Genomic DNA, 55639 nt, shown 5'->3' with positions numbered 1-55639 from the left:
CACATGCGACATGCTGATTAGAGCGCATTAGTTGGTATTTTTGAGTAATATTCCAAAGAAAGACGAAACCGTTGAATCGTTCTTCGGAGCCTCCCAGGAGCATGACTTGGAACATGCTTCAGAAGTGAATGATTCATCGCAATGAACGATAGTGGGCAGTATTCTGAATGAGTCGCCGCAATTCATTCCGATGACGTCTTTATGCGCCATTCGCCGTTTACGCATACCTCTATACATTCCTGCATCAGAAAGCACCGTATATTTTGCATAGTTACGCCAAAAAGCAGGCTCAATATACTTCAAACCATATATTATGGCCACATATTCTGCCATGTACGCAAATCTGCGTACTCTTACGTACTCATATTAAAGGATAAAGGATAAAGTTTCTGGCGTTAATCAATCCGCTTGGGATGCGCCCCCACGTTCCCTTCAATTCAAAATCGTTTGAGGGCATCACCCCACGAATCTGAGGTGGTGCAGATTTCAAGTGGAGTATTCGTATACGGGATGGGAGACTACGGAGAGGGAGGTGATTCCGTCCATTTCTTGCTAATTGCCGTGAAAAACGGCCCGGAAGATGCGGCGCCGCACAAGAGTGGCGCGCTCCGATCGAACCGCTTGTACAAAATGGTGCTCCAAAACGAATGAAGCCATATCTTCCGGGCCGTTTTTTACGGCAATTAGGAGGAAATGGACGGAATCACCCCTCTCTCCGTAGTTTCCCATCCTGTATACGAACACTCCACCTGAAATCTGCACCACCTCAGATTCGTGGGGTGATGCCTTTAAGGTATGGATATATGACAGACACGACAAACACGTCCTAGCCAGCGTTCACCAATAGCGCACGAATCCTGAAGATCCGGGAAATGATTTTTTAAGTGAACGTCGTGGAAATGGAGTGCAAATAGTGCAATGTCGCGCACCGGACAAAATCTGTTGGCAAGTGGCCAGAATTTGAATGGATGAGGTCGTGACGTAGACGATGTAGCTACCGCGTTTCCTCTTACGCACGCTCTCCAACTGCTACTTGCTGTCTTGTGGAGTTTTCTATTATTTCTGGAGTCCTTTAGTAACCGTAGATTTTCTTGAATAAGATGATTCTCTTTATTTTCATCCTCTGCGCTGTTCCTTGAATTTTCGTGTTCGCTTTTGTTTCGTTTATTTAGTTTTCTTTTCTTTTATGTTTATTTTGTTTTCTTTTCTGTTTATTCAACTGATTTTTCGAAAATTATCTTCTCCATTTAATTCACATTTTTATCTCTATTATATAAGTGCTTTTAAAAAGTCTGATGTTCTTTTAAAATGATTTACGGGATTTCGCGTTGGGATCCTTTAAAAAAATAACTACTCTAACGATTCTTCGACTCTCCATGCATGTCAGAAGAAGGGAAAAGGACCCGGATCCTTGTACTGCAGAAGTTCTGTAAAACCTAAGAAGTTTAGAATAAAAAAAAAGTGTACAAGTTTTCTTTGAAATCGATTTTTCAAAATAAAGTTCCACGATAACTGTTCGATCTCATCCACTCGTTTTGTATCAATTTTACCCTTGATTCACTCTTTCTCTCTGGTTCCTCTGGGTGCCTTTGTCTGTTTCGTTTCGATTTGTACCTCTGAGATCTTCATGTATCCTTTGTTATTTACTATTATTAGGTATTCCAACGAATCTGAGTAAGAAGCCTCGAAATGTCCGAACGAATTCTCGGGATTTGCAAAAATGGGCTGCTAATGGCCTCCTTAGGTTTCCTAATCAGTCAAATGAAAAGGCTCGACAGTGCTTAGCACCATCTCCGGCCGAACCTAGGGGTCCTGTGAATTGGGACCTCCTCCCATGTGGAAATGCCAGCGTGCCTCCGCTTATCTTCCGCTCCGCTAGTTTTTCGCGAGAAGTGGCGTTTGTTCCCACGAGATAGGTTGAAACGTGCCACCTTGCGCATGCTCCGGTCCCCTCAGCTGCCTTTTCGATGGTTTTACTTGAATAGGCTGTTGAGCAGACCTTGCTGGTCTCCGACCGCTCGCGCGTGAACGCGACGCGTGCGCAAAGTTGGCACGTTGCAACCTATTTCGGAGTAAACAACTGCGTCTTCCACTTCGTTTCTTTACGACGATTAGGGGAAGTTGAGCGGATCCACCTTGAGTTCCGTAGTCTGCAACCCGAACTCTGCGGTTTACCTGGGGATTCCGTACAATTCCAATTTCGTGATATGCTGCAATTTAATTCTTTATACGAGTTAGCTACGCTAATTCGGTGTACGAGTTAACAGCACTATTAACTTAGGGAATTTTCGAAAAACATGTTGAGCGTATCTGTATTGAGGTGTGTTGTAGGCAGCGAAAAATTGTACTGTGATCTCGTGCACAAGTTTCACAATCAGGAGAACTGGTCCCAATTTCACAGTCATTTTTGTGAGCCTATTATTCCTTCGAATGATTTGTTTTGACAGTATTTCCGGTAATTTAACTAGTCTGTGAGGATGGGAGAGTCACTAGCTTGGCGTGCTAAATTCAATCGTTCTCGGGAAAAAAACTGCACTTCGGTGGGTGACAATAAAAAAATGAAATATATAATATGGATAAAACAATTGTCGAAATGCATATCTCACAATCTTTTTCTCTAGATTTTAGCAACACTCTCGTAGTGAATAAGAAAGACCAACAACAAATTCGAACATTCGATTTATTTAAAAAAAGCTCGACCGAATCATGCCATTTTACACTTCTCGGATGCGTCACAACTCGTCCACACTCATAGCCGGTCGTCGCTTCACACTCGGATGATCATCGATCGATAGATCTGCAGCAGCAACGAAGATCGGATATATGTCTATCGCAGACAGACGAGCGCACGATGATTGATTGATCCACACTGACGCCACCCGTCTGGCTACGCCCCCAGTGGTTTGGCCATCTCCTTGGTGATCCTGGACTTTGCCAACGACATCTTTTTTCCCGCTTCATCCTTGTTGCTCCAATTTTCTGCTCTCATTGCGTTAATGTATTCATTTGCTATATCTGATATGTCTGTCGCATGAAATTTCACATTTGTCCCCGACAAAATGTCAGATTTTCATTGCAAACGACATAAAATCGGCGTTCGTCTGCAAATTCTGGGAGATTTTCCCATGTTTCCGAACCAAACAGAGCAAATATTGTTTTTGTAGGTGTTCTTGTTTTGCATTGTTTACACATACAATGAACGGTGACTGATTCAAAGTGTTTTCGTTGTGGAAGTTTGTTTGTTGTGCAGTCACCGGTTAGTTTTAGTCAGGAATTGGTTGATTACGGCCTTAAAATTGTTCTGCGGCCACAATTTAACAGCTTGAGAATGTGGTGAGTATTTCTTGAAGCTCTTACCAACAAACAAAGTTCTCTATTTCTTGAGTGCCCGTTTGGTCTGCATTCTCCCTTGAGAAGTTATCTCGAGGAAGAGTTCTTCTTTGTGACAATTTCTTTCTGCCATTTCTCTGTTTCTCCAATGATATAGTTTTTTAGTTGTGTTTTAGTTTTCTAGTTTTTTTTTTCTTTGTCGCACTCGGAAGAGAAGCCAATGAGTGGGTCTATTCCCGAATGTTCCCCATTGGTTCAAATAATTCCATGTTCGAAATCTAACAACTTGCTTCAGATGATGTTTGAAAAATATATTTTCCTCTTCGAGTTATTCCAAATGGCGGGAATATCAAAAGGAAAGAAGTTATTGTCGAAGTTTCATCTAAAAAAACACAGCTTTTATGAAAAAATTTTGATCTTGTTAAACGACGGGAAATCTTTCGCAGTGAAATTCATTCATAATTCAGACTCGACCACCGTATGTTGGTTCCTGGTTTAAAGGCAACATACCACGAATCTCCGGTGGTACGGATTTCAGGTGGAGTATCCTTATAGGGGGTCGTAGATTATGGAGACCGAGGTGGTTCCGCTCATCTCTCCCTGAATCACTGCAAACAGCCGCCTCCAGAATGCTGTTTTGTACGACGCCTTCTATTGCAGCGCGCCACCCTTGCACGCGTGGCGTACCTTACACCCTGTCGGGGCAGTGCGAATTGATTTTCGACGAATCGCAGGGCGGAGGCGGCGCAAGGGGTGGAGCGTTGCAATAGATGGCGACGTACAAAACAGCATTCTGGAGACTGTTTGCAGTGATGCAGGGAAAGCTGAGCGGAACTACCCCGGTCTCCATAATCTATGGCCCCGTGTACGGATACTCCAGCTGAAATCCGCATCACCTCAAATTTGTGGTTTTGTGCTGCCTTTAATTTTTAATTTGGTTCTTAATTTATATCAGACCTTACCTCTAGAATCCTACAGTTGATTGATCGTTTTGCCATTTTTATCCGTTCAGTTACTAACGAAACTATGAAATTATGGAGTCTGCCCAACACAGCTGATTTTTGAGTCCACCACAAATCGTTCTGTTCCTCAATCCTTCGCACCACACGAGCTGACTCCACCCGGATCTTTGATTTCACGCCAGTTTCCCGCGAGCCGGCGTCATTCTTTAGTCTTTGGCCAATTTTGTCATCACGAGCCCTTTTGCGGAGCTTGTCATCTCCTTTGCGGTGTTGGTCGATGCCCTCACAAATTCAAAGATCAACTCAAGGTAGTCTAGGAAACAGGATACTCAGACAGCATTCTTCTGAATAACAATGTTTTCAGTTGCCTACTGTAGTGCCGGGTTTCGTGGATGTGCTTGAAACTGTAGGTTAGAAGCACGAAAACCCCAAAATTTAAATAATGATCATTCTTGCGCATTTGATGACATCTTCTGCATGTGACCGATCAATGTTGTATCCGTAAACTTTGTTGTAACATAACCGCGAAGCGATCGAGCACCACGGTCAGCGGCGCTTGGGTGCAAAATGTTGCTTGGTCCTCTCGCCTCCACAGAATTTCTTGAAGGAGTCCAGCGTTGGTGGAAAATCATTCTTGGAACTGTTCACAGCTGCATGAAATTAGGTCTGGACCTCAGCTGATTGAGTGTTACTTCTGTGGAGAAGTTGGTTGAAATAATGGATTTTCTCATCCCGAGATTTTTAGATCCTCAAGCAGTTCATTTCTGGTTTTTTTTTTCGTGCTTCGGTCTCTACATTGTCTCCACTGATCTATCGCGGTTGTTCCGTTCTACTGATTCAGCGTTGTTCTTTTGCTATCCTTAAATCACTTCATTTCATTTCCCACTTCTCGCTTCCATTGCCTCGAAAGGCCTTATTTTTCTTCCCACACGTTATCTAATTACTTCTTTTTTGAAGAAGCACTTCCTGACCTACTTTCCACATTCCTCGGCAATCTTTACACTGAAGAAAGTCCTTGTGCGAAGTCGGAAATTTGGAACACATTCTTTCCCCGGTCTTCGCCGAACTTCCCATTAAAGTATTATGATGAAGGGTTTTGCACTTTGTATTTCGCGAACAACGAAAGAAAAAAGTTCGCTGAGGAAATTCATGTGGAACTTCTTCCACGTTTCGGGAATCACGCGATTCGATAATGAGACAATGGACATTTGAGACGTTTTTTGTTTGTTCGTTGCCGATTCCAAGGCCGCCATCGTCGCTCAGACCGGGTTTCTCCTTGCACGGATCAATACGAGTCCGGTTGGCACGGGCAGTTGAACCTTTTGTCCAACTAGCATCGGCTTTTTCTATCTTCTCTATGTTTCCTACATTGAACGTCTCGATTTTCCCTATAAAACATCTGATATCCTTGGCAAATGGCGTTAAGAAGTCAATTTCCTATGATGTTTCATTTTCAGTGATGTCCTATTATTTACTAGCTGAGTTTTGCTGATTCTTTTGTTTTTTTTCGTTCATATCCTTAAAATTGTGTGGTTAACTTGAACGACTGTTTTTTTTTCAAGAGAAATGTCTTCGATTGTCCTTTTTTGGTGTTCATGAGTTGAAAAAGTTCGGAAACTGGAGAAATATGTAACCTCTTTCGAACAATTCACATAATTCAGGAAATGTCTCTCATTATACGCATCTTTGTTCATAGAAATTGTGTTATCTTCTCTTGCAGAAGCTGATGATTTTTTGCTGACCGCTGCGTTCTTTATATTATTAGAGGGAGAATGAAACGTCAAATTACTGTCGTAAACTAAATGTGTCAGTTTGATCAATTGCAGAAATTATTTTTAGACCCCATATACGGAGTTTCAGTTTTAGATCGCATGCTATCATTGGATTTCTATGAGTTATTCCGACTTTTTTTCTCTCGGGTATTTCACATCTCAGTTCCATTAACATGTTATTTATTTCCTTTTTCTGCGAATTACTCTGAAAAATGGTCATCTATCTTCCGTTATTTAAAACTATTCTGCTTATTTATAGATAAATCCCTTCACGAAATAAATTCGTTAGGTTCTTCCTTAGAGCAGAGATATTAGCAGAGGCTGCAAAACAGAGATCTCAGTGACGATGACGTCACTAATAGAGTTCTTTAAAGGCACCACACGACGAATCGGGGTGGAGTGGGGGTTTCAGGTGGGTTATGCCTACACGGGGTCCTAGATTATATGGAGAAGGGGGATTCCGTCCATTTCTTTCTAATTGCCGTAAAAAAGCGGCCCGGAAAATGCGGCTTCGAGCGTTCCGGGGCGCGATTTTCTACAACGAGTTCCATTGGAGTTCGACATCAGAATTTGGAGACAGATGTTGACATTTTCTGCTCGTATGGAGATCTCGTTTTCCTTATGAAAAGATTATTCCTTGATATTTTTTTCTTGAAGATTCAATATGTATCTGAGTTTTTTCCTACACCCAGTCGAATTCGAGCCATTGCGCCTTGTGTACGCACCGCGTCTTCTGGGCCGCTTTTTACGGCAATTAGGAAGAAATGGGCGGAATCACCCTTCTCCCCATAGTGTACGACCCCGTATAGGCAGAACCCTTCTGAAACCCGCACCACCCCAGATTCGTGGAGTGATGCCTTTAAAAATAAAGTTCGACATCAGAATTTGGAGACAGATGTTGACATTTTCTGCTCGTATGGAGATCTCGTTTTCCTTATGAAAAGATTATTCCTTGGTATTTTTTTCCTGAAGATTCAATATGTATCTGAGTTTTTTCCTACACCCAGTAGAATTCGAGCCCTTGCGCTTGAAACGAAACGGAGGTGCCCCACCCGTTCTCCCAGGGTCCTTGACGGATTCCTCCGTTCGAGGTTAAGTTGGTCACCCAAACCCTGGTGTCCGTTTATCTACCGTAGCGTTCTGGTTCTGGGAAAAGGATCTCGCAGGAGGATTTCTCACCTTCTGGGGCAGGAGAATGACCTGTCAACCCACCACCCCTCATGCTCTGAAGGGCCAGTCTTTTTGTATAAAATTCAGGCGAAATTCTAGTGAGCTCTGTTCCATCTTTTTTTTTTGCTTTATGGTACACCTGCAGGTGTTTTGAATAAATAAATAAATAAATTCCTATATGGTACGATAAATTCATCAGAGAAGAAGTGAGACCAGCTGCAGCATTTCCTAATGACCTGCACATCACTTGCTGAATTCCAGTTCTTAGAGAGAACTGGTGCGTGAGATTACGTAGTGTTTGCCCGCGTTGTTGAACACGATTGGGTGGAGAAATCTGGATCATTCTGGAAATCTTTGACTTTGTCGTTACTGCTGGCTAGCGAAGGTGTTGAAGGAATTCGTTGGACTACTACAAAATGAGAGGCTTTTAGGTTTTTTTTTTCCTATCGGATCCGCTCAAATTTGATAACTTTTGTGATTACAGTTATGAGAACCAGTTCCCAGGAGGGGACTGATTCTTCATCATTACTTCCACCATTCTCGAGTTTTTTTTTTGTGTTAGAGATAGGTCGCAATCACGTGGTAACACCAACAAATCAGAATTAACATCCTAACATATTTTCTCTTCAACAAGCTCTGCTTTAACGTTAGTCAGTTTATCTGGAAAATATCTGCGTCTGAGTCATGACTCATTGTCCGCAGTTACACATTGATGAGGTGAGTTTACGTATGGTGTGTACGTGTGTGTGATGTGTAGTGTACTTACCATGGAAACCGTTACAAATACTAGAATTGTAACAAGCAGTAATAAATAGGCGGTAACATATATTTTTATGGATCAGATGAGTACCGAACTCGTTGATCTCCTCGTTGTCGCAGATCTTTTGTTTGTTGTTCGTCCGTCCGCCCGCGCGCCTAGCAAACAATCAAATCATCATTAGGGCGTAGATCATCATTGTTTGAAAGGAACAGAGGTGTCACGTGCTTTGCTCTGTACGGTAACTACCCCTAATTTGTTTTAAAGTGGACTTTTCATGATGCGAACGTGCTGAAAGAGAGGATTTCGTAATTTTTTCTCTTTCAATTTGTGTGGTTGTCCGCTATGTTCCATTTCATTGTTGCAGTCTATTCTTCCTGAGTTGTCACACAGTACGGTCGCTATCTGCGTTTTATTTCTCGATTTTCCTGGAAAACAGATATGTTTATCCATGTCTGTACGAATGACTAATTTTTTTCAGCAATTAAAACAACAAACATTCATTCATATGGAATTAATTCTATTATTATACATAATATGTACGTCATTCTTAAATTTCTTCGGCAATTTCTAGCGAATATTCTGAAATTCTCGGCTGTCTTCAAGAGTTTGCCGCTGCTTCGTTTTACAGACAGTTCTTTTCTTTTCCAGTTTTTCTCTTTTCGGTATTCTGTTCTGTACTCTTATTTTTTTCTCTCTCTAGTCATTTATCTCCACCTCTCCTTCGCTTTCTCCTGGTTTTACCAAATCCGCCCGGAAGTTTCTTTTGATTTTCGAACTTCAAACCTCTCGGAAAGAGGTATTTTTCTGTGCTTTCTCTTCAGTTAAATACCAAAGTAGAGAATTATTTCCACTCAAGAGGTCTTTTTTTTCGCTAAACCAGTTCTCTTATGACTTCAAGAGTACAGTATCCGATTTAGTTATAATGGAGTGATGTTTAATGATTCTTATTTTGTTGAAAAATTCAAAGCCACTACAAACATGCGTTTCCTTTTCGGTGGTGACCGGAAATTGAAGTTTTCCTGTTCCTAAACTTTTTTTTTACTTGTGTCTAGACAAAAACAGCCATGTTTATACTGTTCCTTTTTTAATAGATCTTTTCTTAGTCATGTTTGCTTGGCTGCTTGGGCTTGCCATATCAAATCAACATCCGGTTCCTCTCTTCCCGAAATAACCCTAGGTATGTAGAAGTCACAGTATAAAATGACATCGTTAGTACAGCGGTTTTTTTACGCGGAAGTAATTGTGATAGTTCACATGAAGTTCTTGTGAATTCAGAACCTGCTAGGGACAAAAAAAAGAAAGTTTCCAGGAATGCTTTCACGTATTACCTACCCGAGTTTGTTTCTGGTCGAAGATTTCCCAAATCCACATTCAAAGTTGCAGTCAAAGGTGCGATAGAGGGAAGCTGGACCCTCCTCAGGTGAAGGGGGTCTCCTACTCCGACTATGGTTGCAGTCAGTCGAAAACAAATTGATTACTTTATGCGACAGCGAGTTTTACTTGAGCGAGCGGTGTTCGCATTATGTGCGCAATTGGAGAATTCTGAAGAACTCCCAGTTGCTCGCGGTCTGTTTGCACATGATCCTCCTGGAATTTTTTTTTTATTCGCAGTAATGTTCCTTCACATACTTTTCTTTATTGAGAAATTGGCGGATGGTTTCTGCCATCTCTTTTCTTTTACTAATTGTTTAGGTCCTGCTCTTTTTATTTTTCCGAAAAAAAGTTTGTGTCATGGGATTTCTCATCAGTTTAATTTTCGAGAGAATCCTTGAAGGCATCACTCCACGAATCTGAGGTGGTACGGATTTCAGGTGGAGTATTCGTATACGGCATAGTAGATTATGGAGAGGAGAGTGATTCCGTCCATTTATTTCCAATTGCCGCAAAAAACGGTCCGGAAGATACGGCTTCGGGCATTCTGGCGCACTTTTTTCCGTACCACCTCAGATTCGTGGGTGATGCCCTTAAAGGCATCACCCCACGAATCTGAGGTGGTGCAGATTTCAGGTGGAGTATTCGTATACGGGATGGGAGACTACGGAGAGGGGGGTGATTCCGTCCATTTCTTCCTAATTGCCGTAAAAAACGGCCCGGAAAATGCGGCGCCGCACAAGACTGGCGCGCTCCAATCGAACCTCTTGTACAAAATGGTGCGCCAAAACGAATGAAGCCGTATCTTCCGGGCTGTTTTTTACGGCAATTAGGAATAAATGGACGGAATCACCCCCCTCCCCGTAGTCTCCCATCCCGTATACGAATACTCCACCTGAAATCTGCACCACCTCAGATTCGTGAGGTGATGCCTTTAAATAGCGTAATGCAACCTATATTGCAGTTTAAACTGAAGTTCTCGTGACTCTGCAGTCTTTGTTGTATTGCTATATTTGCTATATTTTCAACTCTGTGAATTTAGTGGTTTGTTTGAGAAATATTAAGGTGTTCATTTTTTTTTACTGTCTAGTTCTCACAAGGATATGATTTTGCCACTATCGCACCGCCTTACCGCGGCGTAGTGACGAGACGTGATTTTTCTTTTCGTAATTTTAGTAGCTTCACTCTTTTTGGCCTGCCACCTGGATCATTTTTATTCTCATTCTCTATGAATTTTAGTTCTGACGTTGTATCTCGAAGCGAGCGTTTACTGTTTAACAGATGACCTTTTCCAGAAATAGCTGATCTCTTCCTGTTTGTCATTCCTGTTCCTCTTTTTTTTCGTCTCTTCTTTCTGTCTTTCTCGCTTTATCGAAGCGATCGCACACGATTGACGCAATTACCAAACATTCTTATCGCAACCAGGCAAACACTCACTCGTAATGGTGCCACGTTCATTGCCATCAGCTCATTACTTCTCACCTATCGCAACTCAGACGCACTGCGATATCGCGCCGTGTCCTAGAATTTGGAGCAAACACATTTACACAGCTATCTCTTTTGTTTTTTTCTTTTTCCTCTGTTCTCACCGCAGTCAAAGTGATTCGTCGTCCTACTTTTCTCATGATATTTAGAAATTTCTGTCTTCCGTTACCACTCCGATCTAGTTTCTCGACATTCCTATTCTTTTGTCCATGAAGGAAGATCTTCATATAATTTATTACGCAGTGGTGTAACGTTTGAATCTTCACGTTATTGGTATTCTTCCTATTTTCTGCTCCCGTTAGCTATTTCCGCGATATCGACTAATTATAAACGCAATCACTGTGATCGACACATTTTATTTTTCAGAAATATGACGGCCGCTGTGAAAATTCACCCGGCCATTATAACAATACCAGAAGCAGAGGTGCCAAGCGTCAGTAACCCAGTACCGGTGAGTATTATTGACTTGATCGATACTCATCTTCTACATTCCACTTTGAAAACACAGTCCCTTTGGCTCTTTTTAAACCGGGACATGGTTATGAGGTACACACTACAACAAAGCAATTAGCCGTTTTTCACTGAAATAGAAACTGTGTACTTTTTATCGCAACTTTAAACTAGGATCTCAAAATTTTGCATAACGGATCAGTGTACATGTATAACTCGTCCATAGTGAGCGTGGTTACGTCGAAAACAAGATATACATCTCACTAAATTCCTTCTGATCTTTCTGTGTTTCGAAAATTAAGAGTTCTTACGTCATTTGGAACTCGTACGCATGTAGAATGGGCGTTCTTAGAACTGTGAAAACATCTTAAAAAAGGCGTGGCTTGCAGTCGATCAGTCGATGCCAAGGGAATCTTGTTTGGGAATGCTCTGTACTTTTCCCTACACAAGAATGCGTTGTTTTAAAAGCACACACAAGTTTTGCTTAGAAAAAGTACAGGTACGTTATTGATGGGGTTTACACGGCTGATTTTTTAAAGGCATCATTCGGGGGAATTTTCAATGTTGGTTTTATCCGTACTATGTAATTATTGTAGGAGGTGTAGGTAGCAAGTATCACGAGGAAATTAGCTGACTCAGGTCGGCTGTTTATCGGACGAAGCGACTCTTTACACCCGTATAGATGATGAAATGAAAGCGCTTAGTTAGTTTAGTTGGTTTGATTACTCGCGCGAGTAAAGTGTTGTTCCGCCGACACTACGTGTACTTTCTCTTCGCTATTCGTCTTGGTGCAAATAGTTTTGTCATGTTGGATAGATTGATCAGCGTTATGCTATTAATCGTTCTAATTTACCTACAAAAAGTAATCCGGAAGTAGAATCAAATTAGAATTTTTTCCTGAGATCTCAACAAGAACGACTTTCCATTGCAGTTGTTTTCGTGTAATGAAGCTATAGTAATTAAACATGCAAATGACAGAGTTTTACCATCACCCACGGTTCCACTTCCGTAGTCTTTTGACGGAGTTCCCTGCTGGCCACCCATGTCCATGACACATGATTTCGGCGTGATCGGATGCCTACAGTGAAGTTTGTGGTGTCTGACGCGGGGATAAGAATTGTTCCTGGTCGATATGACTGTCAATCTGCTCGATGATCTCAATTATCAGCATTATTTACTGGATTTATAATGGAACAGAATGGATCTGATTTTGAAAAAAATTGCGGTTGAACCGGAGGCATTGGCAGAAAATGTAATTTGTTAAATAGAATGACGAAAGCAGTTAATCATAAGATTTTATTGGTTTGATCCGTTAACCTTCCTTAATTCATATCATTTCAGCAATTTCGTACTGCTGTTGTCCTACAAAAATTGACGAGGCTGGACTGGGAAAAGCAGAAACATCCACATAAAACGACACAACAATTGTTACAGTATCTTCATGCTAAAGGATTTGATGTGAATGACATGATAGAGAGCGATAAGAAGCAGAAAGCAGCCGTTTTGGAGATTTTAGCAAGGCTTGAGTAAGTAAATCCAGCAAATTTTCACTTCCAATTAAACTTTCAGTTAATTGCGTTTGAAATTTACAGAAGGAAAGAGCTCAAAACTGAAATAACTTGTATAAAAAACAAGGATTCCTCACCTAATTTTTGTTTTGGGTTTCCATGGGAAAAGATCAGTATTTCCTTTTCGAATTTTTCTCCCATATTTTCGTTCTTGTGCTCCAAATTTTTGCGTATCTTAGTGCTGTAGCCGTGTATTATGACGCATTTGCAACGAAAATTTGCACAATCTCTTATCCCGACACCATTTATCATCAAAACAAGAATGCGTTGTGCATTCGAAGACAAGAACGCACTGCACGAGTGCATCCTGCAAAAGTGATCGATGAAATGTGAAGTGTCCCCATTGTAGCACCGACTTTGAATTGAACGTTGCACGAAGAATTGGGTTACACTCTACTAAATTAAACAAAAAAATGTTGCTGAACTGTTGGTTTAGCTCTCCTTGCCATCTGAGGGAAATTTCAAAAAATTTACGAATTTACTACCGATCTTTCATTGCTTACGGATGAAATTTACATTCTATCAAGATCGTTTCTTCTTCACACTCAGTTTGAAAGTTAGAAATCACTCAGGAATGCTGTACTGAAGGATTGCTTTTTTTTTTGTTGAAAAATTTGCGAATTGATGATACTTAGAAATGAAAAGGCAAAAACTGTGAACTTCAAATAACTAAAAAAAAATCGAATCATTTCAGGGGAATTTCCTTAGGAAATTCATCTCCCGTCCATTGCAGCTAGTTGTACGTTTGCAGTGGTTTTGATTTTTTCTAGCGGCAAAATCTGGCGATGGGGCTATGTCCCTTTAAAATTTGTCCTCATAACTCGACGACAAATAGTCAGATAACTTCGTACACCTGATGATAACCGTCCTTTGGATTTGTATCACCATACCATTTCTTTCAGAGAAGCTAACATCATCACCCAAGTGGTTACACGCCAATCCCTACGAGCCGCAATTCCATGGGCGGATTTGGTTGTTTCGGCCGGTGGCGATGGTACATTCTTGACGGCTGCGGCTGCAGTTGCGGACAAAACACCCGTGATCGGCATCAACACCGATCCCGTGGGGTCAGTACTCGTTCTGTTGCGAGTTTTTCACAAAAATACTTTTAAAGAGGTAGGAGTGAAATGTCTAATGTATAGCGTGTGCGGAGGAAACTTTCTATGTTACTCACGTGGGCGTGGCTTACAAAGTTTTGAATTGACCTGTGGGTTCCGAAAAGATGCTCTTCCTTTCAGATCGGAAGGACATTTGTGTATCGGTGGCAAGAATCCTCCACATGATTTGTTCCAGCGTATTGCCGAAGGGAAGTTCCAGTGAGTGGATGTTTCCTTTGATTAGCTATCTGTATGACTCGATTTCTTTCTGAGAATACCGTTGTGTAGCCAAAACAAAAAAGGGTTGACCTGCAATGAACTAGAAACATTTAGAAAACTATGTAAATTTTATGTCCGGGCATAGCTGTGTTAAAACGACCTGAGGCCGGGTGGAATTGCGTAGGCGGCTGAACTCGAAGCGATGGAGGTAGTGCTATCGACTTGCTATCGACATGGGATCATCGCTAGCTCCAGAGTCGAGCAAAAGCTGTACTATCTCTGTTAATTTCTGCAGTGGTGTGGAGCTAGCGATGGACCAACCTCGATAGCCATTACGAGCTCCACTACGACGCACCTTCGACTTCGTCCGCCTTCGCAACTACGTCAGGCTTCAGATCATTTTGATCAGACTACAACTATTGTTTTATGTTACTTATTCGGATTACTTATTCGAATTTCTGTCGGTCATGTGGATAACCTCTATTGACGACAACGGATACTATAAATTTCATTATGATATCAAAACGACAGCATGAGCGTTACAGATTCGCAAACCGCAACCGAATTCGAGTCACAGTTCTTAATAAGAAACAAGAAGCCAAAAATGACTGCATTTTGGCTCTTAACGAAGTTTTTGTGGGAGAAGACGAAGCTGCAAAGGTACAACATTACTACGGGCTAAGCACAATTGGCACATGAGTTCTGAAACCACCTTCTCTAGGTGTCCACTTATTCAATATCAATTGACGATCAACCTATGGTCAAGCAGAAGAGTAGTGGATTAATTGTTAGTACGGGTACAGGAAGCACGAGCTGGTAGGCAAAATCACCATATCTGTGTGAGAATACAGCTAATGTGTTAAATTGTCCCCTTGATCAGGTACTACGGTATGAACCGAGTCGAAGAGCAGACTGTATCGGCAATTCTGGAAGCTATGCAGAACATGGGAGTAGAGGTTAAGGCGAACGTCAGAGGACTGGCCGAGGAAATTGCGAAAAAAATGAACGACAAAATTGCCTTCGAACCTGATCATCCAAGTAGGCTGGTGATTCGCAGGAAATCAATAAAATTGTCGAAACAACCGATTTCAGACTTCGCCTACTCTATCCGTGAACCGATTTTTAACGCCACGTTCAAACGTACCAGCGTGCGTGGCTTTGCGCGTCGCATTCGTCTGAAGTCTAAATGCTCGAAAGGATTTCTGGTGCTCGACGGAGCCACCAAGATCCCCTTCAACAGTGGTACCGAAGTACTTTTGGAGATCTCTGAGGCTGACGCTCTAAGGACCATTAAATTGTAGCATCTCTATGCATTCACTTTCATTATACAATAACATTACTATTTAGACGGTTAGCGTCAACATTCTGAACCTTAGGTTCATGTTTTCCTATTGATTTTTTTTTAAATTTTGTAAGCATAATATTGGACTAAGTTCACTTATTTTCGTTGTACATTGCCTTACATGTGATGAAACTGCGATCATCCCTCACGTTTTATTGTTGTAGATTGGTTTTTTTCTTCTAGGCAGTTAATTAAACGAGCAGCATTGTTAATATATTGTATTATTTTCTAGAATTCAAATCCTATTAAAATATGTCGATCAGCTTCTTCACTTTTATCTATAGTAACTCGGGTTCTATCCTCTTTCTAGGCACGAGTAATAAGGTCTGCGATTATATCAAGAACTACTAATAAATATTTCAAAACTGCAGTTTTTTTTTCGTCTGAAAAATATGAGAAATTTTTCGTCAACACAGCTATGTCGTCGTTGTTAACGGAAGGGAGAGATAACTTTATTGGAAAACTCAATACAACCAGGAACAGGTTGCAATGTTTCAGAAATAAATCAAGATTGATGTAGTGGAACAGAAACCACTGGGAAGCGAAGGAGGAGAAAGGAGTAAAAAAATTTCTATTCTTCGAAATTTCTAAGAATTTGCTTGTATGAAACTACTATGTTTTTATACGGAATTATGTTTCTAAGTCTATGGATTAATTTAGTGGAGTGAAGAGTAATTCGCAGCCGTCTTTTTTCTTTCAAACGTAAAAATGCACACGGAAGAAAAAGTTAGTAATAAAATGCTGTACACCACTAAATAGAGAATTTCTCAGTTTACAGGCAGTTATGTTTTAATCCTTTATTTTCATTTATTCTTCTCTTTTTCCTTTATTTTCATTGGTTCTTTTTTCAGATAATTGCAACAGAGTGTCATTAGTAGCAACATCTTTTTTTTTTGCATTTAACAGAGACGACAAGAAATTGCTGCAGAAATTGCTATTGGTGCTGTGTATGGTGCAGCATTGCATTAAAATACTGCCTGCCGTTTGTTCTTTCACTTGAGGAATTTGAAATTTGACGTGGATAACATAACATTGGAAGAATGAGTAAATGTCACGACGTTCATGCAATTTCCGTATTTTTAAGTCACTTTAAAACATTTCAATATCCGACAGCTTCAATTCGTCAGCTGCAATCCCGTTCGTTAGTGAAGAGAAATCGTTCACATCAGTGAAGAATTCCGGCTATTTTCCGCCGAAATTCGTGAGAAGTTCGAGTAAAAGCATCTTCGTTGTTCTCGATAGAAGCAAGACAGCTCCTGCCCCATTACGTCAGGCCAACGTAAAGAGATCATTCCAGGAATCTGGTGTGGTACGGGTTTCAAGTGGGTGATGCCTATACGAGGTCGTAGATTGTGAGGGAGAGGGTGATTCCGTTCATCTCTCCTCATATCAGTGTTAACGGACGACCCCGAAATGCTGTTTCTTACGACGGCTTCTATGGCAATGCGCAACTCTTGCGCACTCCTGCCTGCGATTCGTCCGAATGGGTTTTCCTCAAGAAAAAAAGGTTTCCCAAACCCATTCGGGGAAACCTTCTTTCACTTTTCAGAAACAGTTCCGGGGTCGTCCGTATACACTGATACAGGAGAGATGAACGGAATCACCCTCTTCCCCATAATCTACGACCCCGTAAAGGCACTATCCGCCTGAAAGCCGTACCATCCCAGATTCGTGGGGCGATGCCTTTGATGTGCCACTTCGACTTGCGACAACACGTCCCACGGTACGTAGTACCTGTTATTCTAGCTGTAATCCGAACGTGCTCACTCGAATCTAAAGTTTCGAGAGGCTCTGAGCCTTACATGAATGCTAACGCGGCGAGAAATCCAAATGCGTGTTCTGCTGTCCATTTTCTCTGTTGTTTCTCTGGAGTTTTGGAGATAGGACTAATGTGATGGAATAAATGCTGTTTTAGAAACTGCTATAATTCGATGCAACGAAAGAGAGGGATCGCATCTAAAGTAGTGAACACAATAAGCGATCAATTAACTATGAGTTTTGAATTCAAAGGTGAGTTGCAACATTTCGGTCAAAGAAAGATTTCTGCCGAAGATACTTGCTTCGCTTCCAGCGACGATCAAATATTTCATGCCGTTTATAGTTTCTGCACCATTTCCATACCTCTTGTTTTGTTTTCCTTTCCCTCGTTTCTTTCTTTCATTTTTTATCTCCAATCTTTCGTGTTTTTCTATCCTACGCACTGCTTTGTCTTGATTATTTCATTGTATTTGAAGCAGCGCCTAACAAAATTGACGATGTTGGCATCCATTAAACGAATAGACAGGGGTGATGGCGTAGTCCATGAATGCGAGCATAGTTGGGTTCAACCTCACCGAGTAATCACGAAAAGAGTATGAAACAGCCATTGTCGCAGCCATGAGCCCGACTACAAAATTCGCAATGTGTCCGTGGTTGTGCAATTCGCAGAGCGGTTTACGTTCTATTGCGTAGTTGGTTGTATCGTTTGGGAAGCCACACACGGCTACCGTACCCAACGTTTTCTAGATTGCTAGGTCGAACGCGATCACATCCATACTCGGAAACTACACGCTACTACTGTCTGTTCTATCTATTCAATCTCTACGGTGTTAATTTCGTGACAGCCTACCTCAGTTGCGTTTTTGTCTCTCTCTCTGCAGTTATGTCTATTTTTCAATCTGCCTTTATTATTCTGTTAATTGCTTCTCTGTTTTCCATTCGTACAGTGGTTCTTCTCGGCATTTCATATTTCCTTCATTTTCATTTTCATATGTTTTACCATCTCTATTACACTGGACCAAAGTTTCTAGATATTTTTCGAATGTAAGAGTCTTGCTACGCATAGATACTAAGTATCGATAGAAGTCTTGAAAGCAATGCTGAATTATTGGGTTGAGGAATAAGTTCTTTCCGTTTTTTCTTTATTGAAAAATCCTGATATTTTACAACAATTATAACAAGCAATTAATCAACTATGTATTCTCCGTCATTGTTTACGACCTGCTCCCACCTCTCGACCAACTTGTTAATACCGTTTTGCCAAAAACCGCCGGGCCTGGACTCGAAGAAGTTGTTGAGCCAATTTTCGAGGTCCTCGTTGTTGTCGAAGGTAACACCTCGCATTTGGTTCGACAGCGAGCGGAAAAGGTGATAATCTGTTGGCGCAAGGTCCGGAGAGTACGGTGGGTGCTGAAGGACTTCCCAATCGAGCTCTTGGAGGGCGGCTTTGACGATGTTTGCTGTGTGAGGCCGTGTGTTGTCGTGAAGCAGGATGACTTGGCCTCGTCGATGAGGTCTTTTCAGTTGAATAGCCTCTTTTACTCGATGAAGCTGGGCTATATAGAGATTTTTCTCGTCTTCCTTCAAAAGCGCTTTGAGACTATCCTCGTCGAAGTCAGAAGGTCGACCAGAGCGGAGAGAGTCGTCCAGGTCGAAATTGCCATTTTTGAATTTGGCAAACCAATTTCGAGCAGTCCTCGCAGTTATAGCATCCTCTCCATACACGGCGCAAATATCCCGAGCAGCTTCGGTGGCTTTTTGACCTCGGCGAAAGGCGAAGTAAAGAAGGTGTCGAAAATGTTGTTTTTTACCGCCTGGAATGTCCATTTCAGAGGCCTGAAATTAAGGCAACATTTAGTTATCGAAAAAATGGTTACAACAGGTTTGTAGAGCAGAAAAACCTCTTTAAAATGGTATATTACGATTGGCCTTACGAAAAAAGAATCGCTGTAAACAAACGATCGATTAAAACGGCAAGAACTTATTCCCCAACCTAATAGATAGAAACGACAGATTTGAAAAGCTCGCCAATTCAACCAACTTATCCGTTTTACCTCTGACTGTTTAACGATAGGATTTGAACCTGTCAGTTTCAGTGGCAGGAAGTGATGTCTGAGTGGTAATTAAAAGCATAACCAAACAAACCACGAATCTGAGGTGGTGCAAATTTCAGGTGGAGTATTCGTATACGGGGTAGTAGATTATGGAGAAGGGGGTGATTCCGTCCATTTCCTGCTAATTGGCGTAAAAAAATAGCCCCGAATATGCGGCGCGTGCACAAGGCTGGCGCGCTCCAATCGAACTCCTCGTAGAAAATAGTGCGCCAGAACGCCTGAAGCCGTATCATCCGGGCCGTTTTTTACGGCAACCAGGAAGAAATGGACGGAATCACCCTCCTCTCCATAGTCTCCCATCCCGTATACGAATACTCCACCTGAAATCTGCACCACCTCAGATTCGTGGGGTGATGCCTTTAAGTACATTTTGACTCTGAATTTGAATTGAATTGAATGATGAATTTCCTGTGAATACAAGACTGAAAACGAAATTCTATTGTATTGCAAAAAATATCACCATGTTTCATATAATCAGAGCTATAATCAGTGAGGAGCAAGAGCAAGAGTATTACTATCTTTCTCATTAAAGACTGGTTTTTTTGGCAAGGTTCTGCTGCCATTGTAGGGCAGCAGGTGTTTGGGGATGTTCGCATCCTCGCATAGACTCGTACCCAGGCACTAGCACATATGAGATAGAAGAACGCTAGAATTAGTGTCTTCATACCAGAGAGAAGTTTCAACTACGTCATTAAACACTCACAGGAAAAACGCATGGCTAAATAAGCAAAGGCATAGATGGGCTGAGCAAACAATGACACTGTTGGCGCCATCGTCACATCTGAATTATGTCCCACTTTAGCTATGCTACAGCACGTAGTTAGCAGAAGGGGCACAAGGGAAAAAAGTAAACAAACTCAAACAATTGAATGAAACCAATAAGAAATCCCCTCTGATCACAAATTAAAGAGATTTTCCACTGAAATGCCCCGGGTTTGTTGACGCAAGCCGATTCTGACCACGGTATGATTACCGACCGCTACTATAAAAGGTCCACCAGAATCGGTAGAGGCACACAACAAATCCCATCACGATGATGTTCTTGCTGCTCCTGATGTTCGGTCTTGTAGTCGGTGAGAGAACTTTAGTTGTTTCCTATATCATTTAGTTCCTATTTTAAATTGTTGAAGGACAGAACGAAGTAGATAACAAAACGGAAGTATGCCTCATGGAGCCTGATGAGGGCCTCTGCAGAGCTCTTTTGAGAAGGTCAGTGTAATAATGGTAAAGCAATGTTTACTCCTCTTAAGAAAAAAAAAGAAGAGCTCCCGGAATATATGAGCAGCCCTAGTAGCTGCTGCTTCTCGGTGAAACTACTTCAACTGCTGTGAAAAAACCCTGTAGTAAAGATTATTCAGAGTTAAAAGCCTCAAATTGTCAAACCAAGTTGTCTGCAACTTTTAGATGGGCATGGGATCCAGTGGAAGAGCGCTGCGAACCATTCTACTACGGCGGTTGCGGAGGTAACGGGAATAGATTTGAGACACAACAACAATGCCTTGATGAATGCTGGAACAACCACGTCGACGAAGAGCACAAGAAGAAGCCTGAGCCGAGATGCATAAAATACATAGTATAAGTGAAAGAAAAACGACTTTGTGTCATCAGTTGGCATTCATAACGATGTTCGACGTAATAGTATACGTATTAGTAAAATAACTAGTTTTCATTGAAGAGATAAGTAATCGAATTCTGGCGTTTGAAATGCTACAAATAAATCAACTAAATAAATGGAGTAATAAATCACCACACAAAATTGAGCGCATGTAGAACAGTTGTAAGAGGTTTCGCAACGTCTTCACGGTCGATGTGGACATCGCCCAGAGCTGAGAGAGCCTTTCCTACTTTGGGAAGTAATAATTACTGTTATCAGGAGGGTACTTTTGATAACAGTAACCAGTAAAATTGTATAGTCGTAGACAAAATGCGCTGCAAAAAGACTGAACTGAGATGTGTAAAATACATACAATAGGGTAATAAAAGAGCTTACAAAATAATGGCAAAAGCTCTTTCGTAAGTTTTTCACCCACGAGTAGCAGTGGTACTGAAGACAAACACAAAAACAAATGTCAATTAAGACTACGTAGTGGAATACAATAGTGGCGAAAACTACAGAAATCATGAAGGAAAGAGCTGTGAGAAGACTCTCGCGCTCTGTAGAGCTTTCTGCTACCAGACGTAAAGTAACAAACAAAACGGATGCATTAGGCTGGCCAAAAAGTTTTAGAACATTTGCAAACGTATCGCGTATAGCTAAGTTGCGACAAGTTCTAACGAGCGGAAGAATAAGTTCAATAAAGGTGTGCGCGTGAGTTTGTTAGCTCACGACAATATGATAATATGGGAATTGTATCCCAGAAGAATGCAGATGTAGTGGTTCAGTGGTACATTACAAATGTTTATTATAGAATAATAAAAGAACACAGAACAGACAAGTCGGCTCTCTCGGCCAGAGGATCCACGAGTGCCACAAACGTGCCGCCTCCTTGCCATATAGTCGGCAAGGAGGCGAATATCGAATAATATAAACTATCAACATTGCATTATTAGTTATGGAGTTCCGAGATCGGAACAAAAGGTCAAGCTTAAACCCAGGAGAAATAGAGCACCCAGTAGCACTTAAACAGAACAACAACAGAAACACAGAAGCAGGTGTTTGTAGAAGTGAAAAGGAACTACCAAAAACTACATTTGGGAATAAAACAAACAAATGCTCCCAAAACATGGTGCATAAAGTGTTTTTCGTTAATGATTCAGCTAGAGATGCGCCACCACGTTCACTTCAATTCAGAATAGTTTGAGGTTCACGAATGTGTAACTGGCCTATACAATGACTTGGTGGGGGGAGGAGCTAGGCGATGTGTCAAGTAAGATTTTTTTTATCTTCCCAGACAAGTCTGGCACCGATTCATAGACCATGGAGGGATCAAATACTTGTTGAGCACTAGGGCACTAGGGATTCGAACCTCCGATCGATCATGTGGGCAGCGGAACCTCTTACCGTTACAATTCACCCACCCCTATTGAGATAACTTCAGTATACTCCAATTTCAAGGAGTGTGTGATTTTATGCTTTCATATTTGTGGTCTTGAAGTGGATGAGGTGTCTCCTGTGCAAACGCGCTATCATGAGTTCACTTGGCGTGCACTTTTTCGTGCCCTTGCACAGGATGCTCGCTAGGTCCACGGATCTCCTTCGTTTTTCTTTTCTTTTGTTTTCAAAGAGTGCACTTCAACTGAATATCCTCCCACAAACTCCAGTAGAAACATAAATAAAAACAAAAGACTTAGAGACTTTGAAAACCTCGGGATACCCTTCACGAGCGGTATCCCATCTATCCCGAGTAACTTCAGTCTCGTACGAATTATACCACCTACGTCCACCCTGATGGCAGGTTGCTCGAGAGTATTTACCTACTATCCTCTTCTGGTTTCCATAGTTTTCAGAATTAAGCAAATGACTACGCCCCTCAGTCTCTATGTATGGACTTTACTTGGCCTAGAAATGTGCTGAAGCAGTGCTGAAACTTTGTCTCGGTATCTCCTATGTGCTAGAAAAAATAATAATAGCATTAATACTAAGAGTTCGTGAACTTCAAAAATTTTACCCATCAGGTTTTCGGCAACCCAAAACAGAAGCTCCCAATTTTTCATTTGTAGGCTGCAACACATTTCCTGCAAACTACGCATTCCCTTCCGAATTTTTGCATTCCCTCCGTCTCTCAGAACTCATTTTCTCTTGAAAAAATCAATACATTAATCCCATTTTCAAAGTTCTCGCGATGATCTTACAGCAAATTTAAATGTTAGAAATTCTGTATCACTTGGCCATCGGGCGACATCAAAACATCACCTAGCGGGAAAAGTTTCCCACAGAAGCTATGCGATAAAACCCTCTTCTTTGGAGTAGCTCCCACAACAATGGTACAATTATTTTACGTTTTTTAAGACACACACACTATATTTTAACAATTTTTTATAGCGCATGAATCAAAGACCAGTGCCGCAACCGAAGCAGGAAACATAATGATTTTCGAGGTAAAAGGAACCCTCAACTACATCAATAAAATGCAACCCTTCAGGAGATGCAGAAGATAGGATACAAGATCACAGTAGGCAGACTAGACTTAATTGGCAATTTCCAGACGTAATGCATTTCCTAGATGTCTGCAAAACGGTCTATCTGTATACAGTAGCCGTTGCAATCATTTTCTCAGTCACCCCGGCTTATCTCAGCTCATGCACGACTAAACATTCACAACAAATAGCCTCGACAACGTCAACATTCTTGACATTCGTCTCTATTCTAATCTTTACGATGCGGCTGCTTTTCCTTATTCTTCAAAGACTACTCAAAATGATAATTTCTCTTATCCGCATTCCAACTAGGCTCCACGCTTTTTAAATTGAGCTTCTTTATTGAGGATGATACAATCCTGGCCCAAATCTTCGTGTAGCTTCTGTCAATACCCCAAAACGCAATACCATCTTTCCAGTATGGCTCATGAGAATTACCCGGCCAAAGACATCTCCATTATCGCGGGTGCGAGCCCGTGAACTTTGGTAACTTGTGGCCTTTTATAATGTATTTTGGAATGCGGAGGGAATGTAAAGCTGTCGATGTGAGCCCCCCTCTAGGAATAATCTTGTAGCGCCTCTATAGAAAAAAAGTTTCATAAAAATCAGATATCTTGTCTGTGCTTTTGCTTTGTACGCCGCTATTGCTCCAGTTTGGTTTTGGCGTGGCGCTTCTTTGTAGTTTTTTCTTGCCCCCGCTTTAACGCTTCCTTTTTAGAACCCAAACTGTTGATTTGATTTACTCTGTGCTTTGTTAAGCTGTTATTACGCTGCGCTGCTTTGTGCTTGTTACATTGTCAATTCGTTCAGTTGCTGTTTTGTTTCACTTCTTCCGTTAGTCACTTAAAGGCATCACCCACCGAATCTGGGGTGGTACGGGTTTCAAGCAGGTAACGCCTTTAACCATATAATTGTACGTGTAATCGTAAATGTAAGTTTCTGTATTGATAATTTGATTTGGTTTAATTACCCAAGTCTGAAGTAGTAAATTTTTGCGCTGTTCGTGGTACAGGAACCGCCATGCCACACAAAGAACACTGAATACCGAAAAAGTTTACTCATGGAGCTCGTGGTGGAACAGGCTGAAGCTGAAAGGCTTTGGGCCAATGAACAACAACGTCAACGTCAACAACAACATGAACAACAACAGCGATCGCAACAACCACCCGCACTCCTCAATAAGGCGTCAATGAGAACAACCAGCGAAGACTGTTATAACACGAGATGACCCAATTTTGACTTATTGAGAATGAAAAGACTAACGTCTACCAGAGACAAATTCTCAGAAAAGAAGATTAAAAGCGAGAAGTTGAGGGCTCATTGTCACGTCTCATTTACTAGCATACGAAGAGATGCTGGATGGTACAGAGGAGCTGTTTAAGATGCAGAAACCTCTCGTCAACGAACTTCAAGGACAAACAATACTCAGAGGACAGGACAAGAAGCACATGACCAGGACCTAGCTCAGCCCCCCAATAACTTCAAAATTCTAAGCTCAAAATCTCATATGTCCCTTTTGTGACGGAAATCACTTCGCTTCCGATTGCACTAGAGTTCAACGAGTTCCGCAAAGGGAGACTGAAACTGTTCGAACGCGATAATGCGAACGGTGTCCCTTTAGAGCAACACATTTTGCAACTTCATGTTCACATCAAAGTTCTTGTTTTTACTGTAAGAACGAAAGAAAAGAGGCAGAAATGGGAAAGCACCGTAGTACTTTCTACACCACTTCCCTCATCATTTGAAAGAGTAGCTAGAGTAATGACAAGTGAATAGAAAAGCCCCAGTGAAATCAGAAAAAGCAAACGAAATTCATACCCAAAATCGACCAGTGTAACTTGTGAATAAAGATTGCTCATCATATGACGCTCGAGTAATTGAAAAGAGAAAATATGGGAGGAAACGTAATCCCTTTTTTCCTCAAAGTGATGAAGTCATTGATCTCGAAATGAAGCTTAAAAAGTATTGATGTCGAAAAATTGTTGAAAATACTGCTTGAAATTGAAAAGTTGATCTACATAGAGAAGTGGTGTAGAATGTACTGTGATGCTTTCTCACCTCTGCTTTTCTTTTCTCGTTCTTACAGTAAAAACAAGAACTTTGATTTGGACATGAAGTTGCTAAATGTGTTGCTCTTAAGAGGTACCGTTTATTATTTATTACTTATTTTATGTATTTTATGCATTTCGGTACAGGCTTCTTCCAGTGCTCTTCGTCGACGTGTTTGTTCCAGCATTCATCAAGGCATTGCTGTGGTGTCTTAAATCTATTCCCGTTACCTCTGCAACCGCCGTAGTAGAATGGTTCGCAGCGCTCTTCCACTGGATCCCATGCCCATCTAAAAAATTGTAGACAACTTAATTTGACAATGTGAGGCTTTCTGAATAAACTTTATTACAAGTTTTTTTTACAGCGGTTGAAGTAGTTTCATCGAGAAGCAGCAGCTACTAGGGCTGCTCATATATTCCGGGAGCTCTTCTTTTTTTTTCTTAAGAGGAGTAAACATTGCTTTACCATTATTACACTGACCTTCTCCAAAGTGCTCTGCAGGGTCCATCATCAGGCTCCATGAGGCATACTTCCGTTTTGTTATCCACTTCGTTCTTTCCTTCAAAAACTTGGATCAGGAACTATATGACAATTAAAAAAACAACTGAAGTTCTCTTACCGGCTACAAGATCGAACATCAGGAGCAGCAAGAACATCATCGTGATGGGATTTGTTGTGTGCCTCTACCAATTCTGGTGGAGCTTTTATAGTAGCGGTCGGTAACCATACCCTGGTCACAATCGGCTTGCGTCGTCAAACCCCGGAGCAGTACAGTGGAAAACAGCTTCAATTTGTAGTCACAGGATTTCTTTTTGATTCCATTTAATTGTTTAAACTTGTTTTCTTTTTCCCCTCTGCTAACTACGTACTTTTCGGCAAGTAATGTACTATAGCTAAAGTGGGACATGATTCAAATATGACGATGATGAAGTTCAGGACGTCAAAAATCAGTATAGTCATTTTTGGCTCGGCCTATCTATGTCTACACTTATTGAGCCATCTGTGTTTTCCCTGTGAATGCTTAATGACGCATGTAGTTGAAAAATTGAGTCCTCTCTGGTTTGAAGAAACTAATTCTATCATTCTTCTATCTCATATGTGTTAGTGGCTGCGTACGAGTCTATGCGAGGATGCGATGAAAACACTTGCAGCCCCACAATGGCGGCAGGATTTTACCAAAAATCATCTTTAATGAGAAAGATAGTAATACTCGCTACTTTTGCTCTTCTTCACCCACTGATGATAACTCTGATTATATGAAACACGGTATTTCTTTGCCAATGATGCCAAAACAGCCGCAAGGACATCTACCCGAGCCAAGACGAGGCCAGAACAACTTGAGATTGAGATCAACCCGCTTGCGCTCCACGAGCGCGGCTAAGGTGCTGAGCTAAGGAGCGGAGCTAGCTGGGTGACATCATGAACTCAAGGTTTATGAAAATGGCGGTCTGGGACAAAATCCACTTCCATATCGCACGGAGATGCGTTTGAGAAGAACGGCTAATATATCTAATTAGAGTGCTATTACTACTTACTTACCATACTTACTTACTTACTTACTTTACTTACTTACCATAGGATCAGGCTTGTCGTCTCGCAATTTAGCGATATACGATACGTTTGCAAATGTTCGAAAACTTTTTGGGCAACCTTATACATCCGTTTTCTTACGTTACGTTCAGCAGCACAGAGCTCTACAGAGCGCGAAGACCTTCTCATAGCTCGTTCCTCCATTACGTTCCGTCATTACAGTACTCCACTACGTAGTCTTAAGCGGTGTCCTTATTCATTAGCTTTGGGGTTTGTTGTTGTTTGTCCTTGGGGTGACCTCAGGAGTTTAGTTTGAGATCTTGCTTCTGGCCCAACCCTATATAATTGCACAATTAGCATCACTCAAATGTGCAAAACAAATGAAATTCTCTTTTTCTGTTAGTTCAATAGTATCTTCTGATGCCACAACATCTTCTTAATTTTCAGTTTGCAGAAACTAGATTTTTGCCGCACTCTTCGTATAATTATGCATAGTTTTCTCTATTACGTACTGCAGGATTTTACAACGTTTGTAGTAACACAAATAGTTCGCCTTCATAAATTCAGTTTGCGGCGATTGAACTTCCACTCCATTTTCTCGTGTAATTGTGCACGACCAACATGCTTTGTGGTCGTAATCCCAGAAAACTCCTTTGTCTCGCTAGTTCTTCTGAGGCTAGGACGTCGGAAGTAAAAAGCTCTGTAGGAATTGTATTTCAAGCCAGTTCTACGCAGCACCGTAACTGTGTACAGTTCACGCTATTCTTAGACATATTTTGGAGTTCTACCACGCCTACGACTGCAAAAACGCTAATCGTGCACAGCTACACAAAGAAATGGGGCAAAAATGCAGTTTCTGAAACCAAGGGTGCCATAACTACAAAACAAAGATAAAACTAATAGACAGTGATCTTGGAAGGACTACGTAAAAGGCGGTAATCTCCACAAGCGGTTGTAACCTGATATAATGATGAGATTTACGCGACCATTGGGAATTGACTCGGTCAGATTCTCTGTTTCCACGTGAATTTTTCTTCAACAGCACCGTCACTAGTAGCAGGAATATGTTCATTCTGAGGCTGGACAAACCAGCCTGTCTAGACCGAGATGTACACTGAGTGTTTCATCCAGAAGGTTCCGCAGCACTGACGTGAAATTAGACGATTTCTGTCCGAGCACTTCTCTCCGATTAATAAAAAAAAAGAGCATAAGAAAATACTTGTTGGTTTTGCTTCAATTACATGGACTACCTGCCTTCGGTACCACTGCTACTCGTGGATGAAAAACTTACGAAAGAGCTTTCGCCATTATTTTGTAAGCTCTTTCATTACCCTATTGTATGTATTTTACACATCTCAGTTCAGTCTTTTTGCAGCGCATTTTGTCTACGACTATACAATGTTACTGGTTACTGTTATCAAGAGTATCCTCCTGATAACAGTAATTATTACTTCCCAAAGTAGGAAAGGCTATCTCAGCTCTGAGCGATGTCCATATCGACCGCGAAGACGTTGCGAAACCTCTTACAACTCAATTGCGCTCTATTTTGTGTGGTGATTTATTACTCCATTTATTTAGTTGATTTATTTGTAGCATTTCAAACACCAGAATTCGATTACTTATCTCTTCAATGAAAACTAGTTATTTTACTAATACGTATACTATTACGTCGAACATCGTTATGAATGCCAATTGATGACACAAAGTCGTTTTCTTTTCACTTATACTATGTATTTTATGCATCTCGGCTCAGGCTTCTTCTTGTGCTCTTCGTCGACGTGGTTGTTCCAGCATTCATCAAGGCATTGTTGTTGTGTCTCAAATCTATTCCCGTTACCTCCGCAACCGCCGTAGTAGAATGGTTCGCAGCGCTCTTCCACTGGATCCCATGCCCATCTAAAAGTTGCAGACAACTTGGTTTGACAATTTGAGGCTTTTAACTCTAAATAATCTTTACTACAGGGTTTTTTTCACAGCGGTTGAAGTAGTTTCATCGAGAAGCAGCAGCTACTAGGGCTGCTCATATATTCCGGGAGCTCTTCTTTTTTTTTCTTAAGAGGAGTAAACATTGCTTTACCATTATTACACTGACCTTCTCAAAAGAGCTCTGCAGAGGCCCTCATCAGGCTCCATGAGGCATACTTCCGTTTTGTTATCTACTTCGTTCTGTCCTTCAACAATTTAAAATAGGAACTAAATGATATAGGAAACAACTAAAGTTCTCTCACCGACTACAAGACCGAACATCAGGAGCAGCAAGAACATCATCGTGATGGGATTTGTTGTGTGCCTCTACCGATTCTGGTGGACCTTTTATAGTAGCGGTCGGTAATCATACCGTGGTCAGAATCGGCTTGCGTCAACAAACCCGGGGCATTTCAGTGGAAAATCTCTTTAATTTGTGATCAGAGGGGATTTCTTATTGGTTTCATTCAATTGTTTGAGTTTGTTTACTTTTTTCCCTTGTGCCCCTTCTGCTAACTACGTGCTGTAGCATAGCTAAAGTGGGACATAATTCAGATGTGACGATGGCGCCAACAGTGTCATTGTTTGCTCAGCCCATCTATGCCTATGCTTATTTAGCCATGCGTTTTTCCTGTGAATGTTTAATGACGTAATTGAAACTCCTCTCTGGTATGAAGCACTAATTCTAGCGTTCTTCTATCTCAGATGTGCTAGTGCCTGGGTACGAGTCTATGCGAGGATGCGAACATCCCCAAACACCTGCTGCCCTACAATGGCAGCAGAACTTTACCAAAAAAAAAATCAGTTTTTAATAAGAAAGATAGTAATACTCTTGCTCTTGTTCCTCACTGATTATAGCTCTGATTACATGAAACATGGTAATATTTTTTTGCAATACAATAGAATTTCGTTTTCAGTCTTTATTCACAGGAAATTCATCATTCAGTTCAATTCAATTTCAATCCCATTCAATTGCTTTAACTTGCTTCCTTTTGTTTTTATCTTCTCTGTCCTGAGTACGCAATCCGCAGGAAACTCCGGAAGAGAATTCACTGTCAAAACGTACTCAAAAGTTGATTGGTTTTTTCAAAATCTCAAAATTTTCTTCGCTTAATTACCATTCATACATCACTTTATGCCACTGGAACTGAGAAGTTTAAGTCCTATCATTAAATAGTCACTGATAAAACGCATGAGTTCGCTGAATTGGCTTGTTTTTCAAATTTGCCATTCTTATTTAATCCAGCAATTCTTTCGAGACCTTGATCGATGCCGAGTGGGAAACAGTGATCGACAGCTGTCACACAAAAACGCTTTGCATCGCATTGCATTATGAAAGAGCATAACATCGTAACTCACAGCGAGTAATTTTAAATATCTTGCTGTCTTTCCATTGTTTTGTGTTGCTCTAGTTCATTTAAGCAATTGCTAAAATGCTGGAAGTAGAATTCGTTAGCTTATATTTGGTCATGTGTTAGCGATGCATGTCACGTCTGAACATTCATTGCGTAAATGGTTTTTTGTTACAATAAAGATAAGAAACCTACGAGAATGTTCGATTTCCTCTTAGAACTGTAGCGGTTTATGAAAGGTATGCGGTCTCTACAATGACTATACTCTCGGACAGTTCTGATAGTAATAATTATAATCTGCCAAAGCAGGAAGAAGTTCGACGATGTCAGCATCGACCGTTCAGACTTTGCTGGATATCTTAGCACTGCATCACATCCGTTCCGTTTTCTGTTCTAAACTTGATTATTAACTTATATGCATTGGAGAGCACCAGAGTTCAGTTTCTAATTTTCAACCAATACTAATTACATTACTAATCCATAACTTGGCTTAAAGGCATCACTCCACGAATCTGAGGTGGTACGGATTTCAGGTGGAGTATTCGTGTACAGGGTGGGAGACTATGGAGAGGGGGGTGATTCCGTCCATTTCCTCCTAATTGCCGTAAAAAACGGAAGATACGGCTTCAGGCGTTCTAGTGCACTATTTTCTACAAGGAGTTCGACTGGAGCGCGCCAGCCCTGTGCGGCGCCGCATCTTCCGGGCCGTTTTTAACGGCAATTAGAAAGAAATGGACGGAATCACCCTCCTCTCCGTAGTCTCCCATCCCGTATACGAATACTCCACCTGAAATCTGCAACACCTCAGATTTGTGGGGTGATGTCTTTAATCGCTCTCCTGATATTATCGCTTGAAGCAAATGTTCCCATCTTCACGAAGCTGTGTAGTCCTTGAGCCTAGTTCTGCTCAACCTTCTCGATCGTCAGCGAGAGAGCGACTTGTACAGGATCGATCCTTTTGTTGCTATTCCACATCTTGCGAAACCTTAAGTACGCCCGCCGAGTATCCACAGGTCCTCTTTCACCATCTTGGATCAGAACTTCCACTTTTGTCCAGATAGCCTCTTCCAACATAAATCCAAGAGAATTCACAGGACACAGAGGCGATGTGTTAGCCTCCGCATAATGCGACCGAAGATGCGAAGACAATATTTTGTTGCTACTTTCAAGGGCGGTGTCAGATGTTGTCGCTTCGCTCCCCTCCACTGATCAATAAAAGCTAAAAGCAGTGCCTTTTTTGTAGAATAAAATCCGAATTTTTCCTCACAGTGCTTCATCCGTTTTTTTAATTGAAATATTTCTCACCCTAAGTTTCAGTTCTACGTTTGGAGAGTATGCAAACTTGATTTTACACCTACATCCCTTCGATATTGCAACAATTTGGGAACATTATCTGAAGAATGGGTTTTTTTCCAGTTTTTTCCCCAAAAATTAGCTCAGAATGATGTACAAATATAAGATTATGTGAACATCATCGTCGTATAGATAAAGATAAGGTATCACGTCAGATCATACAAACTATTTAAGTAATTCACGTTAGTTACTTTAAGCAACCGTTTGCACGCATTCTTCGAGTTCTGAAAGCAAAAGAAAAAAGAAAGAAAATGAATATGCGGACAAGTAAACAGGGGCGAAACGCAACACATTGTTTCGGCCATAGGGGATAACGCCTCATTTATTTTTTGACAAATCCGTTTGGAGTTGTTGCGCGACACCGGTGCACCGTAGTGCACCAATCCGACTTTCTTTCTCACTCCATTTTACCGCTTTCTGGCACCGGCACATCAATTTGCCGCTGTAAAACCTACCTCTCTTCATTTTACTGCTTCGTGACCCCAATACATCCGTCTAACCCAGCTGCACATACACCGGTCTCAACGCTTTCTGGAATTTTGTTACAAACACAAACACATAGGACAGTAAAATCCCGTTACCATATGGCATGACTAATCGTATTAACAATACTTTATTTGTTCGTCATTCCCTTTCTGTAAAATTCGTGGATGTGATTGCTCTTCCGTTATTATCAACTGCTGGGACTGAATTGATAATTTTTTGGGACTATGCGAAACAGACGTTATTTACCTACACGTCACACGTACTTTTGGTTTTATGATTCCAGCGATAGAAAATAATCCGATATAAGGCTTTTTCCGATAAAACCAGAAACGTTCTACGCCCTGAGCGGAGACTCAAAAACCAAACAACACTAAAATGCTTTTTGTTCTTCTCCATTGGTTGTGTCTTAGGCGTCACATCTCCTACTCGTTTGAGAGTGCTTGCGATGTTCTGAACCCATGCGAAATAATTATTGGATGTTGAGAGTTCAGCTCTAGTTAATCTTTAGGTTCAGTAATGGAGGGACGATGAAGATATTCAATATCCAATCGGTCTGAAAAAATGTCTATTACCAGGCCATAATGTAACTAAGATTGTGAGGACTGTGTCAAGAAGATATTAACGTATTTCAAGTAATGAAAAGTCCACCAAGAAAGCAAGAACGCTTCCCCTAAGAAAGTATAAGAGGAAGAACAATGGATATTACCACCTCTATCATCAAAGACTTTTTTGGATTAAGGATAAAGTATCTGCCAGTAAGTATCAATCAATCTGCTTGGGGTGCGCCACCACATTCACTTCAATTTAGAATCGTTTGAGGGTAACGAACGTGTAAGCGACATTTGTAATGACTTGCGGTGGCTAGCCGATGTGTCAAGTCGGTGTTTTTATCCTCCCAGACATGTCTGGTACCAATTTATGGACTCCGCAGGGGTGGAATGGTTGGTGAACACTGGGGCGGAATCGAACCACCGATCGATCCTTCAGACAGCGCAACCTCCTGCTGACTGCGCTACCTTTTCTGAATAGAACTTAGTTATTACTGTATCATTATATTAGAGCAAGTGTGGCGCAGTTGGTGAGTGGTCCGCTGTGACTGCACCATCCATGGTTCAAAACTGCCTTAGTACCAACCAAGCCCTTCATCCGTCCGTGGTCGTGAAATTATTACTTGAAATTGTCCGGGAGGATGGAAACTCTGACTTGATCATCGGCTCCTTGTTCAATGACCCCATGCAAGTACTGTATAGGCCAACATGTGTTCCAAAAACCCAACTACTACAAATTGCAGTAGAACGCGTTGCCACATCCCAAGTGGCTTGATACCCCAAGCGACTTTATCCATTTCTCACTGTATTGCATCTAGTTATTGGCCTACCCGTAGAAATCGCGATTTTTGGGTGAATTTTTAGACAGCCGCTTTTAGACAGAATTTGCAAAACACAAAATGCACTTGAATAACCTTTTAGTTGCTTGTGAATAAATTGAGTTTCCTTTCTAATATTCATGTTAGGAGCAATGCGGCACCAAAACCCTTATTGCGTAGACAAGAGAAATATTCGCATGGACTCGTACTCAGTTAGTTAATATAAGGTGTTAGAAAATTAGTAAATATATGATTATAAAATAATTTAGAATACGGTACTTAGTTTTCGTTATACCACTAAGAAGTTTGAATTACGTCATTAAGCTGTCACAACTAAAAGACAGACAGAGATGGGACGAGACAACTCTTACTTTACTACTTGCTGTTTGACGTCCTCAACTTCACCATCGTCGCGTCTGAACAGTATTCCTCTTCAATTATCTTTACCTCACTTCCTAAAAAGCACGTAGTCAGCAAAGGAGAGATAAGAGAAAACAAAACGAGTTCAAACGATCGGGTGGGACCACCAACGATTAAGAAAGATTAGGATTTTTTTTGTGATTAAAAAAGTGGAACGATTTTTTGCCAGCTCTGTTTGTTATGGTCAAGCCGAATCTGAAAAGGGTGCTGTGACCGACGATTGCTATAAAAGCCCCAGTAGGAAAGCCAAGTGTACGCAACAATCACTGTCGTAATGAAGTTCTTGGTATACCTGCTGTTGGGTCTCGTAGCCGGTAAGAGAATTTTGTGCTCCATATGCGTAATTTAATTCGTAAATTGAATTGTTGGAGGACTGAAAGCAGGAGGTAACGGACCAGAAGTGTGTCTTTTGGAGCCTGATGAAGGACAATGTAGAGGCATTTTCAGAAGGTAGGTAAGAAGGTGGTAATATTTTTTCCTCAGAGAAAAAACGAAAGATCCTTTAAATCTTACATATGGATAGTTACAGAAAATAGTGTTTTTGAGCCAAACAATTTCAGCTGCCATAAAAAATCATGGAACTAAGGTTGTTTAGGACGCTGATAAGCTTCAAATTATATTCTCTTTTACGTTCTCTACAGTTTTTTAGATGGGCATGGAATCCAGCGGAAGAGCACTGTGAACCATTCGAGTACGGCGGTTGCGGGGGTAACGGAAATAACTTTATGACACAACAGCAATGCCTGGATGAATGCTGGAATAAACACGTTGACAAAGAGCACTGGAAAGAGCCTGAACCGAGATGCATTAAGTACATAAAATAAGTCAAAGAAAAATCACCTATTTTGTGCAACAGTTGACATTCATAAAGAAGTCCGTAAGAAGCTTTTCACATCACATCCACGAATTTTGTAAAAGGAATTGACGCACTAACAGATTAGCTGTTATTTATTGGTACTACGTTTGCTAATACAATGGATTAGTGATATAACTAGTTTTTGTTAAAAATTCGAAGTAGAAAAGCAGACGAAATCTGATGTTTGAAATGCTATAAATCAATGAATAAATAATCAGTATGCACAATAAATCAATGAATCAAGAATGAATCAAGAACAACACCTACAACAGTAAATTGAACGGAAGTGATGCAGTGATAGGAGGTTCGGCAGAGTCCGCACGGTTAATGCTATCGTTCCCAACCAGGGAAGACTTCAATTAGTGGTACCAGACTTGTCTGTGAGAATAATTATTGTAAAGATCGTATACGCTTTCATAAACTTCTACTTTTCTAAACCGGAGTCGAATGTGTCTTCAGACTTCTCAGAGAATTGGCTAGTGGGAACAATTCTATCTCTTTATTACAACAGAAATCATTTGCGCAATGATTTTGCAGCTTTCCAGACATGAAAACTAACATATGGGCAGGCGTACGTAAACGAATTCCGCTTCCGACAGTCTAGCAATTGCAGAAGTTAATTAGAACTACATAAAAGAATGACGAGACAGCAGGATATTTAAAATTATTCCCTAAGAGTTGCGTTGTTATGCTCTATCACAAAATGTGCAATACAAAGTGTCCTGGTGTGACCGCTGGCGCTCACTGTTTCCTACTAAGTATCGATAGAGGTCTTGAAAGCATTGTTGGATTAAATAAAAACGGCAAATTTAAAAAACCAGCCAATTCAACCACCTCATGCGTTTTGTCTCTGACTGTTTAATGATAGAAATTGAACTTCTTAGTGGAATGAAGTTATAGATGACTGGAGAATGGCTGAAGTCAATGGCTAAGTTTTGAGGCAGCGCCGTCATAAGCTTTTGAGGACATTATTTCAGCGAATTTCCTTTATCTAACTTTTCAAAATCCATTTAAATTCGGCTGCTCCCAGCTATAAGCTTCTGCTCAGATCTGCTTCTGCTTTCAGCTGTGTGATATCCTTAACTGTTGCATCTCTTTCGCATTTGCTACGCTTACTTTACATTTTGAAGAGCACATAGTTAGCACATTGTTCAATCAATCGAATGGAATCACGAATGAGTGCTCTGTGATTACGAAACTGAAGTGATCTTTTTCGTATTGCAGCTGTGTTTGCTGAAGTGATGCAAGCCGACTCTGGAAACCGTACAGTTACTGTAGCAGAAGCATAGAAAGAAAGAAATATATCGAGTTCAATCAATCGAATAGAATCACGAATGAGTGCTCTGTGATTACTAAGCTAAAGCAATCTTTTTCGTATTGCAGCTGTGTTTGCTGAAGTGATGCAAGCCGACTCTGGAAACCGTACAGTTACTGTAAAAAGATGCAGCAGTCGCCATCACAATAAAACTCTTGCTATTCCTACAGTTCGGTCTTGTAGCGAGTAAGAGAACTTCAAGCGCCTTCTGTGTTATTTAGTCTCTTATTTAAAATTGTTGAAGGAAAACAGAAGGTAACGAAACAGAGATATGCCTTGTGGAGGATGATAAAGGAGAATGTGGATCTCTTTTGAGTATGTTATTGAAACGAGCACGTAATGCTTGCCACTCCTGAAAGGAAAGAAGGAGAGAGCTTTCAAATCTTTATGAGTTTGGGATCCAGCGCAAGAGCATTGCCAACCACTCTGTTACTGCGGTTGCAGATGTAACAGCAATATATTTATGACACAAAGGAATGAAAAGAATGCCTACATGAATTCTGGAACAAACACATAGACCAACAGTATCGAAAGAGGCCTAAATTGGCATGCATAGAATACATACAGTAAGGTAATAACAAAAGTAGAAAAGAATAATAACAAAAGTTATCGGTCTCTCAGACTTGTTCGTGTCTAAGACAAGCGGATGATAGTAGAAATAAATAGACACTTGTAACTATAACAAAACTGCTTAAATTACCATTGCTTTATGAAATGGAGTGTTGCCGCTTACTAGTGTTGTGCCGCTTTTTCCGTAATCGGAGAATTTGCAAAACCGCATAAGCAGAAATTGTCTGTCAAGTAAAAGAATTGATTTTATGTTTTGTTATAGTGTGCCTGCGAGGTTTTTAGATGGAACCTTTATTTGCCTGACGTTTCGGCTTTTTCGCCGTCTTCGGAGGCCTAAATAGAGGATGACTGCAGCAATGCTACGTTTATCCCGTCAAGTACCGCACTACCCTGGGTCAGTGTTTCGATAATCGTTCAGGGTAGTGAAAACAGAAACCCATCTACATTGAAAATGGTTTTACGTGTTGCTCCACCGGATGTGGCGCGGCTGGTTGCACGCACTTGTCACTCAGTGTACCAGCGAATGAGTATTACTGCGTGTAGATCGCCAGCGACGATATAGGTGATTCGATCTACACAGAATATACTCGATCCGTTGGTCCTCCCATACAACTTATTATTGGTCGGATTTTGAATGTTGCCGCTGATGTTGAGTTGATCTCATCGGGTTTCAGCTTATACGTTTTGATGAGGTTATAGAACACAGGGCAGGTCGGTTTGTCAAGCTTGAGGCGGCTAACAAATCGCCAAGACCAGCAGATTTTCCTATAGACATCCATACATGCGACATCCATTCAAGTATTTGCACTGCACAAGGAATTCTTTCTGTGTTACGCAGCGATAGATCGTTTCATCTTGCAAGTGAAGATTTGTTATTTCCCGATCAAGAGCCTGTGACATGACTACGAATTCCCCACCCTTATCGCTTACTGAAAGGCGTATGTTCCTTCTCGTAGTCATTTCGCGGATTTCCGTGAAACCCTGCCATTGCTCGCGCTTGTTAACGGTGAGTCGTCTCGTATTGATGATAACGTTCTTCTACTCATAGGTGCAACCTGTTGATGGTTACTTTCATTTCTTGTTCTGATTCGAAGCTTTTCGCGAAGCTTTGGAGGCCTACTTTGACTTTACGGAATGATCGATTCGAGAGTATTACCCCCAACACCATTTCCGCGCAATTTCTATAAAGAACCCGAACCAGCTCGGGAATTCGTAGTCATGTCACAGGCTCTTGATCGGGAAATAACAAATCTTCACTTGCAAGATGAAACGATCTATCGCTGCGTAACACAGAAAGAATTCCTTGTGCAGTGCAAATGCTTGAATGGATGTCGCATGTATGGATGTCTATAGGAAAATCTGCTGGTCTTGACGATTTGTTAGCCGCCTCAAGCTTGACAAACCGACCTGCCCTGTGTTCTATAACCTCATCAAAACGTATAAGCTGAAACCCGATGAGATCAACTCAACATCAGCGGCAACATTCAAAATCCGACCAATAATAAGTTGTGTGGGAGGACCAACGGATCGAATTTCGTGGTTCCTTAATAAAATCGTGAGTCAAATTCTGCCTAAAATACCGTCTCATTTTTCGAACACGCACCATTTCCTTGAGCGATTACGCGATGCGAGAGTTTAGAGCAACTGCGTAATAGAGTCTTGTGATGTAACCTCACTCTACACGAATGTAAAAGGCGCTGCAAGCTCTCTCTCCGAGATGATAGATTCAAATGGTAACAACTTGGAAACATATGGACTAAGTAAGTCTCGCATAATATCACTTATCAAGGAATGCCTGAGTTGTAATATCTTCAGGTGGTCAGGAAATTATTTTGCGCAACTGAGAGGGCTAACAATGGGTCAACGATTAGCACCAATACTGGCGATCTGCTTCATGAGCAGAATCGAAGAACCAGTGCTTTTGCATAGACCAATAATGTATTGCAGATATATTGACGACTGTTGCATCATAACATCAACACAGTCCCAAATGGACGAGTGTTTCCGAATACTCCACCAACAATCGCAATATATAAGACTCACTCGAGAACCCCCAAAACAAGGATGGCTTCCTTACCTGAACACACAAATAAGTGCTTCAAACGGCAGTATTAGAGTAAAGTGGTATCGCAAAGAAAGTTGCAAGAACATTATATTGCACGCCAAATCTGCACATCCGACTGCAGTAAAACGCGCAGTGATTCGTAATATGTTCAAAACTGCTAGTGAAGTATGCAGTGGCGACCAAGAACGACACGAATCATGAATGCATATTAAGCACTCGCCATTAGCACATGTAATTTGCAAGACTAGCCTTGCAAATTGGATGTGCTAATGGCCTTACAGTACGCCCGCATTACCGAAGAACCCGCTCTGTAAATAGTAATGTACCACGCGAAAACAAAATTTCTTTTTGTCTTACTTTTATCTGTGACAGTGTCAGTGCCGCTGTTCTGCGCAGCATTATCCAAGCACAATTACAAGATGACGTGATCTTGGTAAATATCCCAAATGCAGGCATCAAAAGCCAGCTTGTTAGAAGCATACTATATGATAGATACTGCATCTGTGAAAGATGTGTTATTTGTCCTTACGGAAAAACAGGCGACTGCGCAAAAATGGGGGTAATATATGAGATTGAGTGCTTAATTGACTTACTTGACTTAATCGGCGGGCTGATGTCATAGCCTGACGCGATTACCCGCATCTTCGCCGAGGTGTGCCGTCGTTGAACATAGCTCTGCCCAACCTTCTCGATCTTCTGCGAAAGCTTGCACAGAATCAATCCATTCGTCGCTATTCCATATTCTGCGAAACCTTACGTCTCACCTGAACTGCCTATCCACGCCGAGTGTCCTCAGGTCCTCTTTTACCACCTCAGTCCAGAACTTCCGTTTTCGGCCAGGTGGCTTCTTCCAGCTCGAACCCGACGAACTCTTCAGACCTCGTTGGACAAGGCGATCTGCAGGTCTCCTTAATATATGACCAAAGAAGCGAAGACGATCTGCTTTAGCCGCTTTCGAAGGTTGTGCAAGATGTTGATATCTTCCACGTGTCATCCGCGTATATCACATCAATTTCTGCGTAAAGATCTTCATTGTGACATACCCTAGGCCAAAAGTAGCCAAGTAGCCGTCTAAGCAGCTTTCGTTCCGTGCAGTCAAGCCTCTCCATAACCGTTGATGGTGCTGCCCAAGTCTCCGATCCGTACATCATGATGGGGCGAATTGCGGATAGGTAGACTCGCAGCTTGACTTCGCTGGTGATGGGGGTCGACCACAAACATTTCGTTAAGGAGTTAAATGCAGAAGTGGCCTTAGCGCATCTTTGTTGAACATCCCTCTCGTAGCTGCCATTGTTCTTCAGCGTACAGCCTAGGTAACAGAACTCATCGACGAGTTCTATCGGTTGTCCGTCCACCCTGATTCCCGTTCGAGATCTCGAAGAGATCCACATCTGCTTGCATTTATCAGGGCGTAGGCGTAGTCCATAGGCTGCAGCCAGCTTCGATACAAGGTTGACAACATGTTGAAGTTTCGTACTGCTTTCCACGAATATTACAACATCGTCGGCGTACTCGAGGTCAGTCAAGGGGCACCCTGATGGTGCTAAGACAATGTCGGCAGGACACTGGTCGACTGTTCTTCGCATAATGTTGAGTGCTTAATATGCAATGCAACTTACGTTGGGGAGACCGGTAGGAATGTTGGAGTGAGGATTAATGAACACATGGCAGGAAAACGGCGAAAAAGTTTGATAACACCACAAGGAAGGCACAGACATGAGGCCCAGAACGGAAACGATTACGATGTGAAATGCTTTTTACTGGCTCATGAAACAGAAATATCGGCAAGGAAGACGTTGGAGGTGTTTTGGATTCTTAAAATAAAACCTTCAATGAATAATAGGAATGAATGCTTGTCGATAACGAATGAGTTCTTGCCACTTGTACCGCTCTGTGACCTGTAACCGCCTGATATTCTGTGTGTAGATCAAATCATCTATATCGTCGCTGGCGATCTTCATGCAGTAATACTCATTCGCTGGTACACTGAGTCACAAGTGCGTGCAACCAGCCGCACCACAACACAACACAACCGGTGGAGCAACACGTAAGACCATTTTCAATGTAGATAGGTTTCTGTTTTCACTACCCTGAACGATTATCGAAACACTGACCCAGAGTAGTGTGGCACTTGACATGATAAACGTAGCATTGCTCCAGTCATCCTCTATTTAGACCCCTGAAGACGGCAAAAAAGTCGAAACGTCAGGCAAGTAAAGGTTCCATCTAAAAACCTCGCAGGCACACTGTAACAAAACACAGACAGATTATGCCGAGGTTTCAAGACAAAAGAACATTCGAACTACTGTAGTGATTTTAGTTACGCTCTGAAATGCACAACTTCTCCACTCAAGAAATAAACAGATCACACCATTCCAGAGGAAATAGCCTCGATGAGATGCTTTGCATACACCAAATAGATCATGGCCCAATCCTTTTACGATGCCAAGGCAACATCCTGAGGATAAAACACTATATGTTCCATCCTCCGAATTTAGAAAGCATCCAACGAAATTAGAAAGCAATATCGCCGTTTGAATAGGGTATGGGTTGATAAAAAGGGAACAGCATGGCTACCGAAAAACTTTATTACGTGTCTCAAGAACGACATACCTGCATGTCCAGTCTTATACACCATCCAGATAGAATTTCCTTTACAGATATAATCTCTTGGCAACTCAACATAATCCCAAATCAGCTGCTCAAATATGTTCTTGCCCACCTCAACAGTTCAAACAGCTTCCTTGAACAAATTTGCAGTGCCCTGTTGAAACGCAAATGTGTAGTAGAGTGCTCACCAGGATTCATCGAACATGTCGGACTGACTATTAGGCAAATCATGACAATGATAAAGGAAAATAAACGAGTGCCTGAACTGATCTTTTTTTCCGATGGTCGGAACAGTACTACCGGCAACCCAGAGGCCTAGTTATGTGACAAAGGCTGGCGTCCACTCTCCGTATAGTTTTTTATGCCCGATAGACAACTGGTTTTTTTTTTTTTGAATGTGCACATTTACTTGCGGAGTGGGGTATGGAAGACAAAGTGGTATCGAAGACCCAGTAGCAAAAAACTCTTAATCCACTATCTTTCAGCACATTCTAGCATAATGAAAAGACCCGTTATAGATGACACATACAGGATGACGGCAACAGTCTCATCAAGTAACCAAGAAAAACCATGGTCTGCAAATCTGGCCCAAAAAGTGGCAATATCCAATACCCAGCTGTAGACTGTGTCGCTCGACAAGCACGACAACCTTCTGAACAATCCAACGTTGCGGATAGTCCAGGAAAGACTATTTATGTTTATCTTACATGTCTCATGTTATGGAGCTGTCTGCGAAAAGCGGGTCTACAGGATGACGTGGGGATTGTGGAAATACCACTCGCGAACCTCAAGCGTCAGCTGGTGCGTAATCGTGCGTAAGTGTGACTCTTCACGACTCCCAGTTGCGTGATTTGCGTGCACGGCAGAGAGGGTGATTGCATGACATCATGACTGGTGTATAGTATAACGTACAGGTTGTGCTGTGACGATTGCATAGGAGGGACGGGACGTCCACTGTGTGTTGGGGTCAAGAAGCATCCAAATGGACTCACAAAATTCAAACCCTCCACCACGCTCAAAGAACACCGTAGTATAGAGTATAGAACTCCGAAGTAGAGGTAGAAGTTACTATACTATCGTTCGAGTCCGAGATCATAGCACGGAGAACACTAGAGGCATTTTGGATCACCGCCAAAAGTCCAAGATGAACAGGAAGGATGAGTGTGTTGCGATCACAGACGAACGTGCCCTATATCAAAATCTGTGCGGGTTTTGATCTACAGGGCGGGTCGTCAGGTCCCTATAAAAACTCTTGTGATTCGTAGTTGTAGTATGTGGTGCTCTGTTGTGTTAAAAGACTAACGAATAACGAATGATAGGCATTAGCCAGTGTGTTGCTCTTTGAGAGTGTACCTACCATTTGAATGCTTTCTGTAGGATGATGAGGCGCTTGAGAGAATAAGTCACCGTTGGCTTTGATTTTTCCAGGCTCTGACGAAGGCGAAAGTGAAGAAACGTTAGCTGTTGATAAATATCAAAACCAATCTTGGTCACAGCTCAAGCAAATCAATCAAAGAAATAATTTACAAGATAAGTGTACGTATTCATGAGTACATTTATATATAAATGAATGTGCGTGATCCATAGACAAATCGAATAGATCAAGCTATTTGGATCACATTCAGCGCACCTGTACACTTTAGCGTAGGTAGTATAAGCCACCTTTTGTCCTGAAACCAGATCTTTCTGAAATCAGTTTTATCGATTTTTACCCGCTTTTAGGCTCTTATTTTATCCTTCATGTTTCTCGCACATGCACATGTAGCGTCTACGCAATGTTGTTATAATATGTATATTTTCACTTTAAGACAGTTTCAGCTTCGTTATCGATCCATAAATTTTTAGTTGTTCCTAGTTTGCTAGAAACTTTTGCAGTGCACGTCGATTGCCGTCAGCTACCGCCATACGCGATCAATTTGGTCAGAATAGAGGGAGTAAATCGTGTTTGTCGAACAGAATAAAAACAGACAACAGTGCAAATGTAAGTATAAACAAATACATAAACAACTGATAGAACTAATCCTTGTCTTGTAGCATCTCTTTGGAAGGAAACTACTCGTTTGTTCCTATGTTTTTTGTATGTTTTTTGTGAAGCGTGGTCTGATGGAAATAACTTACGTTACGAGTATCGTTAGGTACGGCTTTTTTCTACCTTTTCCTCTCTTACTGGTCTCCTAGAAGGAGGAGAGAAGAGTGAAAATGAAAGTCTAAAATGACATCCTACTCATACCTCATTTAGATACTTGGACTCAGGACTCCTACGACCGTAGGAAGCTCTTACGAAACTTTTTTAGGCATATCCTTCTTTGTGCTGTTGTCAGGATTTTCTTATGAATGTATTTCTACAGATCCATCTGCAATGCTTTCCAGAGTCTGGTGCTTGCCACCAACCGCTCAATGTGTAGCGCTGAAGAAAAGTAGTTTAGAACGCTCATAATTTTCAGAGGAGTAGGTCGTAGTTCACGTTCGGGTCTTCTTTCAAGTACCAATCCCTTTGTGATAACGAGACCTCCAGTATACAGTCGTCCTATACAACTTCTTTCCTTCATCGTTTTCGATGCTAACAGATGCTCTTTTCCGTCCTGTGGCTGAGTAATACAATATTTTCCCTCGAAAGGGACGGCGATCAAAACCACTATGCTAGGTTGATGCTCAAAGTTCAGAATACGCCAGCTCCGGATGATGAGTATTTTGTCGATGCACTCGATTCAAGCCTTTGGGAAATTCTCATTCCCACCGGTAAAGATGTTTTTTCATGAAAAGAGGATTCCCATGAAAGAGGTTAATGAGAGACGTCAGCAGAACAAGATGATTTTACTCCAAACCTCTAATCCCGTTCGTCCGATACTCTGTCCTTCTTCTGTGGCCTCCTCTGTTTTTGATAAGCTGAGTCAAAGCCAGTTTAATGAAATTGAAATAATGAGGAAACCTTGTCAGAAACATACAGTTAAGGGTGTAGATTGCGAGTATGAGCGTGGCCGAACTAAATTTCTTTAATCTTCCCCTTAAAAAACTGCATGGTGTACATTAGAATGCCCCACCTTTAAGCATATTTTGATTCCTTCAGCAGCTTATTTATTGGTTTTATCTGAATAGGGTTCTGCTGTTTATTTATGTTCTCTTGTTACGCCAACGAGGTTTAGGTGAAACTTTTTATTGGCCTGACATTTCGGCAAACTCGTCTTTTTCAAAAGCCTGAAAATGGTTCAAGGTCTTTGATACCATGCATATCCCATCAAACTCCTCCTCGCTCCTCGACAAGCCCCAATATTGTTTCAAGTGCACCACGCAAGACCTTCAAAAGGAATACAACTGACCAGTTCCACCGACTAGCGGGTTGGTAAACCACCGCGTTCTTTAAGATTGTCATCAAGGCGAATGAGATCTACGCACTGTGCAGTATCCTTAAGTACTGGTGTCTGGATAACGTTAAGGAACTGCATGTGGGGCAATCTTATAGCTCACAGAGTGTTACAAACGGCAGGAAGTCATTGGTAATTGCTAAGCACTCATTTTTGTTATTCATGGACGGATTCCTGACTGAAATCCAGAATGCTTCCAATGCCTTCCTAGCAGATATTTCTTTTGGCGGTAAATGGCGTTGCACGTTAGGCATTCTATTTGGTAAATAACACCGATGTTCGTGCAATCATTGGCCTTACCGAATGGACAAACCACTCAAAATTCTGACATGCATTGCCTATCGTAAAATCTATTGCGAACTAACTGGCGCTTGATGCTGTCGTTCGGGATGTTCACCAACACAATCATCTTACAGCTGTGCTCGCAAAAGAGTCCGGTGTATAGCAGCAGTTAAAGAGTCAGAGACGAAGGCGGTGCACAAAGGATTTCTACCTTCACGTGGGATCCTCACTGTGTTGTTCGTAGTTCGAGATTGAGTGTCAGATTTCGATCTCGTGTAACCGTTTGAACTAGCTATGCTTGTGGCTAGTTTTAGTGATTTCTCCCGTTCTCTATCCCCTGTGCACATTGCTGTTGCTGTCTTGACCATATTTCGGATAATTGCCTTTTTCATGCCATTAGGATGAGCTGACTTTGCGTTTATCAGTATGTTTTTCGAGCTTTCCTTGCGATACCATTTCACACTTGCAATACCATTGTTTAGTTTTATTTGAGCATCCAAATGGGGCAGCCAACCATCTTCTGGTTGTTCTCGAGTGAATTTTTATGTGCTGCAGTCGTTCATTCAAAATTCTAAAGCATTCGTCCATTTTGGATTGCGTTGATGTTATAATGAAGCAATCATCGATATAACGGCAGTACATCTGTGGAAGACGTTCTATCACTGGTTGTTCTATTCTGCTCATAAAGCAAATGGCAAGAACTGGAGCAAGCCTTTGGCCCATAGCAAGTCCTCTTATTTGAGAGAAATATTTTCCTGACCATTTAAAAATATTGAACTGGAGACATTCGTTGATCAGGATCATTATGCGTTGCTTGTTTAGACCAAAGGTTTCTATAACAGCCGTGTCTATTAAGCATTTAAGATAACGCTTGAAACGCCTGCTTGTTTTGAGCGTTTATGTACAAAGACGTCACGTCAAATGACTCCATGACACAATTTTGTTCGAATAACAATAATAACAAGAAAACATAAATACACTCTCAAATGCCGAGGCTTCAAGAAGAGAGGACTTGGAGATTGTTCTGCTGTTTGTTTTTTTTGTGTGGCTATTGATACGGTGCTAACTAAAATCTTTTTCGACTTTTAACTTTACACCAATGACTGGGTTTTCACGGTGTTACACCATCTTTGACCTTTCACTTTTCCTTTCTTTCCTAGAGCTCGGTCTCTTTTCGCACCTTTGCGAAGGCATCGCGCCTCCCATTTGGGTTACGCATATTGAGCTATGCAGGACTATGAGGACGCCATTGGCATACACATGATATCACAAACTCATAGAACGATAACGGAATGACAGTAATGACGTTTATAAAATATCAGTCTAAATAGTACTTTAGATAATCTAAATAAGTATTAGTAACTGGAACAGGAACAATTAAGAACAATGAAATTACTGTTTAAGATTGTCCGTTTCAAAATCACTCTCTGTTCGACGCCCTTCTAGGATATTTCCCCCACAGCGCTTGATAACTCTTCGTAAACTTCTTTTGGTGCCAGCTACGTCTTTTTCACAAGTCTTCGCGGTTACGTTTTCCCAATATTCAAGGATAGAGCACTTCAATTCGCTTATTGTACAAACGCCGCGACGTCTAAATACAAAAGACAAAGAATAACACCTCATTTGGAAGTTAGTTGGCAAAATCAGATAAAATTAAATGAAATTTAGTAAATAAAATTTTCGTAAAATAATTAATAAAATAACACCAGTTGCCTAATATAACTCTTCATATTACCCCATACTAATTTAATAGGATTCAAATCTGGGGACTCAGCAGGCCAGTTCAATAGCTGGACATTTCATTCTTGAAATTTTTGGCGAGTGTAGGAACTAGTATGAGCGGGAGAATTATCTTGTACAAGGAGATCAAATCTTTAAATAGAGAAAAATAGAGAGAAAACACGAAGTACTCAAACTTTTACTTTGTTTGATTGTTATACCTCGATAGCGACTTGATTGAAAGACGAGATAAAGCCGCTCTGTTATACGGCAGTAATACCCGCTATTCTTGGATGTTTTCCCGAAAAAGTTGCAATTTTTGTTTCTCTCCTTCATAAGATCTCTCCCCACACGTGGACTTTGCCAGCGTGTGTTTTGCGATTGCGATGTCTTGAGTATGGATCATCGTCTTTAGCATAAGAATATTGTGTGGAACAGTCAACTAGAATATTATCAAGGTCTACTGAAGTCAAGCAGAAAATCGTAGAAAATCACTTACTTTGTACTGTACATCCATCAGTGAAAATGCAGTCATAAAATGATTCGTTTATTGTTAACATTTCCTGCGCAAATATTACACGGATCATCTTGTTTTCCCCCCTGATAGTGTGGCAATACTTGATGGTAGTTCTTTTTAACCCAAGATTGGACAGGTATCGTCTTATTTGCGCCGGAGTAATGAATATATCTTGCATTTTCAGTGCATCAGCGATTTCTGTACACGTTGTGGAGTTGTTTTTCGAGAATTTTCCTTCTATTAGCGATTTAATATGCTCATATTGCCTTGAAAACTCAATCTTATAGATTTTCCCTGACGGCGTAGAGGAAGAATAGTATGTCGGTAATCCATAGTGAAGAAGTTGTTAGTAATTATCTTTGACCTACATATATCCATGTTTATGTGACCTTTCGTCTAAGGCGTAAGCTAAAGGACGCGCAGTCGCATAAATAGTTAAAGGCACAAGGTAGTTCTAGTTAGTAACTGATATTCCCTAAATGCAGTTTGCTATCTTATTCTTTCACCCCTCCGAGACCGCTGGCGTAGTTTCACGTTCAGATTCTGATGGTGAATTCAAAGTAAATGCCGCGCTCAAAGCTCGTTGAGAAGGCCGATGGTATTCGGCAAAGGTAATATAATCGTATTTTTGTGTACTCTTGTCCGCCTTAACATTGTGAATGTTTATCTTTGTCCACCATTTCTCACCGATTTGAAAATAGATATTTTCGTTTACGTTGTTTCTTTCTGTTTCAAAAGGAAAATCAGTAAAGTTGGCTAAAATTTGACTTTTCAGATGATGTTTCAGATTGTATTTATTGAGTCGAAGAGGCTTTGCAAATCGAAAGTCGATTTTGTGACCACATCTGGTAATATTGTTGAAGACAATTTTGATATTAGCAGGTCTCAAAGGGGTTCACCCATTGAATCAAGGATGGCTTTGTAGCTTAGAGCACTCAGTTTAAATTTATATTCTACTTTTGCTTTTGGTGTTTCAATTTAGTGATTCGCCAGAGGGCAGCGAAATATTTGCTATGGAGCGATTTAGAAACGAAGTGATTGCAAGGATGAATGATCTTCAAAAGAGAATGCTCGCACCATCTTTTGAATTTGACATGGGTCCCAGATGCAGTCTTTAAAAGTGGAAATGCGCGAGCTGAAAGAGCTTCTCCGCAATATATTTATTAGATTACCGCCACCACCGATAACAGGTACTTGCATCTCTTGCGTTGCAATATCCCACTACAAAATACAGGAATGTTTGAGAGGAGTTACGACACGATCTTGTGTCTCAAAAAATGTTGAGATTATAAAAAGGCAGAAAAAGATAAACAAGAATCTGTTTACACTGGCTCTCAAAAAAGAAGTTTATGTAAATTTGAAAACAGATATAGCGGTTCCCGTTTGAGCACTCTTTAAATGTTACTTGGTCAATTGGAAGTATGGAAGAGCGCCAGAGACGCGATGAATAGCCGTAAGGAGAACACGTAAGCTGCAGCGGGCTGCTGACGGTTCCGTATCTACAGATCTGAGTTCGAATGGATTAAGCAGTAACAGTGGAAGAAACGGAGACGTTCATGGATCGGAGAGATCCGAGACCAACTTTGATTTGTACGAGTTTGATGATGATATCTTTTGCTGGCCTCAGTTTTCTGATTTTAACCAATATTTATTCAGATTATGTAAAGTTCTATTAAGATTGATATTTAATAAACGTCATTACTGCCATCCTGTTATCGTTCTATGAGTTCGTGATATCATGTGTATGCCAATGGCGTCCTCACAGTCCTGCATAGCTCGACATGCGTAACCCAAATGCTAGGCGCTATTCCTTCGCAAAGGTGCGAAAAAAAGACCAGGAAATCAGTGAAGAGTCAAACATGGTATAACATTGTGAAAACTCAGTTATTGGTGTAAAATCAAAAGTTGGAAACGATTTTAGTTATCGCTGTATCAATAGCCACATAAACGTCAAGAAAATCAGTACGAGATAGCGGAGAATTGGAAGTTACCTACATAGATGCTTCTGGCATCTAAGATACGCGCGTATATGAGATTTGTTAAAGTATAGTATATTATAGTATTTGTATTATAGTATTATCGTATAGTATTATATTACTATTATATTATTATTAGTATTATAGTGTTATGGTATAATACAGTAGTATATTTTATCTACTGCAAAAATAAACCTGATGAAGTCGTGCTTCCGAGCTCTTCGAGGATCAATAGATGCTCGAAGTTGACAACAAACGATTTTTCCCTGGTGTGATTTGCAACTTGTGGACTTTGAAGAATTATATCTCACCATATGATACCATCAGACAAAATAACTTACCTTTTGCAAAAATTCAAGTTTTTCTAAACACTTTTCTGCGGACATATCCACATTTTATCATTTACTCCGGTTCTGAAGTTGTTGTAATTCAGGAAAAGCCCAAAACCTCATTTTTAAAGCTCTGACTAATATTATTTTATTTTTGAAACAATACAAATTAATGGCTTGTTTTACCGTTTTATATTTTGTTGTTGTTTTACCAAATCATTCTTCTTTTTAGAAATAAAGAAAATAACATTGTTCAGCACCTAAAAATAAATTTCCTCCTCGAAAACTGCTGTAATTACCCCTAAATGGTTAAAATGGGTGTGAGTTTGGTGTTCTCAAGCATTATTCCGAAAGTTTCCTAGATTCGTTTCACATGGTGTTCATATTTGAATAGATCTCAACGAGTCGAATCCATCTGTGTAGAGATTTTAAAGAAATCTTCAGTTTTGTAGAAGTACTGAAGGGGCGACCGTAGCCGACGGTGCCACACCGTCAGTCACCGTCTGTTTTTCAATCTTCATGCGTAGAATGGTATTACTCTGTTCAGTCCTCGATTGGGTAAGTGAACTTCCCTGGAAAACCGTCCACGAAGAAGACCTCGGTGAGGACAGCCGAAAACGACTTTGGAGTCTAAGAAGGCTAATTGCATAGGTTTCGAGTCGAGCTGCCACAATTCGATCATTCTTCTGACTATAAATACCTGGTTAATAGTACATCAACCAAGACGAAATCCGGTATGTGCATCAGAGGTTGCCCCTTCGCAATGCTTCTTAGGTCAATTCATGATGATCCGCTCTAAGACCTCGTACATTGAATGCAGAAAATATATTTTTTGATAGTTCTTGGGTTCCGTGACGAGTAATTTCTTGTGGAAGAGAATGATGATAGCGTGCTCCACCAATCATGTATCTTTTCATCATCCATGACCTTTATCATTTCAGGAATCCCAAAAGGAGGCAGAGACTCCATCATTTCTGCTCTAATTCCATCGTCTCGGCCAGATTTTTGTTCTTCACTTTTTGGATACAAACCGGAACCTCCGATTCCCTGACTACACTGTACGTCATTGTTCATGCTTGTCTTCAACGACTGATGACGCTTGTCGGTTCAGCAAGGTTGCTTGTCAGTTTTGTCCTCAGACGGTTCTTCCTGCTCAGATTTTCCAGTAGTGCGCTCAACACATACCGAATTGAACGTCGACTTTGTCCCGCAGATGCAAAAGCGAACTTCTTCCTAGGCATTAAAACCTGGATCGTTTCCTTTGCAACGTCCTGAATACGACTGTTGAGAGAATCGGCGTCGTTAGACTTCTTCTCGGTCCCTACTCCACACCTATTGAAGAAATTTCTTTCTGCATTCTTCGTCCTTCATACCTGCCATTTCTATCTTCGGTTGATGTTGAGCTCCCAATACCTTTTCCTAAACTGCATGATAAAGCTGAGAAGAACTGTTGCTGGTCAAAATCGAATGCGACATTCCAGCCAGCTCTAGAGTTTTGAACGTCTGACTGAGGAATGTTCTTTTCTAGAACGTAGTCAAGCTATTGTTCAAGAGTTGTCATATTCCGCTGGCGCTGGTCTTTTGGCGTTAAAGGGGTTTCCAAGTAACCTGGTGTCGGATTCCTCTTAAAAGTGGAAGCAAAGATTAGATTCTTCTGCTCACAAAGTCCTACCAGACGAGTACCAGATTTCCTACGTTTGCTTCGCGGAGTAGTACCATTTTCGAGCACAACAAACTGCTGAGATTTGTCTTTGCGTTTGCATTAATTTCGATGGTAATCATCTGCTGGCATCTAAGGAATGAGCTCTGATCACATCCTTCATGCACTTTAGGCAGGTTAGCTATATAATAATTATATGATAATAGAGCCTTGTTCATTGCTGCCACTTCAAACAAATTGTCAACGTCATTAACATTCGTAGTTACCTTCTAGTTTTAAACCACTTTTAAACTAACTCGATAACGTTTTGCAGAAAAAAAAGGCTTATGAATCACCAACTAGCAGAAATATCATCTAGGATACTGTCGCACTCCAGTTTTTCATTCTTCAGGTTGCTGGCTGTTTCTCGTTCGCAGATTGTGCTGGCTATAATGACCCTTAACTAGATATGAAAAATTATCATTAGCTTATGGGTTTTCAAAGCAAAGCTCCAAAAATAGCATTTCGTTTGCAACAAACTTACTCATATTGCATAAATTGATCAGTTAATCTTCTTTGAATAGACCTATATGCTTATGCAACAATGATAGCTTGAAAAGATTACACAAGACCACTTAATATAAGTACCAATTTTAATACTATTTAATATAATATAAATATATACATTTAATATAGCAACCAAATGACATTATGTGTATGAAAACAAAGATGTGTTCGCACTTTAAGTTTCACGACCATTTCTCTAGTGAAAGTGAGTAGACAGTTCTCGGCCGTTCACAATTTGCTGGACTTACGGTCACCGCTCAAAATTTGGTACCGTTTCATTTTCGTTGGATTTGTGGGCTTGGGTCAAATAGCATGGCATGAGTCATAGTTGCATTGATGTTGTACTGCACTGATTCAAAATGAGCGAATTCGATTATGTTCCTATGTCAGGAGAAAGTGTAAGGTGAATGAGGAGTGTGTGGAATTCTCTCTTCCTTGATATTTCCTCTCTTTCCAGTGTTAGTAAGTGGATTACCGCAACTGGGCCGCAAGTGTTTCATTTCTTTTCAAAATTACTAGTTGATTAAATATCATTTATTATTGTCACTATTTATTAATTTTGGAATTTTTCAGATGACCGTTGAACACAGAAGACGGCAGAAGGTGGCTTTGCCCTGAGATGAGATCATCCTGCATGCTTTTCATGGCCAAATAATGATGACTCTTGTAACATCAAAAGTGGATGAATGGACCATTAAATGTTTCACATATTGGGAAAGGAAAAGGGGACTAACGAAAACGATTCCACAAAAAAGGAGAAATAAATTTATGCCATATAGGCCAATGATTGTACAGCCTGGAAGCTCCGCTCCAGAAGTGCTGCAACTGATCAGGATACTTTTTCTCTTCATCTTGTTTTCTTTTAATCACTGATTGATTTCGTGTGCGATGCTGCAGATGCCATCCCACCAATAGGACTGAATTCATAGAAGCAATTCTGTCCCTGCAATTATCGCAACGATCCTTGAAAAGAAAAAGATTGATCAAGTTCTGAAAAATTGTATTATTTGATGCCATCTATATTGGGTCATTCCATAACTGATGCAACTTTCCCTAGAAGGAAAGGAAGATTCTTCTTCGTGAACAATAAAATTTAGGAAGAACAACACTGGAAGTATAAGACGAAGATGGGTAAGTGTTCTAGGAAATGAATACTTTGTATTTGAAACCTCTTGCTTGAACTAGTAAAAAAAGAGGTTCAGGACATCGGATTATCTGGGAAGTGAAATAATTTAGTTTGTAACCCAAGCTGAGCAAGAGCAAGTAGAATGTAGCGCGTACCGGCGTATAACACGTGAACAACATCAACATCCTGCCTGCCCTTCTGAGGTAGTCACAGAAAACCGTCTTCGCTTCTTTGGTCACGTCACGAGAAGATCATCAGATCATCTTGTTCAGGTTGTTCTGAGGATGTTCCCTTTCCAGAGTCAAACTGGAAAAGGGCTCCTGGGCGTAAAGAAAGTTCTGTACGGGGGCTGAGACAGGATGGGCTCGGATATGTCCAAGGACGACACACCCAGGCGAAGATGCGGATAGCTGTGTTAGGTCGTAATACCCCGCCCGCCGATTAAGTCAAGTAAGTCAAATTAGAACAAGATCCATTTCAAAGACGAGAGAGCTAGCAGAGAAGCTCAATACCTCGGAATCACAATAAGTCATCATCGCAATAAATGTACAAAGAATAGAACTGAAGTTATTCATGACTCACTCCAATCGTTACACATTAATAGGTTCATCGGATTTCATGAAGGTGTAGTGAATAAGACCGGCAGAAGATCACCAATCATTAACTATGATCTTTTTCCATGGTACGTTTGGAAAATCCATTAAAGCTTCCTTTATGTCAAGTCATTGAGATAGTCGTACGATATCCAATTTTCATTATATATTACAAACCTAGAGATAAATTACTCTTTTCCCGAATAAAAAAGAGAACGCAGTACTCCAGAGTGAGGATTTTCAGTCTGCACACTGTGGAACCCGCATGCTTAATTTTTCCACTTTTCCAGTTTATTTTGAGTCCGAAACGATCGTTAAATGATTTATGGTTAGTTCTTGCGCGACTTCTCTTGCACTTTTAAGTGGACCAGCTTCAATTGCGATCAATCAGCTGCTCTCACCAAGTCAGTGTCATCTTCAAATAGCCGTCGACCCTGCTTCTCATCTCTAAAACTCATTCTCTTTAGAGTGCTTTGAACATCGGCTGTGTTACGCGTATATTGGCGGCTCTAAACTGCGACGTTGATATAAGAAGCCAGATATTTCCTTTGCTCATTTTGAACTCACATAAAAAGTTAGCCTGAATTCGCTCTTTCTCCAGTACTACTTCTCCAGCGTGCGTGTGTGGCGCAATCGGCAAGAGGTTCAGCTGCGAATACACGCTTGATGCTTCGAAACTGTATTACGCCAACTTTCATCGCTTCAGGGAATGAAAACTGGATAGTAGAAAAATAGGTGCCAGACTAGATTAAGAGGTGAGGCACTGTATTCATAGATCACAAATTGATATTAATAATTGATACTGGATTGATTGGGACCAGACAATTTATCTGTATAGCCATCTTTACTTTATCGTTCACTTCTACAGTGTGAGAAAAAACTTAAAAAAGTAGCAAATAAATATTTTGTTTCTGGAAAATAGGATGAGAAATGTCAATTAATATCACCTAAAACATCCCACATTAACTTACGTGTAGCGAATGGGGTCCTTTCTGATGTTTAACTATCACACACTACCAACAAGGATTTAACACCTCGTTGAAAACTATCGTAGCGAAAATTCGGAGCATCGCCTGCAATCCATGAATCATAGGCATCAAGATACCAGATCGAGATATCAAGATAGATAGGATACGAGACTATTCTTCACGTTCATACTATCGAAGAAAACAAAAATCGAATAAATGTTGACATGACAAAGCGATCCCTAACATTCGTTGATTTTGGGGCCAGCAGCACCAAGGAAACGAACGGGTGAAACGATTGTAGTACGAATAAGTGCACAACAGTAATGTCGAGAATTTTCGAGAAGAGTGATTTACTTAAGTTAAACAGAGGAGGACTGCTGTGGAGTAACGCGGTCATTCACGCTTTTATTGATCGCTTCCTTGCGCATCTCTGAGGTGATCTTGCTACTCATCTTTGGCTACATCTTGCGTACAATCCAGAGGTCCATGTCTGCTGTTCAATGTTCTACGCAACGTTACATCTCCCTTGACTGCCTATCAACTCTAATGTTCTCCAGTCTTCTTTGCCAAATTTTTGTTCGACGTTTACATGGCTTTCTTTAGTTAGATTCCAAACATCTTCAATGCTTTTTGGACAAGGCCATCTGACGATCTCTTCCTTATGCAACCAAAGAACTCGGTTTCCTGTCTCTTTCTTAAAGTCCCCATGAACCTGAGGTGGTGCGGATTTCAGGTGGAGAGTTCCTAGGGTCTTAGATAATTCCTAGGGTCGTAGATTATGGAGAGCAGGGTGATTCGGTCCAGTTCTTCCTAATTGCCATAGAAAACGGCCAGGAAGATGGGGCGCATGCACAAGGCTGGTGCGCTCCAATCGAACTCGTCGTAGAAAATAGCGCGCCGGAACGCTCGAAGTCGTATCTTCCGGGCCGTTTCGTACGGCAATTAGAAAGGAAATAGACGGGATCACCCTTCTCTTCATAATTTACGACTCGGTATACACATAACCCACCTGAGACCCGCACTACCCCAAATTCGTGGTATGCTGCCTTTAATGCCCAGAACAAGATGTTGATGCCTAGCATGTGCAGTCTGCCCGTACCTAGTCAATTATGCGTGAAGTTCTTCATTTTTCCTATTGCATATCGGTGA

The 55639-nt window shown here is 41.0% G+C and overlaps 10 protein-coding genes across 10 annotated transcripts; 5 read left to right on the top strand and 5 right to left on the bottom strand.

The window, feature by feature from the left end:
* Nucleotides 1-11220: 11220 nt before the first annotated feature.
* On the top strand, nt 11221-15485 carry RB195_003018 (uncharacterized protein; the record flags this gene model as incomplete). Its single annotated transcript, XM_064200513.1, has 8 exons — nt 11221-11301; nt 12642-12826; nt 13771-13935; nt 14107-14184; nt 14730-14844; nt 14906-15000; nt 15065-15222; nt 15277-15485. The coding sequence occupies 8 exons, from the start codon at nt 11221-11223 to the stop codon at nt 15483-15485; spliced, it is 1086 nt and encodes a 361-aa protein (XP_064056394.1).
* Nucleotides 15486-18469: 2984 nt separating this feature from the next.
* Nucleotides 18470-19111, bottom strand: RB195_003017 (uncharacterized protein; the record flags this gene model as incomplete). Its single annotated transcript, XM_064200512.1, has 1 exon — nt 18470-19111. The coding sequence occupies one exon, from the start codon at nt 19109-19111 to the stop codon at nt 18470-18472; it is 642 nt and encodes a 213-aa protein (XP_064056393.1).
* A 1320-nt stretch (nt 19112-20431) lies between these two features.
* On the top strand, nt 20432-20977 carry RB195_003016 (uncharacterized protein; the record flags this gene model as incomplete). The annotated part of the gene is made up of 3 exons (XM_064200511.1): nt 20432-20471; nt 20529-20607; nt 20803-20977. The coding sequence occupies 3 exons, from the start codon at nt 20432-20434 to the stop codon at nt 20975-20977; spliced, it is 294 nt and encodes a 97-aa protein (XP_064056392.1).
* A 3558-nt stretch (nt 20978-24535) lies between these two features.
* Nucleotides 24536-24938, top strand: RB195_003015 (uncharacterized protein; the record flags this gene model as incomplete). The annotated part of the gene is made up of 2 exons (XM_064200510.1): nt 24536-24686; nt 24790-24938. The coding sequence occupies 2 exons, from the start codon at nt 24536-24538 to the stop codon at nt 24936-24938; spliced, it is 300 nt and encodes a 99-aa protein (XP_064056391.1).
* Nucleotides 24939-25638: 700 nt separating this feature from the next.
* On the bottom strand, nt 25639-26183 carry RB195_003014 (uncharacterized protein; the record flags this gene model as incomplete). Its single annotated transcript, XM_064200509.1, has 3 exons — nt 25639-25813; nt 26005-26083; nt 26144-26183. 3 exons carry the CDS (start codon nt 26181-26183, stop codon nt 25639-25641), a joined length of 294 nt encoding a protein of 97 aa, XP_064056390.1.
* Nucleotides 26184-28775: 2592 nt separating this feature from the next.
* RB195_003013 (uncharacterized protein) lies at nt 28776-29322 on the bottom strand (the record flags this gene model as incomplete). The annotated part of the gene is made up of 3 exons (XM_064200508.1): nt 28776-28950; nt 29147-29225; nt 29283-29322. The coding sequence occupies 3 exons, from the start codon at nt 29320-29322 to the stop codon at nt 28776-28778; spliced, it is 294 nt and encodes a 97-aa protein (XP_064056389.1).
* Nucleotides 29323-34270: 4948 nt separating this feature from the next.
* RB195_003012 (uncharacterized protein) lies at nt 34271-34820 on the top strand (the record flags this gene model as incomplete). The annotated part of the gene is made up of 3 exons (XM_013447098.2): nt 34271-34310; nt 34368-34446; nt 34646-34820. The coding sequence occupies 3 exons, from the start codon at nt 34271-34273 to the stop codon at nt 34818-34820; spliced, it is 294 nt and encodes a 97-aa protein (XP_013302552.2).
* Nucleotides 34821-39746: 4926 nt separating this feature from the next.
* Nucleotides 39747-40388, bottom strand: RB195_003011 (uncharacterized protein; the record flags this gene model as incomplete). The annotated part of the gene is made up of 1 exon (XM_064200507.1): nt 39747-40388. One exon carries the CDS (start codon nt 40386-40388, stop codon nt 39747-39749), a length of 642 nt encoding a protein of 213 aa, XP_064056388.1.
* Nucleotides 40389-43051: 2663 nt separating this feature from the next.
* Nucleotides 43052-43961, bottom strand: RB195_003010 (uncharacterized protein; the record flags this gene model as incomplete). The annotated part of the gene is made up of 5 exons (XM_064200506.1): nt 43052-43082; nt 43531-43586; nt 43643-43670; nt 43804-43819; nt 43877-43961. The coding sequence occupies 5 exons, from the start codon at nt 43959-43961 to the stop codon at nt 43052-43054; spliced, it is 216 nt and encodes a 71-aa protein (XP_064056387.1).
* Nucleotides 43962-49086: 5125 nt separating this feature from the next.
* RB195_003009 (uncharacterized protein) lies at nt 49087-53282 on the top strand (the record flags this gene model as incomplete). Its single annotated transcript, XM_064200505.1, has 4 exons — nt 49087-49112; nt 52901-52934; nt 53040-53132; nt 53202-53282. 4 exons carry the CDS (start codon nt 49087-49089, stop codon nt 53280-53282), a joined length of 234 nt encoding a protein of 77 aa, XP_064056386.1.
* Nucleotides 53283-55639: the final 2357 nt, after the last annotated feature.

The sequence above is a fragment of the Necator americanus genome, chromosome IV, assembly GCF_031761385.1.
Source record: "Necator americanus strain Aroian chromosome IV, whole genome shotgun sequence".
Lineage (NCBI taxonomy): Eukaryota > Metazoa > Nematoda > Chromadorea > Rhabditida > Ancylostomatidae > Necator > Necator americanus.
The sequence above is the reverse complement of the archived record's forward strand: the minus strand, read 5'-3'. Positions and strand labels throughout refer to the sequence as shown.